This window comes from Suncus etruscus, chromosome 13 (assembly GCF_024139225.1).
Source record: "Suncus etruscus isolate mSunEtr1 chromosome 13, mSunEtr1.pri.cur, whole genome shotgun sequence".
In the NCBI taxonomy this organism is placed as follows: domain Eukaryota; kingdom Metazoa; phylum Chordata; class Mammalia; order Eulipotyphla; family Soricidae; genus Suncus; species Suncus etruscus.
This window is the reverse complement of record NC_064860.1, coordinates 26,625,349-26,697,437: the sequence shown is the minus strand read 5'-3', so window position 1 is coordinate 26,697,437 and position 72,089 is coordinate 26,625,349. Positions and strand designations below refer to the sequence as shown.

At 39.3% G+C, this 72,089-nt stretch overlaps 1 protein-coding gene across 1 annotated transcript; it reads right to left on the bottom strand.

The window, feature by feature from the left end:
* Positions 1-23,944: 23,944 nt before the first annotated feature.
* On the bottom strand, positions 23,945-71,815 carry MUC13 (mucin 13, cell surface associated). Its single transcript, XM_049785533.1, has 11 exons — positions 71,680-71,815; positions 69,793-70,662; positions 67,788-67,867; positions 60,196-60,251; positions 53,915-54,075; positions 40,142-40,243; positions 38,441-38,563; positions 27,252-27,306; positions 27,080-27,117; positions 25,302-25,389; positions 23,945-24,152 (listed from the first exon to the last, which is right to left on the bottom strand). Exons 1-11 carry the CDS (start codon positions 71,813-71,815, stop codon positions 23,945-23,947), a joined length of 1,917 nt encoding a protein of 638 aa, XP_049641490.1.
* Positions 71,816-72,089: the final 274 nt, after the last annotated feature.

The window sequence follows — 72,089 nt, the reverse complement described above, 5'->3', positions numbered from 1 at the left end:
GTTGATCTTTCGGATTGTTTTTTGAGTTTCCACTTCGTTGATTTCTGCTCTCAGCTTTGTTATTTCCTTCTGTCTTCCTATTCTTGGGTCCTTTTGTTGAGCATTTTCTAGTTCTATTAGCTGTGTCATTAAGCTACTCAGGTAAGCTCCTTCTTCCTTCCTGATGTGTGCTTGCAAAGCTATAAATTTTCCTCTCAGTACTGCTTTTGCTGTGTCCCATAAGTTCTGAGAGTTTGTGTCTTTATTGTCATTTGTTTCCAGGAACCTTTTTATTTCCTCCTTGATTTCATCTCGGACCCACTGGTTATTGAGCATGAGGCTGTTTAACTTCCAGGTGTTAAAGTGTTTCTTCTGAGTCCCTTTGGAGTTCACAAATAATTTCAGAGCCTTGTGGTCAGCGAAGGTAGTCTGCAAAATTTCTATCCTCTTGATCTTATGGAGGTATGTTTTATGTGCCAGCATGTAGTCTATCCTGGAGAATGTCCCATGTACATTGGAGAAGAATGTGTATCCAGGTTTCTGGGGATGGAGTGTCCTATATATATCCACTAGGCCTCTTTCTTCCATTTCTCTCCTCAGGTCTAGTATATTCTTGTTGGATTTCAGTCTGGTTGACCTGTCCAGTGTTGACAAAGCCGTGTTAAGGTCCCCCACAATTATTGTGTTGTTGTTGATATTATTTTTCAGATTTGTCAACAGTTGTATTAAATATTTTGCTGGCCCCTCATTCGGTGCATATATGTTTAGGAGAGTGAATTCTTCCTGCTCTACGTACCCCTTGATTAATATAAAATGTCCGTCTTTGTCCCTTACAACCTTCCTGAGTATAAAGTTTGCATTATCTGATATTAGTATGGCCACTCCAGCTTTTTTATGGGTGTTGTTTGCTTGGATAACTTTTCTCCAGCCTTTTATTTTGAGTCTATGTTTGTTCTGACTATTCAGGTGCGTTTCTTGTAGGCAGCAGAAGGTTGGATTGAGTTTTTTGATCCATTTAGCCACTCTGTGTCTCTTAACTGGTGCATTTAGTCCATTGACGTTGAGAGAAAGAATTGTCCTGGGATTTAACGCCATCTTTATTTCAAAATTTGGTGTGTCTTTTGGGTAGTCTTGTCTTAGATTAGGTCTTTCAGTTTTTCTCTTAAGACTGGTTTTGTGTCTGTGAAGTTTCTGAGCTGTTTTTTGTCTGTGAAACCATGTATTCTTCCATCAAACCGGAAAGTGAGTTTTGCTGGGTATAGTATTCTGGGTGAAGCATTCATTTCATTCAGTCTTGTCACAATATCCCACCACTGCTTTCTGGCATTGAGCGTTTCTGGTGACAGGTCTGCTGTAAATCTCAGGGAAGCTTGCTTGAACATGATTTCCCCTTTTGATCTTGCTGTTTTCAGAATTCTGTCTCTATCTGTGGGATTTGTCATTGTGACTAGGATGTGTCTTGGGGTGGTTTTTCTGGGGTCTCTTTTGGTTGGTACTCTTCGGGCATGCAGGATTTGATCACATATATTCTTTAGCTCTGGAAGTTTCTCTTTAATGATGTTCTTGACCGTTGATTCTTCCTGGAAATTTTCTTCCTGGGTCTCTGGGACTCCAATAATTCTTAAGTTGTTTCTGTTGATCTTATCATAGACTTCTATTTTCGTCTGTTCCCATTCTTTGACTAATTTTTCCATTGTCTGCTCATTTGCTTTAAGTTTTTTGTCCAATCTCTCCTGCTGTATGGAATTGTTATGTATCTCATCTTCCACAGCACCAAGTCTATTCTCAGCTTCTGATACCCTGTCCCAGAGCTTATCCATTTTGTCATTCACTTCGTTTACTGACTTTTTCAGTCCTGTTAGTTGACATGTTATTTCAGTTTGGAGTTTTGTCATTTCTGCCTTCATATTTTCTTGGTTCTTATTAGTGTTCTGTTCAACTCGATCCATGGTTTCTTGGAGTCTGTTGAGCACCTTCCATATTGCTAGTCTAAAGTCCTTATCTGAGAGGTTGATTAGTTGTTCAGTCATTATCTGGTCCTCAGAATTGTCATCTTCATTCTCTATGTCTGATGCTGGCCTGCGTTGTTTCCCCATTGTCACACTTGTATTGTGGGTTTTTCTACGTGTTGTGGTGGTATTCATTGTCTATATGATGTAGGCAGCACACTCCTCTGGCTCCTCCCTTTCTGGATGGGCTGACTTGCCTCTAAGGGAGGGGAGTCCTCCGTGGATGAAGCCTCACACTGGGTCAAATCTTAGGCCCGAGCATGCAACAGAGAAGACAGTCCAGAGAGAAATGTTTGCTTCTGTGATATAGCGCCGTTCTTAGTGTGATTTTTCCTTCTTGTTGCAATGGAGTTCTTTCCTTAGAAAGAGTGCACGGCCGCGTAGCGAAGTGGAGCCAAAGTGCTCCTCTGAGCCTCTTTTTGCCCCACTCGCAAGAGTTTCATGCAAGAGGACAGTAGACAGACATAGACAGGTCACACTCACAGTCTTTCACAGTTGAGCCCCACTGGGCCGGTGTACTTTCGCGGATTTTCCCCGCCTGGTGTCACACACAGGGAGCCGGGTTTTGCAAAGCTTAGCCGGTTTTTATGCTCTGAAGTCCCTCCCTGAAAATGGCGTCTGGGCGAGCGAGGTTTCTGGAGCCTCTTTTTGCCCCACTCGCAAGAGTTTCACGCAAGAGGACAGTAGACAGACATAGACAGGTCACACTCACAGTCTTTCACAGCTGAGCCCCACTGGGCCGGTGTACTTTCGCGGATTTTCCCCCTCAACCGTCATTCTTAAGTCAATAATATGGTGGTAGTCTGCTGATTGTCTTGGACCAATTCATACCTATTCCTGCACATGGGGTGAGATCTGTCTGATATCCAATGGTGGCTGCCTCTGGAAGGGGACTGGGAAATGCATGAGAATAGAACTAGAAATGTTTACCATCCAGCAGTTCCCAAGAAGGGCAGAGATCAATCAGACTATACTGAGGAAGTTTGCTTGCACTGTGGCTCCAGGGGTCAATCAATTGAGGCACAAATATGGTAGAGAAAAAACTTTATTGCCACGCTGGTGGCAATGGTGGCCACAGACAATAAGATAGAACCACTTTGTTATACACATAATGTTTCCAAGCTCAAGGAGATACCATTCTATCAAAAATTTTTATTTGTTCCCCTTCTTAGCAAATAGGATTAAATATCACCCAAATAGCCAGACATCAGGCATAAACAAGGAGACCCTTCACACTGCAAGAAGGGTTGTATTGGCCACTGATGCCTTATCTGTGAAAAGAGTATGTGGATGTCCCCAATGCATTCTCTATTCCCAAGGAGCACTTGACTTCATCAAGTTGTTACTGAAACCTATGCAGGAAATTGGACTGCAGGACCCAAAGTATCAGCTCCTCAAATGAGTATCTGTAACTTCCAAGCATCTCATGGCTCTTGCAGTTCTTGTCTTTAGTTCTTTGCCTAGACAATTAATCTTGGGAAAGCCTGAATTAGGGACTCACTTGATCACTGAAGAGAAGGCCTGAGTTGTAGGTAAAATGTGGTGCCTTCTCTCTTGCTTGTCCTCCCATCCCAGCTTCCTTTTGCCTTCTTTCTCCTATTCCTGCTTAGCTCTTTCTCCTTGACTCTGCTTCCATGGACAGAGGACATTTTCAGCTCAGGCTTTGAAGTCAGCATCAGAAAGGGCCTGGCTTCTTAAGCACTATGCCCGAGACTTCAAAACTATGCAAACAAAAAATTCTGAGTGAGGTGTCTTTTTTGTCTCAGTGGTGTGATACCCAACGATTTGGTCTGGGCAATGCAAAGGTGGCCCAACTTCCAACATTCAAGGCACAAAAAGAGGAATATCATTGAGTTAAACATGTTAGAGAATGAGAACTTCAAAAAAACAGAATGACTCTCCTCCCACCCCTGAATCCCCCACAGCTATTACATAAGAATCTTCCAGAATTAGGTTACATACTTATAGGTGATAAATCTGCTCAAAGAAATGTTCTCCAAGAGTGAACAATTTTTTAATGTGTTTTTTTGGGTCACACCCGTCAGTGCTCAGGGCTTACTCCTGGTTTCATGCTCATAAATTGCTCCTGGCCAGCATGGGGGACCATATGGGACGCCAAGATTCAAACTGATGACATTCTGCATGATAGGCAAATGCCTTACCTCCATGCTATCTCTCCGGCCCCAAGAGTGAACGATCTTGAAAGAGCTATTCTCTGGATTGGAAATGGCTATTGTTGCCCCACCAGGAAAAAATTACCCTAGCAGCTTTATGATTGAAGAAAAATCTACTTGACTACAAGTGATAATAATATCTATGTATGCACATAATTTCATCAGGTCTTAGCAAAAAAATATTCACTGCAAATGTCCACACCTTCCATTCATAGAGGCTGGGTAGATAAAGCCTGACCATCATCATAGCTGCTCATTTCTTTCTCAGGCTTTCAATAATGCAAAATGGAAGCTCACATATTGGATGGAGCACAAGGATAATTCCACTTTCATTTCATCAATCTAGAAGGGAGGAAGAAAAGACTCTTAGTAACAGACCAAACACCAAACACGTTTTAGACTCACAAACTAATATTTTACAATTAACATGGTTTGAATATGATGATTCAAATCATCATATTATTATGTTTTGTTGTATCTATTTTTATTATATTTATTCTGTGAGAATATTGTTGGGTCCATCTTATAGAAGAAAAACTAACCCAGAGAAGTTAAAGAATGTGTTCAAGGTCTCACTGCTCATCTTAAGAAAAGTTGAGTTCAAGTCTGTCTGATTAGAGTCAATTCTTATTCCTGGAGATCCCCTCTTTATTATTCAGTTTGGTTTCCATTCAGAGACTCTGTGATACTTCAGGAGCTGCTCAGAACACTGTCCTGAGGGTCATTGCTGGAGTTGGTTCCATCCTACTGAACTAGCTTCTAGCCTGGGAAGGGATGATATGAATGAGCTTGGGGACTAAATCCCTTAGGGGATAAGAGTAGTAGGGAAGCTCTTCTGACATGTGTGTACACATGTGTGTGCATTTGTGTTGGGGCAAAGGCATGGGAGCTTGTGGATCACCCAGTAGGAGAATTGTATACATGTTACTCCTCTGTGCATGTTCTAAATATTTAGAATTTTATAAATTAAGAAGGAGAGTATGGACTCTGAGGACTTCAAGGGAAACTTCTGTGCCTGTCTGCCTGTGTTTCTGAATACCTGAAGGTCTCCTCAGAGGCCTAGGGAGCGCACCCCCAAAAAACTGCATTTTGAAGCTGCCCAGTGAGTAAATTCTGGCTGTGGGGGTCGCTGTCCAATAAGCTGAGCTCTCTGGCCTGCGGAGGCTCCGCCCTGCTGTGCCTTTGTTCACTCTGAGGACTTCAAGGGAAACTTCTGTGCCTGTCTGCCTGTGTTTCTGAATACCTGAAGGTCTCCTCAGAGGCCTAGGGAGCGTACCCCCAAAAAACTATCAACTAGAGGCAGTGGAAGAGCACGGACACTTTGCTTCATGGCCGAGCACTCTTTCTAACCAATGAACCCCACCGCAACACGCAGGAAAAACCACACTATAAGCGTGACAATGGAAAAACCTCACAGGCAAACACCATACACAGAGAATGAAGACGAAAGCTCGGATGACCTAATAAATTCCAAACACTTGACTAACCTCTTGGATAAGGAACTTAAAATAGCAATATGGAAGATGTTTGAAGAACTCAAAGAAAGCATAGATCGATCCTAACAGAACATAAAGACATAAATCAGAAAACTCCAAACTGAAATAACAGATCTAAAAAACACGGTAGCTCAACTCAAAACCTCAGTGGATGGCCTCGACAGTAGGGTAACAGCAGCTGAGGATAGAATCGGAGTACTGGAAGATGTGATACAGAAAAACTCAACACAACAGAAGAAATTGGAAAAGAACCTTAAGACAAATGAACAAACAATGGAAAAAATACTCAAGGAATGCGAACAGATAAAAATAGAAGTCTTTGATAAACTCAACAAAAACAACATAAGAATCATTGGAGTCTCAGAGACTCAGGTAGGAGATCTCCAGGAAGCATCAACTGTCAAAGACATCATCAAAGAGATACTCCCAGAGATAAAGACTACATGCAATCAAATACTGCATGCCCGAAGAGTACCAGCTAAAAGAGACCCAAAGAAAAACACCCCAAGACACATCCTCGTTACAATGACAAATCCCACAGATAGAGATAGAATACTGAAAGCAGCTAGTAAAAAAGGGTAATTACATTTAAAGGAGCCTCCCTAAGACTTACAGCAGACATGTCACAAGAAACTCTCAAGGCCAGAAGACACTGGTGGGATATTGTGACAAGATTGAATGAAATGTATGCTTCACTGAGAATACTGCAGCCAGCTGGACTCATGTTCAGATTTGAAGGAAGAATACATAGCTTCATGGATAATCAACAGCTCAGAAAATTCACAGATGAAAAAACAGCCTTAAAGGAAAAACTGATAGGTCTACTCTAAGACAAGAGAGACCAACAAACACAGCAAACTTATCTACAAAGATGACATTAAATTCTATGACAATCATCTCCCTCAATGTCAATGAACTAAATTCATACATCTAAAAGGAACAGAGTGGCAAAATGGGTCAAAAAGATGAATCCAACTTTCTGCTGCCTAAAAGAAACACATCTGAATAGTCAGAACAAACATAGACTCAAAATCAAAGGCTAGAGTAAAATCATCCAAGCAAACAACACCCTCAAAAAAGCTGGGGTGGCCATATTAATATCTGATGACACCAACTTTATACTCAGAAAAGTGGTAAGGGACAAAGATGGACACTATGTATTAATCAAGGGATATGTGCAACAGGAAGAAATCAGACTATTAAACATATATACACCCAATGAAAGACCAGCAAATTATCTAATACAATTACTGACAAATCTGAAAGAAGATATCAATAATAAAACAATAATTGTGGGAGACCTCAACATGCTCTATGAACACTTGATAGGTCAACCAGACTAAAACCCAAAGAAACATATTAGCCCTGAAGAGTAATGGAAGAAAGAGGATTAGTGTATATATACACTAATCCTCTTTCTTCCATTACTCTTCATATATATATATATGACACTTCACCCCCCCAAAAAAAACAGAATACACATTCTTCTCCAATGTACATGGGTCATTCTTTAAGGTAGACTACATGCTGACACATAAAACATACCTCCATAAATCAAGAGGATAGAAATCTTGCAGGCTACCTTTGCTAACCACAAAGCTCTGAAATTAGATATGAACTACAAAGACACACAGAAGAAAAACTTGAATAATTGGAAATTAAGCACCCTGCTACTGAACAACCGAGATGAAATGAAAAAGGAAATCAAAACTTTCCTGGAAACAAATGATAATGAAGACACAAACTGTCAGAATCTATGGGACACAGCAAAAGTGGCCCTGAGAGGAAAATTTATAGCTCTACAAGCACACATCAGGAAGGAAGAAGGGGCATACCTGAATAACTTAATGACTCAGCTCAAAAAATTAGAAAATGACCAATAAAAGGAACCAAAAATAGGGAGACAGAAGGAAATAACAAAGCTGAAAGCAGAACTCAATAAAGTGGAACCCAAAAAACAATCCGAAAGATCAACAAAAGCAGAAGTTGGTTCTTTGAAAAAAGAAACAAGATTGATAGACCATTTGCAAAACTCACAAAGAAAGAGAGAGAAATCTGATAACCTGTATTAGAAATGAAAAGGGGGAGATCACAACAGATATTGCAGAGATCCAAAGGGTAATCAGAGACTACTTTGAGAAACTTTATGCTACTAAACATGAGAACCTAGAAGAAATGGAAAATTTCTTGGACACCTATAACCTTCCACATTTAAGTAAAGAGGATGTAGCATATCTAAACACCCCCATCACTACTGAGAAAATTGAAACTCAAACATCTGCCCAAAAAGAAAAGCCCAGGCCCAGGTGGATTTACTAATGAATTCTTTCAAACCTTTCAAGAGGAGCTACTATCAATCCTAGCCAGGCTCTTCCATGAAATTGAAAAAACGGGAACACTCCCAAACAGCTTTTATGAAGCCAACATCACCTTGATACCAAAACCAGTCAGAGATGCTGCCAAAAAAGAAAATTACAGAGAAATATCCCTTATGAATGCTGGTGCAAAGATCTTCAACAAAATCCTGGCAAATAGGATCCAATGAATCATCAAGAAGATCATACACTATGACCAAGTAGGTTTCATCCCAGGAATGCAAGGATGGTTTAATATCCGGAAATCTATCAACATCATACACAACATCAACGACAAGAAAAATAAAAATCGCATGATCATATTAATAGATGCAGAGAAAGAGTCCAATGATTGATAAGGTCCAATGCCCATTCTTGATCAAAACTCTCAGCAAGATGGGAATGGAAGGAAACTTTCTCAATCTAGTTGAAGCCATCTACCACAAGCCAATGGCAAATATCCTCAATGGAGAAAAACTAAAAGCCTTTCCTCTAAATTCTGGTACAAGACAAGGCTGTCCGCTCTCACCACTCCTCTTCAACATAGTACTGGATGTTCTTGCTATAGCAATCAGGCAAGAAAAAGATACCAAGGGAATCCAGATAGAAAAGGAAGAAGTCAAGCTCTCATTGTTTGCTGATGACATGATACTCTATTTAGAAAAACCCTAAAGACTCTACCAAAAACTTCTAGAAACAATAGACTCATATAGCAAGGCGGCAGGCTACAAAATTAACACACAGAAACCAATGGCCTTTTTATACACCAATAATGAAAGGGAAGAGAAGGAAGTCAAGAAGGCAATCCCATTTACATTTTGCCACACAAACTCAAATACCTTGGAGTCAACTTGACCAAAGACATGAAGGACCTATACAAAGAAAACTATAAAGCCCTGCTCCAAGAAATAAGAGAGGACACATGGAAATGGAAACACATACCCTGCTCATAGATTGGCAGGATTAACATAATTAAAATGGCAATACTTCCCAAAGCATTGTACAGATTTAATATGATCCCCTTAAAATACCCATGACATTCTTCAAAAAAGTGGATCAAACACTTATGAAGTTTATCTGGAACAATAACCACCCTCGAATAGTTAAAGCACTCCTAGAAAAAAGGAAAATGGGAGGCATTACTTTCCCTGATTTTAAACTGTACTACAGAGCAATAGTTATCAAAACAGCATGGTATTGGAATAAAGACAGACCCTCAGATCACTGGAATAGGCTTGAGTTCTCAAACATTGTCCTCCAGACATACAATTACCTAATTTTTGACAAAGGAGCAAGAAATCCTAAGTGGAGCAGGGAAAACCTCTTCAACAAGTAGTGCTGACAGAACTGGTTAGCCACTTGCAAAAAAGTGAACATCAGTTAACATCATGTGCGAAGGTAAAATCCAAATGGATTAAAGACCTTGATATCAAATCTGATACCATAAGGTATATAGAACAACACATCAGTAAAACACTCCATGACATTGAGACTAAAGGCATCTTCAAGGAGGAAAATGCACTTTCCAAACAAGTGGAAGCAGAGATCAACAGATAGGAATACATTAAACTGAGAAGCTTCTGCACCTCAAAAGAAATAGTGCCCACGATATAAGAATCATCCACCGAGTGGGAGAAACTATTCACCCAACACCCATCAGATAAGGGGCTAATATCCAAAATATACAGGGCACTGACAAAACTTTACAAGAAAAAAAATTCTAATCCCATCAAAAAATGGGGAGAAGAAATGAACAGACACTTTGATAAAAATGAAATACAAATGGCCAAAAAGGCACATGAAAAAATGCTCCTTGTCACTAATCATCAGGGAGATGCAAATCAAAACAATGATGAGATACCACCTTACACCAGAGATTGGCGCACATCACAAAGAATGAGAACAATCAGTGCTGGCGGGAATGTAGAGAGAAAGGAACTCTTATCCACTGCTGGTGGGAATGCTGTCCAGTCCAACCGCTATGGAAAGCAATATGGAGATTCCTCCAAAATCTGGAAATTGAGCTCCCATTCGACCCAGCTATTCTACTTCTAGGGATATACCCTAGGAACACAAGAATACAATACAAATCCCCTTCCTCACACCTATATTTATTGCAGCACTAGTCACAATAGCCAGGCTCTGGAAACAACCAAGATACCCTTCAACAGATGAATGGCTAAAGAAACAGTGGTACATATACACAATGGAATATTATGCAGCCATCAGGAGAGATGAAGCCATGAAATTTTTCTATACATGGATGTACACGAATCTACCATGCTGAGTGAAATAAATCAGAGGGAGAGAGAGACACAGAATAGTCTCACTCATCTATGGGTTTTAAGAAAAATAAAAGTAATTTTTTTCTGCAATTTTCAGAGACTATAAAAGGAGGGCTGGAACTTCCAGTTCACTTCATGAAGCTCACCACAAAGAGTGGTGAGTACAGTTATAAAATAACTACATAGAGAACTACCACAATTATGTGAATGAATGAGGGAACTGGAAAGCCTGTCTGGAGTACAGATGGGGGTGGGGTGGGATGGAGGTAGATTTGGGACATTGGTGGGGGGAATTTTGCACTGGTGAGGGGGTGTTCTTTACATGACTGAAACCTAATCACAATAATATATGTAATCAAGATGTTTAAATAAAGGGAAAAAGAAGGAGAGTATGACAAAATTATATAATTTTCTGGAATATACCTGGTACAATAAAATCCTTAAAAGGACATGCTCCCTGGGGTGCCCAGTGGAAATAACCTGAACACCCAGAACTCAACTCTCCTCCCAGACCTTCTGTACCCACTCCTTCTGCTTTCTTTCTCTACCAGGAAGGCTCCTACTCTTTCCTACTTGCCCCATTCTTCTTTTCAAAGCATGTTTTTCATCTTTGTATCTTTCTCCTTTCCTCTATTGTTTCTGCTTTGCTTTATGATTTTCCCATCATCTCAGTCCCCTTGGCATCTCCCCTGCCCAAGTCCCTGCTTCCAGGATTTTTCCTGTGGCACTGTTGGGGTCACACCCAGCCTCTGTTCAAAACTCCCAGACAATGTACCAGCCTGTCTCACCTTTGTGTTTCAGAGATAGAGTGAAGCTAATTTCAATTATGAGGCTGGGTAGGGGAGTGGAAAAAATGCCTTTACAGGGGTTGGTTTGGTAAAACAGAACCATTTTCACTTCCACCAGATCTTTGGGCCTGCCCTGCCTAGGAACCAACACTACCTAGTCACCCTGGAGCAATTGTCAGAGAAGCTTGTAACTTAAAGTGTATTTTCTTACTGTCATTGTTATTATTTATTGGAGGGATAGGTCTTGGGATATACCCAGCAGTACTCAGGGTTTATTACTAGGTCTGTGATCAGTAGAATACTCAGGAAACCACATGTGGTTTCAAAGATAAAATCAGGGTGAGTTACATATAAAGGTAGATATTTAATCTCCTATTCTCTTTCCAGACATTTATTATATTTAATTTAAAAAATTGTCAGAAAGCACACAAAGAGTGGGAGCATAAGCCCCACCACATGCTTTTCAACATGGCTGCTTTTCAAGACCTGCAGCTGCTGGTTTTGGAACCAACTACACCAGAAGCTCCTGCAGAAACCATGTGATCTGACCCTGCCCACAAAGGGTGGAGCCTGATCCCCTCCACACCCTTTTAACGCACCTGCTGCACAAGACCCATGCTTTGTTTCGTGGCTGCACACATCTCCTAGTCAATGAATCCCAGCACAACATGTGGAAAACATCACACTACAAGCATGGCAATGGGAAAACAACTCACACCAACAACATGCATAAAGAATAAAGATGGAAGCTCTGATGACATAAAAAGTGCCAACCACATGTTTAGCCTCTCAGATAAGGAATTTAGAAAAGAAAAATGGAGGATCCTCAAAGAACTAAAAGAAAGCATGATTGAGCTGAACGAACTACAAATAAGAATCAAGAGGATATGAAAATAGAAATGAGAAAGCTCCAAACTGAAAAAACAGGACTAAAAAACTTAGTAGGTGAAATGAAAACCTCACTGGAAAACCTCTCCAACAGAGTAACAGTAGCTGAGGACAGAATTGGTGAGCAGGAAGATGAGATGCTATACAAGAGAAGAGATTGGAAAATGCCTTAAAGCATATGATCAGACAATGGAAAAAATACTCAAAGAACGTGAACAGATGAAAATAGAAGTCTTTTGGCCTGCCCAGTAGGGCCTGACTGTGAAAAATTGTGAGTGCTGCCTGTGTGTGTCTGTCTACTATCCTGTTGCATGAACCTCTGGGAGTGGGCCAAAAAGAGGCTCCAGAAAACTCGCTCTCCCAGAGGCCAATTCTAGGGTGGGAATGCCAAGGAACTGCTCCATAATGTGAAAACCAGCTATACTTTGCAGAAGCCAGGCCCCCTGTTTGTGACGTCAGGCTGGGAAAATCCACAAAACTACGCCTGCCCAGTGAGGCTTGATTGTGAAAAATTGTGAGTGCTGCCTGTGTGTGTCTGTCTACTGTCCTGCTGCATGAACCTCTTGGGAGTGGGCCGAAAAGAGGCTCCAGCAGAGCACTTAGCTCCACTTCGCTATGCGGCCATGCGCTCTTTCTAAGAAAAGAACACCATCACAACAAGAAGAAAAAATCACATTAAGAACTGTGCTGGATCACTGAAGCAAGCATTTCTCTCCGGACTTTCTTCTCTGCTGCGTGCTCAGGCCGAAGATTTAGGCTTCATCCACGGAGGACTCCCTTCCATTGGAGGCAAGTCGACCCATCCAGAAAGGGTGGAGCCAGAGGAGTGTGCTGCCTGCATCATTTAGCCAATGAATACCACCACAACACGTAGAAAAACCCACAATACAAGTGTGACAATGGGGAAACAACGCAGGCCAGCATCAGATATAGAGAATGAGATGACAATTCTGATGACCAGATAATGACCAACCAACTAATCAACCTCTCAGATAAGGACTTTAGACTAGCAATATGGAAGATGCTCAACGAACTCAAAGAAACCATGGATCGAGTTGAATAGAACGCTAATAAGAACCAAGAAAATATGAAGACAGAAATCACAAAACTCCAAACTGAAATAACATGTCAACTAACAGGCCTGAAAAACTCAGTAAACAAAGTGAATAACAAAATAGATAAGTTCTGGGACAGGGTATCAGAAGCTGAGAATAGACTTGGTGCTGTGGAAGATAAGATACATAACAATTCCATACAGCAGGAGAGATTGGAAAAAAAACTTAAAGCAAATGAACAGACAGTGGAAAAATTAGTCAAAGAATGGGAACAGATGAAAATAGAAGTCTATGATAAGCTCAACAGAAACAACTTAAGAATCATTGGAGTCCCAGAGACCCAGGAAGAAAATTTCCAGGAAGAATCAACGGTCAAGAACATCATTAAAGAGAAACTTCCAGAGCTAAAGAATATATGTGATCAAATCCTACATGCTCGAAGAGTACCAACCAAAAGAGACCCAGAAAAACTACCCCAAGACATATCCTAGTCACAATGACTAATCCCACAGATAGAGACAGAATTCTGTAATCAAGGTATTTCAATTATATATATATATATATATATATATATATATATATATATATATATATATATATATATATATATATAGTACTGGAAGTACTTGCTATAGCAATTAGGCAAGAAAAATATATCAAGGTATCCAGAAAGAAAAGGAAAGAAAGAAAGAAAGAAAGAAAGAAAGAAAGAAAGAAAGAAAGAAAGAAAGAAAGAAAGAAAGAAAGAAAGAAAGAAAGAAAGAAAGAAAGAAAGAAAGAAAGAAAGAAAGAAAGAAAGAAAGAAAGAAAGAAAAGTCAAATTTCACTTTTGCAGATGACATGCTACTATATTTAGAAAACCCTAAAAAGTCTACCAAAAAGCTAGAAACAAAGAGATTCATATAGCAAAGAGGCAGGCTATAAAATTAACATGCAAAAGTCAATGGCCTTCTTATACAAATACTGATAGAGAATAAATGGGCCTTAAAAAAATAATCCCATGGACTCGCTGAAGCTCTCCCCAGCTAGGCAGACACCGTCCAAAGACGCAGCCCGCGCGAGCAGTTTGGCTCTGCCCCAGGGGACTTCCTTCCGTATTGCTCAGGTAGGGAGACCCCGCCCAAACACGCTGCCTGCGCGTGCAGCCTGGCCCCGCCCCCTGCGACTCGCTGAAGCTCTCCCCAGCTAGGCAGACACCGTCCAAAGACGCAGCCCGCGCGAACCGCGCGAACGCTATCGCGTTCGCGCGAATATAGCTTAACACAACTTATAGGTATAGCCAGTTCAGGCCTAACACCAAAATTTCTTAAATAATCAAGAACCCATAAAATTGGGGAAAAAAAAGGTGGGCATTCAGAGACCTCTGTGCACCACAGTCTGTGTGCTTCTCCCTAAAGTGAGTGCAGCACCCAGAGGCCACTCCACCTGGGGCATAGGGATCCCCGCATCCACGACCCCCCCCCCCCCGCACAAGTTCCCAGAAAGAGTGCATTCCCCTGGGACCATTCCACGTGGGTGTATTCCAAAGCATACCAATAGACGCAAAGAAATATGGGTAAATCAAAGAGAACCCTAACATCTGAAAATACAGAGACAGACCCTATCAAGTTTCCAAGTCCGCCAAAACGCACAGATCCATGGGAAGGTGACCTAAAAGCAGCAATGAGGAAGGAAATGCAAGAATTAATAAAACAAATGAAAGAAACCTTAGCTACCGAGTATAAGAAATCTATGGATGAACGAATCAGCCAAATTGAAGAAGAAATGTTAAAGAACATGAGAGAGTCCATACAAAAAGAAATGAAGGAATTAAAAGACAAAGTAACAAGCCTTACAAGCAGAAACACAGAGTTGGAGAGACACATTGAAGAACTCGAAGGAAAACTGCAAACAAAAAATGATCAAGAAACCAACAAAGAAATAAAAGGCAAAGCACTGGAAGGAAAAGTCCAGTGTCTAATGAACAAGGACAAAAGAAACAATCTAAGAATTGTGGGTATACCAGAAGGGGAGGAAATAGGGAAAGGGGAAGAACAAGTAGTCAGAGAGATAATAGCAGAGAACTTCCCCTCCCTCTGGAAAGAAACCTCAATGCCAATCCAGGAAGTGAAAAGAGTCCCTAATAAAATAGATCCTAATAAAACAACTCCAAGACATATAGTAATCCAAATGGCAAAAAATAAAGAGAAAGAGGAACTCCTTAAAGCAATAAGAGAGAAAAAAAATCTCAAGTACAAAGGTAGGGACATAAGAATCAAACCAGATCTCCCATTCGAAATAATTCAAGCTAGACGACAGTGGAATGACATATTTAAACGACTGAAAGAAAGAAACTTCCAACCTAGGGTCCAATACCCAGCAAAATTATCATTCATATGGGAGGATAGACTAAAAACATTCTCAAACAAGAACGAGCTTGAACTATTTGTGCAAACTAAACCAATCCTAAATGACCTGCTCAGAGATGAAATACACAATCCAAACCCCCGATTGTAACAAAAACCACCCTACAAAACACAACTGCACAACAGTCATCTCTCTCAATAATCTCCCTAAATGTTAATGGACTAAACTCCCCAATTAAAAGACACATAGTAGAGAACTGGATTAGGAAAAATAAACCAGACTTCTGCTGTCTGCAAGAAACACACCTACAACTACAGGATAAGCACAGGCTTAGAATAAAAGGATGGAAAGTAATTATTCAGGCCAATGGAAAACAAAAAAGAGCAGGGACAGCCATTCTTATATCAGACCAAATTGCATTCAACATCAAGAAAGTGATCAGAGACAAAGAGGGCCACTACTTACTGATCAGGGGAACATTAGATCAAGAAACACTAACCCTGGTCAATATCTATGCACCTAATGTAGAGTCAGCAACATATGTGAGGCAACCGCTCGTAAACCTGGAGAAACACATGAAGGGAAATGTGATAGTAGTAGGGGACCTCAATACTCCACTATCACCACTGGACAGATCCACCAAACAGAAAAAAAGCAAAGAAATAAGAGCTCTAAATGAAAAATTAGAAGATTTGGGGCTAATAGACTTATATAGAGCCCTACATCCCCAGAAAGCAGAATACACATTCTTCTCAAGCCCACATGGAACCTTCTCCAGAATAGACCATGTCTTAGGATACAAAGCCAACCTATATAAGACCACAAAGGTAAGGATCATTAGAAGTACCCTTTCAGATCACTATGCAACAGAACTCAAAATTGATGTAAAGAAGAAGCAATGGAGAAAAACTAATACCTGGAGATTAAACAACATGCTACTCAACAACAGCTGGATCAAAGAACAACTCAAGGAAGAAATAAAAAGATTCCTTGAGACAAATGACAACGAAGAGACAACATGTCAAAATCTGTGGGACACAGCAAAAGCAGTAATTAGGGGGAAACTCATAGCAATACAGGCCTATGTCAAGAAGCAGGAAAATAACAAAACCAACAGCTTAAAAGATCACCTCAAAGAATTGGAACAACAGCAACAGAGAAATCCAACCACAATCAGACGGCAAGAAATAATAAAAACCAGAGCAGAAATAAACAACATCGAAACCAAGAAAACAATACAAAAAATCAATGAGACCAGAAGTTGGTTTTTTGAAAAAATAAATAAGATAGACAAACCGCTGGCAAAACTCACCAAAAAAAAGAGGGAAAACACCCAAATCAATAGGATCACTAATGAAAGGGGAGAGATTACAACAGAACCCCAAGAAATACAACATATCATGAGATCATATTATGAACAACTATACTCCACCAGGCTAGAGAACCCAGAAGAAATCGACAGATTCTTGGAAAAAAAACCCTCTTCCAAGACTGGAAACGGAAGATCTAGAAAGCCTAAACAGACCAATCACCTCAGAGGAAATTGAAGATGTAATTAAAAAACTCCCTAAGAACAAAAGCCCAGGTCCAGATGGATTTACAGGTGAATTCTATCAAGCTTTCCAAGAAGACTTACTACCACTTTTCCATAGGCTCTTCCAAACCATAGAAAAAACAGGAATCCTCCCTAACTCCTTCTATGAGGCAAATATCACACTCGTTCCCAAAGATGGCAAAGACATCACCAAGAAAGAAAACTACAGACCAATCTCACTAATGAACATAGATGCAAAGATACTCAACAAAATCTTAACAAACCGAATCCAACACTTTATCAAAAAAATAATACATCATGACCAGGTGGGATTTATACCAGGAATGCAAGGTTGGTTCAACATACGCAAATCAATCAACATTATACATCACATCAACAACAAGAAAGATAAAAACCACATGATCGTATCAATCGATGCAGAGAAGGCATTTGACAAAATCCAACACCCTTTCATGTTAAAGACACTCAGTAAAATAGGCTTAGAAGGAACCTTCCTCAAGATAGTTACAGCTATCTATGAAAAGCCAACAGCCAATATTATACTTAATGGTGAGAAACTAGAAGCATTCCCACTAAGGTCAGGAACTAGGCAAGGCTGTCCACTCTCTCCACTCCTATTCAATATAACCTTAGAAGTCCTAGCAATAGCAATCCGACAAGAGAAGGGAATCAAAGGAATCCAAATTGGGAAAGAGGAACACAAACTATCTCTATTTGCAGACGATATGATGATTTACATTGAAAACCCTAAACAGTCCACAGTAAAACTCCTAGAAACAATTAACCAATACAGCAAAGTGGCTGGATACAAAATCAACACACAAAAGACAGTAGCGTTTCTATATACAAATCACGAAGTCGAGGAGAGAGAGATTAAAAATACAATTCCATTTAAAATAGTATCAAAAAATATCAGGTACCTAGGAATCAACCTTACAAGGGAAGTGAAAGACCTATACCAGGAAAACTTCAAAACACTTCAGAAAGAAATTGAAGAAGATCTAAAGAAATGGAAGAACATCCCATGCTCATGGATAGGTAGAATTAACATAGTCAAAATGACTATCCTACCCAAACTTCTATATAGATTTAATGCAATCCCTATCCAAATCCAGACACCATTCTTTAAAGAAATAGAACAATCAATCACAAAATTCATCTGGAACCACAAAAGACCCAGGATAGCCAAACAAATACTGAAAAACAAGAAGCTGGGTGGCATCTCCTTACCTAACTTGAAACTATACTATAAAGCCATAGTAATCAAAACAGCATGGTACTGGAACAGAGACAGGACCTCAGACCAGTGGGTCAGAACAGAATTCCCTGACATAAACCCCCAGATATACAGCCAACTAATATTCGATAAAAGAGGCAAGAACCTGAAATGGAACAAAGAAAGTCTATTCAACAAATGGTGTTGGTACAACTGGAAAACCACATGTACAAAAGTGAAGATCAACCCATACCTCACCCCTTATACAAAAGTCAACTCAAAATGGATCAAAGACCTTGAAATCAGACCCGAATCTATAAAGTTTATTGAGAATAAAATAGGCAGAACACTCGAAGACCTATATATCAAAAAGGTCTTCGAAAATGGAGCACCATTGGCAAGAACTTTAGCAACAAACATAAACAAATGGGACTACATCAAACTAAAAAGCTTCTGCATGGCGAAAGAAACCCTACTTAACGCAAGAAGACAGTTAACAGAATGGGAAAAAATCTTTTCACTCGACATATCAGATAAAGGGCTGATATCTAGAACATACAAAGCACTCAGAAAGCTGAGCCCCCCAAAACCAAATAAAGCCATAAAAAAATGGGGAGATGAAATGAATAGACACTTCTCTGAGGAAGACAAAAGGATGGCCAACAAACACATGAAAACATGCTCACCTTCACTCATCATCAGAGAGATCCAAATCAAGACAACAATGAGATACCACCTGACACCAGTGAGGATGGCTCACATTAAAAATAATGGGAACAATCTCTGTTGGCGGGGATGCGGTATGAAAGGAACTCTCATACACTGCTGGTGGGAATGCCCCCTTGTCCAACACCTATGGAGAACAGTCTGGAGAGTACTCAAAGAACTCAGAATTGAGCTGCCATTTGACCCAGCAATTGCTCTCCTAGGTATATACCCCCAAGTGGGAAGGACATTCATTCCAAAATATATGTGCACCCCACTATTTATCGCAGCACTCAGTGTAATAGCCAAGTCTTGGAACCAACCTCGATGTCCAACAACAGATGAATGGATCATTAAGATGTGGTATATATACACAATGGAATATTACATGGCAGTCAGAAATGATACAATCACAGACTTTGCAGCAACATGGATGGACCTAGATCATATTATATTAAACAAAGTAAGTCAGAAGACAAAAGAGAAACACAGAATGGTAGCACTATTCTGAAGCACCCAGAACACACATCTTATACACAACTGATACTCAACAATCAAATAACAGATTTAACAGGGTAGAAACTCTAAACACTGCAATAGTCAACATATACTCAGGAGCAGTCCCCAAAGTACTTGAAAAAGGAACAACGCAAACTCTTGACTACACATTATTCCACAAAGAAAGCAGCAACACCAAAAACTGCACCGTAGAGAGAACAGGTATGTAATCAACCTTCCACGACAAAGGCCCACAACAATCACTTAGAGATAGTATTCAGGAACACAGGTAAAGAACACCACGGGAAATCACTGTCTGCAATGGAATCATCCCATAACACTACATTTTATTGTCTTTATCTTATAATATTTAAAATAACCTCTCAGCTTTTATATCCACAGGCATCCTTGAATACAAATGGCTGATAAACTAAGATGGCAGCGCGGGATACCACACGAGATACCATACCTAGCTTGCAATATGAGATGGCCCCAAGAAAACTCTTTAACATACATTTTATCTCTAGGTTACACCTTCTTTTAGGAACTGAAGCACGTGACCAGTCAGACCACCAAAGCAGTAACTGAGACGTACAGACTTAAACTACACGCTCTATTCTGTGAACAAATTCAGGCAAACTAGCATTCCCCTGCTATTCTCTCCTCTCTTCTCACTACTTTCTTTTTTATTTTCTATCTTCTTTTTTTTTCTTCTCTTCTTTTTTTTTCTTTTTCTCTCTCTTTTCTACTCTTCTCTTTACTTTTTTCCTTTTCTCTTCTCCCTTTCCTTCTAAAGTATTTTCTCTTTTCTCCCTTCCTACCCCTTCCATATACCTTCCCCTTTTCCCCCTTTGGAAATCCAACTATCCCTTCACCCCTCAATCCCATACAGACCTCCCGCCATATTAAAACTCTCTACCCTCAGTCCTTAATCTATTAGGCGTCAAGATTGACCTCCTACCCCAACGAACCATTACCCAGCACCCAGTCGAGAGGACACCCAGTCAAACCCACACCTCGTCTCCTGCAAGAAAAGGCAGCCAACTCCCCTGCGGATCCATGCTGCGCGGCCCTCCCCACCAACTCCCCCTAACGTGGACTGTTACCTGAAACCGGACTTAGGTCTAAAAGTATCCTCAATGCAAGAACCCTTCCAGGACCTCCCTGCCACAAATCTTTTGCCACTCTGAAGAAGATCTGGGGATGGGATGTAAAGATGCCTGGGGACCCACACACCACAAGAAAAACCCAAAAGACAATGGGAAAACCTGTATTTCCAACATAAGCATAAGAACTGTATCACACCACCTCTTTACCTGCTTTTCCCCAAATGTAAGATAGTCATATGCATCACTTTGGCCCTTTAAGCACTTTGCTACCTCATTTAAAAAAAAATCTGGACTACATATACATATGTAAGCACATACATTTTTGATACCTATTTTTTTTCTATTTATTATTTTTTCATCTTTTTTTTGGGTATGTAACCTGTTTCTGTTTTCCCCTTTTGACCACCCCCAAATGCACCAACAATATAAGGTAGCACCATTTCCCCCTGCAAAGGCACACTAAAATAATGGGGAATTCTTACATGAATATATATATATATATTAAAAAAAAGAGAGCTCTTATCTATTAGAGATAGGAACTCATAGTTGTTTACAATAGAGGGATATCTCCTACCTTGAAAATATGTCATGTGGAATTAACTTAGACCTCAGGTGTTTAGATACCATCAATCCAGCCTTGAACCCTGGATCTCAGACACAGGAATGGCACAGTTCTTCACAACTGCTACAGGAAACAAATCCCACCCGGGACTGCCGCAATACTGCGAGGTCACCAACAAATGCCAGCTCTAATATGACATCCTGACAACGGAAAAAATGGGAACAACTTGACCTAAGTGAAGGTTATCCTACCTTTCTAGCTAACGACAAGACAAAATCAGAAGACTTGTCACCCTTTGGAAGGCCCAAAAGCCAACATTTCGAGTTACAGATGACTGCTGCTAGAACCATGACCAGACTGTATACAGCCTGGGACCAATAAAAAAGCCCTAACCTAGGGTTTGAACTACGATCTGCACAATGAACATGATCCCCAGTTTCAAAGGTCTGGCAGAGACCATTGTAACGGAATGGGGCTTCTGGAAGCACAAAGAAAGACACTGTCCTAGGTGCCATCCTAGCTTCAGTGCAAAGACCAAGATCACCAACCACAGAAGATGAATTAAAATGACACTGATGGAACAGAACTTCTAGAACCACAAAGACTGACTTCATCATAACTCCCACCGCAGGATCTGTGCAGATACTGAGATCCCTAGTCACAGAGGCCTGATAGTATCACCCAGGACAGAGCAGAGGTCTTACAAACACCACAAAAGCACCACCAGGAGAGTAAATGATCCTGAACAGAGTCTATAGTTGATCCCATGACAATACACTCCAAGGGCGGAGAAACCCCATATCTCTTAGGCCAAGTGAATTCCTTTTCGAATGACCCCAATATTTACTGTGCCTGGGCAGGAGGGAAAAAAAAAAGCACAAATCATTATTTTTATATATATTATTTTATTTTCATTTATTATTATTATTTTTATTTACCCATCTATTTTTGGTCAATTTCTCTGTTTGGGTGTGATAATTGAAGTTGTCCCCAGTTATACTTATTCTTTCTCTTCCTTTCTGTTCTTCCTTTGTATGCTATGCCATGTTTCCTATATCAAGACCATGACATTTTTTTGTTTGTTTGTTTGCTTGTTTTGTTTTGTTTTGTGTTTGTTTTGGTGGGTTTTTATTTTTTTTTTTGTTTTTTTTTTTGTTTGTTTTGTTTTGTTTTGTTTTGGTGCTTGTGCTTATTGTTGGAGTCCTCACGGGATATTTGACACTTCTTTTTGTACTGGTGGAATGTTTCACCTTTTTTCTCTCCTTCATTTCTCAAACCGATGTTGAGAGCCTCTGGAAGAATTCCACTTATTTTCGGCATATTAGACTTTTACCCCAGTTTATTACTTTCTCTCCTTTAAACAAAACCACGTAACTTGAACTAGCTAGTCCTGCCCCCCCAATTAGAGGGGGAAACAAGGGAGACACCAGGACCAAATAGGTGCAAGACTACTATGCAGTAGGCTAGATACAGAGGAGACCACACATCCTAGCTACCCTGGGGGTGAGGGAAGAGGATATGGGTGGTAGGACAAAAACGGAGGTGTAGGGAGGACAATTTGGTGATGGGAATTCCCCCTGATTTTATGTAAATATGTACCTAAAATATCATTGTCAACAATATGTAAGCCACTATGATCAAAAATAAATAAATAAAAAAAGAGGAAAAAAAAATAATCCCATTAACATAAGTGCCACACAAACTCAAAACTCAACTACCTTGGAGTTAACTAATCAAAGAGGCAAAGAACCTAGAAGACTATAAAATACTGTTTCAAGAAATAGAAAAGGACACAAGGAAATGGAGACACATACTCTGTTCATGGTTTGGGAGCATTAACATCATTAAAATGACAACAGTCCCCAAAGCACTGTACAGATTTAATAAAATTCTTTTAAAGATACCATGACATTGTTCAAAGAAGTGGATCAAACACTTTTGAAATTCATTTGGAACAATAAACACCCACGAATAGCTAAAGCAACCCTTAGAAAAAAGAAGATGGCAGGCATCACTTTCCCCAACTTTAATTTGTACTACAAAGCAATATTCATAAAACAGCATATTATTGGAATAAAGACAGACCCTCAGATCAGTGAAATAGACTTGAATATTCAGAGAATGTTTCCCAGACATACAATCAATTAAGCTTTGATAAAGGGGCAAGAAATGCACAATGGAGCAAGGAAAGACTCCAACAAGTGGTGTTGGGACAACTGGTCAGCCACATGCAAAAAATCAAACTTGTACCTCCATCTAATACCATGCACAAAGATCAAATTGAAATGGATTAAAGATCTTGATATCAGACCCAGAATCATAAGGTATATAGAAAAACATGTAGTTAAAATACTCCATCACATTGAGACTAGAGGCATCTTCAAGGAGGGAACACTATTGTCCAAACAAGTGAAAACAAAGGTAAATAAATGGAACTATATTAAACTGAGAAGCTTCTGCGCCTCAAAGGAAATAGTGACTAGGATACAAAGGCTGCCCACAGAATGGGAGATACTATTCTCACAATACACATTAGATAATGGACTAATAATATCTAAGATATACAGGTACTGATAGGGTTACTGGGTGTAACCCACAAATTAAATTAAATAAGTCTAGGGCCCTTCTTATTAAGCACTTCAGGCCCCAGAGGACATTAGTGATACCAGGCCAACCTGGCTTAGGTTCAGTGCTAGAACCTGGGCGTGCACTAGTGTTCAGAACCTGCAGTGCCTGGAGGACCTTCAGAGATACAACTGAGAGGCCACGTGGTGCCAGCGATTGACCCCAAATTCAGTATGATCTTGCTGAATGTCCTATCTCCTGGCATCATGGTTCTTCTCTTGTGGTGGGGAAACAATACCAATAAAATTAAGGGATAATGAGGTGCTGCTCCTCTCAAGATACAATATGTCCCAGACTCACCTAATAGTCAGGGTAGGGGATGTCTCTGGTGTTCCTAGAGTAACTGTTGTAGGAATTTTGTAATTGGTTGGAGGGAGTGATGCAGGCTTTAGGGAAGAGGCGTCCATTTGTGCAGGCTTTAGAAAATTCTGTCTGCTGAAGTGCCATGTTCTGAAAGTCATTCTCAACCAAGGCATGTCTTTCATCTTCCCTTTTATTGCTACTCGAGCTGTAAAATCAATTATGGCTTTTAGGTTTGGACAATAAGCAACAAACTCTCAAAGCTAATGTTTTTAATCTATGTCACCAAGTTTCTAAAATTTCAAACATAAGAAATTGACAGGTTAGCTTCCATGAGAAAACAGTCAGATGTAAGTCCTTTGCCAATCTCCTTGGTTCACTGGTCACATTTGAGGACCATGGAAGATCTTCTGTTCCATTGCCTGCAGGGCTCATACAATACTCCCTCTGTTGTAAACCCCAAGTTTAGGGGCACTCTCCTGTAAGCCCTGGGTAAGCACCAACACCATGGCTAGCACTGATATACCACCAGTGTCTAATTTCTCCAGCTTCAACAGTTTTGTGAATAAATTCAGTCAGTTCTTTTTGTTTTATTTTTTATTTTTTGATCATATTTTGTGTGCTTAGAAAGTATTCTTTACTTTATACTCAGGGATCGCTCCTGGTGGTATTTGGGGGACCATATGTAGTGCCAGGGATCAAATCAGGTTCTGTTGCTTACAAAACAAGCTCATTTAACTTCTATACTGTCTCAATGGTCTCTGGTTGGTATTTTGAAGTGAATTATTTAATGGTTCATAGAAGTAATAATAGAAATCAAAGAGAAAGGATGGTTGGTGATACAAGCTTTCCTTAAAGCCAATGCAGTGTTTACAGAGGCACCTTAGTGAATCAATTAAGCTCCAGATGTGAGGTGTTAAAGGAAAAATAGGAGTTCCTCATGCTCTACTGCAATCCTTGTGTGTGGTGGGGAGAGTGAATTTGGTATACTTAATGCCCAAGATCTACTCCTGATCTACATGTTAATTTTATTTATTCATAGGTGTTTTTTTAATGTGGGCTTACACCCATGACTAAGAATTTCTGGCTTTGTGCTCAGGATCATTTCTGGTGAACCTCAAGATACCATATCCAATGATATCCAATGAACTTGGGTCAGCCATGTACAAGGCAAGCTACACTATCTCTTCAGCTTATTTTCTATTTATTCCTAACAGAATTAGATGAAAATCAAGGTGGCACAATGGGATCAGAAAAGCCATTTTTGTTCTTTTTTCTTGCCCATAAAACATGACGGTGCTGTAGGTATTTGGAAACACCAGGCATTGCACCCAAGAAGGGAAAATTTATTTCTTACCTCACCCTTGTGATGATCAACTTGATGACCATGGCGAGAATACAGATGCCAGCAACGGTGCCCACAATGGTGAGAATAAGCTGAAACTCTGAAAGGGAGAAGGGACGGTAGGAATGGCCTCCCAGCACCCTAAATCCCCTGTCCACCGCCACGGAACCTGCACTCCCAGGGCTGCCAGTTGTGGCTTTTAATAGCTTCACGGCTAGATTAGCTTGGATGGCTCATACCCTGTTTAGGGATTACAGTTGCTACTTTTTGTTTTTCAAACGTCCTCTCTGTGAGAACAGACTGCTTTGAAAAAGTTCCTGTAATTGCAGACAGCTTAAAAAAAAAAAACCCTCTTTTTGGCAATTAGGGCCTTTATAAACTTGGTGACTTCTTAGGTCTCAGGGTTTGTTAACACAGGGAAATGTAGCAGAGATGCATGTGAGTGCAACATGCCCAGGGGGTGGCAACTTCCAAGTATGGGAAAAAGCTGGTTAATAACTCTAATGTGAAATGTGAATTAAATTATCATCATGTAGACATACTAGGTAAAATAAAATGCTATTAAAAGTAATTTTACTTGTTCTCTTTACTTTTAAAATGTAAAAATTACAATTTTTTAAAATTTTAAATTAAGCATGAAGCTTGAATGACACTGCTGTTAGACAGTACTCTTCGGGCTCTTTGCTTCTTTCTGTTACTGCTGCTCTGTCACCTCCAACCTGGATTCTGGGTTGTTAAGTCTGGAAAAGACTCCAAAGGTTATGCAGTTCAAAGCTCTCACTCACTTTTGGAGAGAGGGTACTTACAAATCACAGTGCTGAAGATTATTACAAGGGGCTACTCCCTAATATGCTTAGGGGGCCTTTGGTACTGGGATTAAACTAGGAGCTCCAGTATGTAAATAAAGCCCAAATATTTTATTAATTAGGTGTAGACACTTAAAAAAAACAGATGGAAGAATTGCTTAATACTTGTCAAAGAGAGTATTTGGACAGCTTAAGCTTTGCATGTAGGAGTTTTAAGTTTGATTAACAAAAACACCCTTGTAACAAAAATAAGTCAAAATAAAGTCATTCTTTTTCTTCATATTTTTTTGGGTGGGAGTAGCATTTTAGCTGGCTGTGCTCAGGACTTATTACTGACTCTATGTTCAGGGATCATTCTGAAGACTTAAAAAACCATCTGTACTGCCAGGAATTGTACTACTGTACTACCTCTCTGACCCTAAAAGATTTTTTTTATCATGAACTTTGTGGTTTTCTGGGAGGCCAATGGTAACATTTTCTTAATGTTGTATTGATGACATTTAGTAAATATGTAAAATATAAAAGCTATTAACCTAAAACATAAAGTCAGAATTGTCCAGTAGGTGAGTGTAAGGCTAAAAGAGAAACAAAATTTGATATGTACATCTGAAAATATGGAAGAACCGACATTAAAAGCAGATGAAATATTTCAATATCTGTTTTTGGGAATTGCTTTCTCACAATCATTTTTTGGAATCTGCTGGTCTGTTATTCTTTCTAGAGTCAGGAAATCACAACTTAGTAACTGGAGAAAATTAATATAATGTTAAGATAGTGTATGCCTGGATTATGTCAGTGCACCAGCCTACCTCTGCACTGCGCTCAGTTCAGTAACCCATAATTTGTGGGAAGCAAAAGTGGCCTGACAATATGCTAATTTTCTCTTTTATTTGAAAGTCGAAATGCTGATGGATTTGACTGATTTCAGAATGGGGTCAGTGTTTGTTTCTCAAAGGCTTGTTAAAGCCAGAGTTTCATACTCACGGTCTTGACAGTTTTCTCCACTGTAGCCAAATGCACACCTGAAACAGAATAAGGAAATGGGAGCCATGATCAAAGTCAAGGGTCGCTGAGGTAAACTTGGGAGTTCCCACTTATGCTTACTTCTCACCCTCACTCACACTTCTCTCTTCATCTTTCTCTTGCCCTTTCTTACCTTCCACTTTCCTCTGAGTGAGCATCCTTTGTAGAGTTCTGATAGATGAGGAGCACTGTACACCACAAGAATTCTTTTACACTGAATATTCAGGAGTACTGCACAGTCCTATTAGCTTCAAGAATATTCAGCTATTCAAAGTAAAGCTTAATTTAAGTGGCATGGGGTACAGGTTGACCCCAAAGGAGGACTAATACATGTGTGACAGTATTGTCTAAGAGGCATTAGATGCAAGGTTTCAAAAACCATTGATGATAACAAAGATGATGATGAGGATGACTAAAATGCTCCAATAATGCTGGGTAACAAAGTCCTGATGTTAAACCATGTGCTCTTTGCAAGCTCTATCTTTTAACCTAGTTATGGAAAGATTTTTTTAAAAAATATTCCCAGGACAGAAAAACATTTATCCAAAAGGATATATTCACACCCCTATTCATTGCAGCTCTCAGTATAAGAGCCAAAACTAGCCATCAACTTAGATGTCCAAAAACATACGAGTGAATCTTGAAGATGTGGTGCATATATACAATGGAATGTTACATAGCTGTAAGAAATGATGCAATCATGCAATTTGCAGCTACATGGATGGAATTGGAAGATATAATGTTAAATGAAGTAAGCTTTCTGTAAAAAGGATAAATATAGAATATCGCTTATATATGGGTATTTGGAATAACTGCATGAAGAAATACATTGGTCTAAATGGGAATTGCCTCAAACATCCTTGGAGACAGAAAGACTGAGGAGACAGACAGAAAGTAAGTGGAAGAGTTATGACAATTGTAGCTGAATAGAACTTTTCCTGGGACCATTAAGAAAGACTTTGGGTTGGAGCCGGAGCGGTGACACAGTGGCTGACCTAGGACTGTCCGCAGTTGATCCTCTGGTGTCTCATATGGTCCCCCAAGCTAGGAGGTATTTCTGAGTGCAGAGCCAGGAGTAACCCCTGATTATTGCTGAGTGTGGCTCAAAAACAAACAAACAAAAAAGACTTTTGGGTTGGATAACTAATATGCCCAGACCTGTATGCCCGGACTGTCTATGACAGTATGTTTCATGGGTAGAGACACCCAGTATCTCTTAGGTCAAAGGAATTTCCCTTCTTATTTTCCCAATGTGTACTGTGCCTATGTCTGTGCAAAAAATACAAAACAAAAAGACATTGCCACGTCTGCCCCCTTTTTAAAAAAAATTATTAAAAATTTCTTTCCTTTTTTATTGAATTTTAGAACATGAATCATTTTTTGCCTTATATCTCCATGTATTATATAAATTGAGAAAAAAATAAAGTGTATGGAACACAGGGGCAAAGTGGTCTCAGATGCATTGAGAGGGGGAAAATGGTCAGAACTAAATACCCAAGCCAAAGTTGATGACAATAGCAACAAGAAACCCAAAATATAACAAGCTAAACACAAAATGGACCTGTTACATTGGTGGACCAAAGGGCTAAGGGTGGAGGTATGGAATGCATGCTGGAAACTAACTCTGATGATGGGAGGTCAACACAGGTGGTGGGAACGGCCTTAATTCATTGTCATTATATGCCTGAAATGCAATGGTGAAAGACTTGTAATTCATAATAGTCTCAATTAAAAAAATTTTTTAAAAACAAAGTGCAAGAGGAGGAACCACAAATATGAAAGGATGGGGGCCAGGAGCCAAGTGGTCTCGGGAGCATTGGTAGTGTTAAAAAAAAAAAAAAAGGACAAGGACTAGGGTGGGTGGAAAGCAGCCATTCTAGGGAACCTTGAACTCCTGGAACAGGCTTGAGTGGGTGCAGGAGGTCGCCGAATAGGGTGGGTGGAAAGCTGTCATTCTAGGGAATTCTGAGCTCCTGGAACAGGCCAGAGTGAGTACAGGAGGTCACCAACTGGAGCGAGTGGAAAGCGGCCATTCAAGGAAACCTGGCGCTCCCAGAACAGGCCAGAGTGAGTGCAGGAGGTTGCCGATTAGGACAGGTGGAAAGCGGCCATTCTAGGGAACCTTGAGCTCCCAGAACAGGCCAGAGTGGGTGCAGGAGGTCGCCAACTAGGGCAGGTGGAAAGTAGTCATTCTAGGGAACCTGGCACTCCCGGAACAGGCCAGAGTGCATGCAGGAGGTCACTGACTAGGGCGGGTGAAAAGCGGTCATTCAAGGGAACAGGGTCAGGCCAGAGAGTGAACCTGCACTGTCTGGCTTGAAGGGAGTGGTGATTGGTCAGGCTGGACTGAGAACAAGGGAAGGTCCAAAACTCAGAGACATCACCCAACATACTCACGTAGAGCCACATCCTGAGAAGAGACCCAGCCCCACACCACAGGTGGCAAAAGCGGGCTGAAAACTGAAGGCACTGAACTCCAAGCCAAGCCAATAAATGCAAAGAAAGATGGGTAAACCAAGGAAAACATTAACAACAGGGGAGATGGAGAGAAATCAGAACAAATTCCCAAGTTCACCAAAACACACAGACCCAAGAGAGGAAGACCTAAAAGCAGCCATGAGAATAGAATTCCAAGTCATGCTAGAAGAAATGAAAGACACACTGGTCAGAGACTACAATAAATCAATAGATGAACAAATGAACCAATTTAAACAAGAACTCCTACAAAATATGAAAGACTCTATACAAACTGAATTAATAAAATACGTAAAACCATAAAAAGCCAGAAGAGCAGAATCGCACAGCTTGAGAATCACATAGAACAAATCAAAGATAAACTGCAATCAAAAGACAACAAAGAAGCCAACAAAGAAATAAAAGGAAAAGCACAGGAAGTAAAAGTCCAGTATTTAATGAACAAAGAAAAAAGAAACAATCTAAGAATTGTAGGTATACCAGAAGGGGAGGAAACAGGGAAAGGGGAAGAACAATTAGTCAGGGAGATAATAGAGGAAAATTTTCCCACCCTCTGGAAAGACACATCTGAGCAAATCCAGGAGGTTAAAAGAGTCCCCAACAAAATAGACCCTAACAAACCAACTCCAAGACACATAGTAATTCAAATGGTAAGAAACAAAGAGAAAGGTGACCTACTTAAAACAATAAGGGAGATAAAAAAAAACCCTCACATACAATGGAAGGAACATTAGAATCAAACCAGATCTCCCATATGAAATACTTCAAGCAAGAAGACAGTGTAATGACATATTTAAACAACTGAATGAAAGAAATTTTCAATCTAGAGTCCACTATCCAGCAAAACTCTCATTTATATGGGAGGGAAGACTAAAATCATTCTCAAACAAAAATGAATTTGTACTATTTGCGCAAACAAAACTGACCCTAAATGACCTACTCAGAGACAAATTATGCAATCCAATCCCCTGATTGTAACAACCACCCTAAACAACACAACTGCACAACAGCCCTCTCTGTCAATAATCTCATTAAATGTTAATGGACTAAACTCTCCCATTAAAAGACACATAATAGAGAACTGGATTAGAAAACATAAACCAGATTTTGTTGCCTACAAGAAACACACCTACAAGTACAAGATAGGCACAGGCTTAGAATAAAAGGATGGAAATCAATTATCCAGGCCAATGAAAATTTAAAAAAAAAAAAGCAGGGACGGCCATTCTTATATCAGATCAAATTGCATTCAATCTCAAAAAGTGATTGGAGACAAAGAGAGTCACTACTTACTGATCAGGGAAACACTAGACCAAGAAGTGCTAACGCTGGTTAACATCTATGCACCTAATGCAGAGCCAGCAAAATATGTACGGCAACTGCTTGCAAAACTGGAGAAACACATGAAGGGAAATGTGATAGTAGTGGGAGACCTTAATACTCCACTATCACCACTGGACAGATTCACCAGACAGAAAACTAACAAAGAAATAAGAACCCTAAATGAAAAATTAAAAGAACTAGGGCTCATAGACGTATATAGGGCCCTCCATCCCCCAGAAAGCAGAATACACATTCTTCTCAAGTCCACATGGAACCTTCTCCAGAATAGACCATGCCTTAGGATACAAATCTAACCTGCATAAAATCACAAAGGTAAGGATCATTAGAAACACCCTGTCAGATCACTATGCAATAGAAGTCAAAATTGACTGTAAAAAGAAACAATGGAGGGCCTGGAGAGATAGCACAGCGGCGTTTGCCTTGCAAGCAGCTGATCCAGGACCAAAGGTGGTTGGTTCGAATCCCGGTGTCCCATATGGTCCCCTGTGCCTGCCAGGAGCTATTTCTGAGCTGACAGCCAGGAGTAACCTCTGAGCATTGCCGGGTATGGCCCAAAAACCAAAAAAAAAAAAAAAAAAAAAAAAAAAAGAAAGAAAGAAAAGAAAAGAAAAAAGAAACAATGGAGAAAATCCAACACCTGGAGATTAAACAACATGCTGCTCAAAAACAGCTGGATCAAAGAGATACTCAATGAAGAAATAAAAAGATTCCTTGAGACAAACGACAATAAAGAAACAACTTGTCAAAACTTGTGGAACACAGCAAAAGCAGTAATCGGGGAAAATTATAGCAATACAATTCTATGTCAGGAAAGAGGAAAAGACAAAATTAGCAGCTTAAAGGACCATCTTAAAGAGCTGGAACAACAGCAACAAAGAAACCCAAACACAACCAGAAGACATGAAAAAATAAAAAAAAACAGAGCAGAAATAAACAACATAGAAACTAAGAAAACAATACAGAAAATTAATGACACCAGGAGTTGGTTTTTTGAAAGAATAAATAAGATAGACAAGCCACTGGCAAGACTCACCAAAAAAAAGAGGGAAAACACCATAAGCAGGATCACAAATGAAAGGGGAGAGATTACAACAGAACCCCAAGAAATTCAGCACATCATGAGGACATATTATGAACAACTATACTCAGTTAAGCTTGAAAACCCAGAAGAAAGTGATAGATTCTTGAAAAAAATACCAGCTTCCAAGACTAGAAAAGGAGGACTTAGAAAGCCTAAATAGGCCAATCACGTTGGAGGAAATTGAAACAGTAATTAAGAAAATCCCCAAGAACAAAAGTCCAGGCCCAGATGGTTTTACAGGTGAATTCTATCAAACATTCCAAGAAGAATTACTTCCACTGATCCACAGGCTCTTCCAAACCATTAAAAAGACAGGAATCCTCCCCAATTCCTTTTATGAGGAATATCACTCTGATTCCCAAAGAGGGCAAAGATACCACCAAGAAAGAAAACTACAAGCCAATCTCACTAATGAACATAGACGCAAAAATACTCAACAAAATCTTAGCGAACCAAATCTCGCACTACATTAAAAAGATTATACACCATGACCAAATGGATTTCATCCCAGGGATGCAAGGCTGGTTCAACAAATGCAAATCAATCAACATCATACACCACATCAATAATAAAAAAGACAAAAACCACATTATCATATCAATCGATGCAGAGAAGGCATTTGACAAAATTCAACACCCATTCATGTTGAAAACACTAAGCAAAATAGGTCTGGAAGGAACCTTTCTCAAGATAGTTACAGCTATCTATGAAAAGCCCACAGCTAACATTATCCTTAATAGTGAAAAACTGAAAGTATTCCCACTAAGGTCAGGAACTAGGCAAGGATGTCCACTCTCTCCACTCTTATTCAACATAGTCTTAGAAGTCCTAGCAATAGCAATCAGACAAGAAAAGGGAATCAAAGGAATTCAAATAGGGAAAGAGGAATTAAAACTATCTCTTTTTGCAGATGACATGATGATATACATGGAAAACCCTAAAGAGTCCACAGTAAAACTCCTAGAAACAAATAAACCAATACAGCAAAGTGGCTGGTTACAAAGTCAATACAAAAAAGACAGTAGCATTTCTCTATACAAATAACGAAGTAGAAGAGAGAGAGGTTAAGAATACAACTCCATTTAAAATAGTATCAAAAAAACATCAAGTACCTAGAATCAACCTTACCAGGGAAGGTAAGAACTTATACCTGAAAAACTTCAAAACACTTCAGAAAGAAATTGAAGAGGATCTTAGGAAATGGAAGTACATCCCATGCTCATGGGTAGGTAGAATCAACATAGTCAAAATGACCATCCTACCCAAACTCCTATATAGATTTAACGCAATCCCCATCCAAATTCAGACATCATTCTTTAAAGATTTAGAACAATCAATTATAAAATTTATCTGGAACCACAAAAGACCCAGGATAGCCAAACACATCCTAAAAAACAGGAAGCTGGCATCTCCTTACCCAACCTGAAACTATACTATAAAGCCATAGTAATCAAAACAGCATGGTACTGGTACAAAGACAGAGCCTTAGACCAGTGGGTTAGAACAGAATGTCCAGACATAAGCCCCCAGATATACAGTTAACTGATATTTGACAAAAGAGCCAAGAACTTGAAATGGGACAAAGAAAGTCTTTTCAACAAATGGTGTTGGTACAACTGGAAAACCACATTCAAGAAATTCAAAATTGACCCATATCTCACTCCTTATACAAAAATCAACTCAAAATGGATCAAAGACCTTGAAATTAGACCCTAATATATAAAGTTGATAGGGAAGAAAATAGGTAGAACACTCGAAGACCTACATATCTTCGAGGATGGAGCACCAATGGCAAGAACTTTAGCATCAAACATAAACAAATGGGACTACATCAAACTAAAAAGCTTCTGCATGGCAAAAGAAACCCTACTTAACACAAGAAGACAGTTAACTGACTGGGGAAAAAATCTTTTCACCCATTAAGTGGTTGGTATCCAGAATATACAAAACACTCAGAAAGCTGAGCCTCCCCAAACCAAATAAAGCCATAAAAATCGGGAGATGAAATGAATAGACACTTCTCTAAGGAAGACCGAAAGATGGCCAACAAACAAATGAAAGCATACTCACTTTCACTCATCATTAGGGAAATCCAAATAAAGACAACAATGAGGTACCACCTTACACCAGTGAGGATGGCTCACATCAAAAATAATAAGAACAATCTATGTTGGCAGGGATGCGGTATGAAAGACACTCTCATCCACTGCTGGTGGGAATGCCCTCTAGTCCAACACCTATTGAGAACAGTCTGGAGAGTGCTCAAAGAACTCAGAATTGAGCTACCATTTGATCCAGCAATTGCTCTCCTAGGTATCTACCTCCAAGTTGGAAGGACATTCATTCCAAAGTATGTGTGCACCCCACTATTATCGCAGCACTCAGTATAATAGCCAAGTCTTGGAACCAACCTCGATGTTCAACAACAGATGAATGGATCATTAAGATGTGGTATCTATACACAATGGAATACTACATGGCAGTCAGAAATGATACAATCACAGACTTTGCAGCAACGTGGATGGACCTAGAACATATTATGTTAAATAAAGTAAGCCAGAATATGAAAGATAAACACAAAATGATAGCACTATTCTGAAGCACCTAGAATATACACCTTATGTACAACTAATACTCAACAATCAAATAACAGGGTTTAACAGGGTAGAAACCCCAAACACTGTAACAGTCAACATATACCAGAGAGCAGTGCCCAAAATACATAAAAGAGGAACAACACAAACTCTTGACTACACACTATACCATAAAAAAAACAGCAACAGCAGGAACAGCAGCATAGAAAAACCAGGTAAGTAATAGGCCTTCTACTACAAAGGCCCATAATAAGCCTTTAGGGATCTTATACAGGATTACAGGCAAAGGATGCTATGGGAAACCACTGACTCCAACGGAAACATGCCATAAAAATATGTTTTAATGCCTTAATCTTTCTATACTTAAAATAACCTCTCAGCTTTTCTGTCTACAGGCGTTCTTGGATACAAAGGGTGAACAAACTAAGATTGTATCTAGGGGCTCAATCACACGAGATACCATACCCTGCTTGCACTACAAGAATGTCCTGATAAAACTCTTTAACATTCCCTTTGTCCCTAGATAATACCTTCATTTAGGACTTGAAGCACGTGACCACCCAAACCACCGAAGCAGCAACTGTGACCTATAGACTTATACTACAGGCCCTACTCATCGAACACACTCAAACAAACTAGCATTCCCTTGCTCTTTTCTCTACTCTTCTCACTACTGGTTTTTTCTCTTTTTACTTTTTCTCTCCTTTTCTTTTTAATTTATTTTCTCTTTTCTTTCCTGCCCCTTTCATATACTTTCCCCTTTCACCCCTTTGAAAATTCGACTATCCTTTCACCCCACAATCCCATTCAGATTCCCCACATTAAAACTCTTCACCCTCAGTTCCTATTCCATTAGGTATCAAGAATGACCTCCTTCCCCAGCGAACCAGTACCCAGCACCCAAGCGAAGGGACAACCAGTCAAACCCACACCTTGCCCCCTACAAGAAAAGGCAACCAACTCCCCTGCTGACTCATGCTGTGTGGTCCTCCTTACCAACCCTTCCTAACGTGGACTGTTACTAGAAACCGGACTTAGCTCTACAAGTATCCCCCAATGCATGAACTCTTCCCAAGTCCTTCCTACCACAAATCTTTTGCCAATCTCAAGAAGGTCAGGTTGGGAGATGGAAAGGTGCCCAGGAAACAACACACCACAAGAAAATCTCAAAAGACAATGGGGAAACCTATACTACCATCATAAGTATAAGACCTGTATTACACTACCTCTTTACCTGCTTTTCCCCAAATGCAAGATACTTTCTTGCATCACCTTGTTCTTTTAATTATTTACTTCACTTCTTAAAAATCTTTTTTCTTGTCATCTATATGCATGAGCATATATTTTTATTTCTATTTTTATCTTTTTTGGGTGTGTGACATGTTTTTGTTTTCTTCTCTCTCCATCCTTAAATGCACCGGCAATATAATGTAGCACCATTTCTCCCTGCAAAGGCACACTAAAAAAGGGGAAATCTTACATATAAAAACGAGCTCTTATTTATTAGGAATAAGAACTCATACTTGTTTACAAAACAGGGGTATCTCCCACCTTGTAAATATGTCACATGGGCCCAACTTAGACCCCAGGTGATTAGACACCAACCGTCCAGCCTTGAACCCTGGACCATAGACATAGAAACGACATATTTCTTCACAACAGCCACAGGAATCAATCCCAACCGGTATATCCTTAACAGTGCTCAGACACCAACAAGTGCCAGCCCTAATATGATACCCTGACAACAAGGAAAATGGGAACAACTTGACCTAAGAGCAAGTTATCTTACCTTCACCAGCAAACAATAAGACAAAATCAGAAGACTTGTCACCCTTTGGTCTGTCCAAATGCCAAGATCGCGATTTACAGATGACTGGCTGACAGAACCATGGCCAGACTGTATGTATCCTGGGACCAATAAAAAAAAAGCCCTAGTCTAGGGTGTGAGCTACGACCTGCATAACAACTATGATCCCTAGTTCCAGAGGTCTGTCTGAGACTATTGCAATGGAAGGGGACCTCTGGAAACATAACGGAAGACGCTATCCCAGACCCATCCTAGGATCAGCACAAAGACCAGGACCACCAACCACAGAAAATGAATTAAAATGACACTGAGGGAACAGAACTTCTAGACCCACAAAGAAAGGCATAATCATAAGTTCAACTCCTTGACTCGTACAGATACTGAGACCTCTAGATACAGAGGTCTGATGTTATCACCAGGACGGAGCAGAAGTCTTCCATACACCACAAGAGCACCAAGGGGAGAGTAAATGAACCTGAAAGGAGTCTATAGTTAATCCCATGACAACATACTTCAAGGGTGGAGAATCCCTGTATCTCTTAGGCAAAGAAAATTCCTTTTCGAATGACCCCAATATTTACTGTGCATCTGCAGGAGGGAAATAAAAAGCACAAAATTATTTTTATTATTATTTACTTATCTATTTTTTTTGTTGATTGCATTGTTGTGGTTTGGCTATTGAAGTGGATGTCTCCATTTATATTTATTTATTTATTTATTTTCTTCTTTTCTTTTCTTACGTGTTCTGCCACATTTTTTTTATCTCAATACCATGGTTTTTATATGGTGCTTACCCTTTTGTTTGTTTGGTTTTTTTTTTTGGAATGCTCACTGGATATTTTATTCGACAGTTCTTTATGTACTATTGTGGTGTTTCACCTTCTTTTTCCCCTTCGTCTCTCAAACCAAGGATGAAAGCCTCTAGAAGGACTCCGCCCATTTCCGGAGTATCTGATTCTTTTTTTTCTCCAGGTTATTACATTTCTCTTCTTCAAACAAAACCACATAACTTGAACTATCTAGTCCCGTTTCCCAATTGGGGGTGGGGGGATAAGGGAGGTACCAAGACCAAATAGGTGTAAGACCACTAAGTAGTTAGCTAGACACAGAGGGGACCACTTATTCTAGCAGCCCCGGGGGTAAGGGAAGAGGATATGGGAAGAAGGACGGAAACAGAGGTGGAGGGAGGACAATTCGGTGATGGAAATTCCCCTGATTTTATGTTAATATGTACCTAAAATATTATTGTCAATGATATGTAAGCCACTATGATTAAAATAAAAATTATATTTAATTTAAAAAAAGACAGAACTAAATATCTAGACCAAATGCAACAATGGAATCAAGAAATCCAAACTTTAACAATCTAAACTTAAAATGAGCCTGCTATATTGGCTGACTGGGGCAATGAGGGATAGAATGAGATGCACCTGGGGAACATTGGTGAAGGGAGTGGACACTAGTGGTGGGATTGACCCTGATCCATTATATGTCTGAAACCTAGCTATGAAAGACTTTGTAAATCACATGGTTTTTAAAAAAATAAAATAAATACATATGGAATCTCTTACCTTTGACAGTTACTATTTTCATCTTTCATGTAGTCTGGCAGGCACACACAATTAGCATGCGTTAGGTTTGGATCCCACTGGCAATGCATATTGGGTTTGGAGGAGCAGTTTCCAGGACATGGATCAGCTTTGAAAACATAGAAATTTCTGGATTAATCATTAAAAAAACAGTTCAACTTCATGGGATAAGTCATAGCCTGCAATTTCTTTACTTCTTCTTTTTTTTAGGTTTTTACCTTGACATGTTCATTTGCTTTGTGATGTGCCCTTCTTCCCATCTCCATTCTATCCCAATGTGCAAAGTCAACATTCATATTCTTAGGACTCTGAGATAAATGTTGAGATAAATGTTGATATAAATGTTGACTCAAACCAAGTTTACATGTTTTTATTATGAATGTAGAAATAATGTAGTTTTAAAACACATTTAGTTGAAAATAAAACACTTACGAACACAATGAGAAGCTTGTGGGTTAGGTCTGTACATTCCAAACTTGCAAACACATTTAAAACTATCAGAACAGTTGCTGCTGTTATCCTCTTCACAACCATAATAATCACACAGAGTTTTTCCTAAAAGATATACAAAATTCAAATATAGATTTAGCAGGATACTATGGATATAGTTACATGTGGAAGCATTCCATTGCTACAATTGTCTTTATTTGTTTACTTTTTTTTTTTTTTTTGGTTTTTGGGCCACACCCGGCAGTGCTCAGGGGTTACTCCTGGCTGTCTGCTCAGAAATAGCTCCTGGCAGGCACGGGGGACACCGGGATTTGAACCAACCACCTTAGGTCCTGGATTGGCTGCTTGCAAGGCAAACACCACTGTGCTATCTCTCCGGGCCCTATTTGTTTACTTTTTTTGGTTTTGGTCCACACTCATGAATACCCAGGGCTTTGGCACTCAGGAATTACTCCTAGCACTGCTCAACTATATGGGATGCCTGGCATAGAAGCCAGGTTGGTCATGTGCAAGGCAAGTGTACTACTGGCTGTACTATTTCTCTGGCCATTCAATAATCTTTTAATAAGTCTAGAATTTAACAAATAGAGTTCCAGGATTGGAAACTATGCTTCCAGTCCACTCTTCCATGATTCTACCCTTATAGTATTCCATTAAAAGTCTCCCATGACTCCACCCTTACAGAATTCAATTTAAATGAACTGACTATAATGAGGCAATAATGTTCAAGTTTATTTGTTTATTTTTGTTTATTTATTCTTTATTGAGAAACAGAGAAAACTTGAAATGACAGGAAAGAAGCAAAGTCTTTTTATGTGGAATAAGTAAACCTGGAATACATGCAAAGAATTTTTGTCAAGAAAAAAGTAGAAATACACTTGAGCAGGGAAGAGATGTTGTTGGACAGAGTGGTGAACGAACATGGAGGGGTTTGGGCACTACCATTTATTGGCTGTATTATCAAAGTTCAATCATGTGATTATTGGAAGGTTCAGTTTCCCTTCAACTATAAACTAGGTTTAATTATTCTCATTTTACATGATTGTTGTAAAAATTAAGTGAGTTAAGATAAAAATAAATTTCCACCAGAGAAGCCTCAATAGCCAATCATTCATTCCATTTTAGAGGAGTTTGAATGACAAGTTAAGGACAATGATTTTATTTTATAAGCCAAAGAATCCTTTGGTAGATTTTGTGTCAGAGCATGGCACATTTGAGAATATTTTTTAATGCAAGACATGTTTAAGAACGCTTGTCTTGGAGGCAGTGAGATAGCACAGAGATTCAGGCACTTGCCTTGCGCAAAGGCAGCAAAGGTTCAATCTCCAACACTACATATGGCTTCCTGAGTACCTCCGGGAGTAAGCCCTGAGATCAGAGCCAGGAGTAAGCCCTAAGCACCACCAAGTGTGACCTCCATTTCCCCCTCCAAAAATAAAAGAATATTGGAAGGTTTTAGAAATAAAACATAAATCTAAGAACAGACTATAGTGGGTCATATGATGGGATGAGGTAGAATAAATATATGTTTACTTTCTACATTACCTGCCATTTGGAAATGTCTTTAATGAAAAGTCCAATGAAAGAGATTCTGCATCTTTTGACATAGGAGTGAGAATATGGCTTTGGTGTGGAAGCAAGAGAGCTGAAAAAGGTATTTTCTCTTAGTTTGAAGGTTCTAACCTCCAAGTGCTTGCCAGATCTTGGCCTCATGGCCAATGTGAGCTGTCATCAGATCTTTGCTAGTGTCTATAGAGGCATACATGGCATCAGAGTACAGAGATACTGAGAGATGTCAAAGATCCCAATCTCAGAGCTGAGGTCAAATGATTTTTATATATGCCTGAGCTTAATTTCAGTTAAGCATACAGAAGACTTGTGCAGTCCATCTCATTCTCATCTGAGGGTAGAATTATGCATTTTTAGCTGTTGAACATTTAAGTGCTCATTATCTATGTTGATAGGAACATTCATTTTCTCACTTTTACAAGTCTCATCTAGCCAAAAGTAAATTGTATGATCTTAAGGGCTTATCTTTCATGGCAATATTCTCCTCTTTTAAGGATAGAAGAGGAGACATGAATGTGACATGTGACATGCGACAACATGAGTTGTTATTCTGGACAAGATTCCAAACCCTAGGAGACATTAATTGATAGAAGCTCTACTGCAAAACCACAGTGATCAAACCAGCATGGATTTGGAACAAAGACAGATTTTTAGACCAATGGGTCAGAATAGAATATGCAGGGGCAAAACCCCAAGTATATGGCCAATTAATCTTTGACAAAAGAACCAGGAATTTGAAATGGAATAAAGACAGTCTCTTCAACAAATGATATTAAAACAATTGGATAACCACATGTAAGAAATTAAAGATTGATCCATACCTCACACTTTACACAAAAGTTAATTCTAGTACATTAAAAGATTAGACCCAAATCCAAAAAATTTATTGAAAAAAACATAAGCAGAATACTCCAAGACTCAGACCTTAAAGAAGTCTTTGATGAGAAGATGCCAATAGCAAGAGGTATAGCATCAAATCTGAATAAATGAGACTACATCAAACTAACAAGTTTCTGTATAGCAAAAGAAACATGGGCGAAAATTTAAAAATAGCTAACTTAATGGGAGAAAGATTTTGCACTCCACACATCAGATAAACTTTGATATCAAGGATATACAAAATACTCATAAATATTAACTCCACAAAACCTAAAAACCCCATCAAAAAATGAGGAGAGGAGTAGTTCCCAATTGTGAGAAATTGTAAGAGTTGCCTGTGTGTGTTTTTCCACTGTCCTGTCTCCTAAACCTCTTGGGAGTGGGCCGAAAAGAGCCCAAAAAAATAACTCTCCCAGAGGCTCATCCAAGGGCCGGAATGCCAAGGAACTGTGTCCAACCATAAAAACTGGCTATCCGCAGTATTCTGCAGAAAGAAAAGTCCCGTTTGTGACATCAGGCTGGGAATATCTATGCCCGCCAGTGGTTCCCGACTGTGAGAAACTGTAAGTTTTGCCTGTGCTGTTTTTCCACTGTCCTGTCTCCTGAATCTCTTGGGAGTGGGCCAAAAAAAGCCCAGAAAAATAGCTCTCCTAGAGGCTCATCTAAGGGCAGGAACGCCAAGGAACTGTGTTCGACCATGAAAACCAGCTATCCACAATATTCTGCAGAAAGAAAAGTCCCCTGTTTGTGATGTCAGGCTGGGAATATCTACACCTTCCCAGTAGTTCCCAACTGTGAGAAACTGTAAGTGTTGCCTGTTTGTGTTTTTCCACTGTCCTGTCTCCTGAACCTCTTAGGAGTGGGCTGAGAAGGGCCCAGAAAAATAGTTTTCCCAGAGGCTTCAGAAGAGTATGGCTTCTCCGCTTTGCTTCTCAGTTGTGCACTCTTTCTAACCAATGAACCCCACCACAACACACAGAAAAAATCACACTACAAGCGTGACAATGGAGAAACCTCACTGGCAAACACCATGCACAGAGAATGAAGATGATAGCATGGATGACCTAAAAAATTCCAACCATCTAATTAACTTCTCAGATAAGGAGTTTAGAATAGAAATAAGGAAGATGTTTGTAGAATTCAAAGAAAGCATAGGTCGATCTGAACGGAACACAAAGACATAAATCAGAAAACTTCAAACTGAAATAACAGATCTGAAAAACATGGTAGTTTAACTGAAAATCTCAGTGGATGGCCTCGCCAGCAGGGTAACAGCAACTGAGGACAGAATTGGCATACTGGAAGATAAGATGCAGAAAAACTCAACACAGCAGAAGAAATTGGAAAAGAACCTTAAGACAAACGAACAGACAATGGAAAAAATACTCAAGGAATGCGAACAGATGAAAATAAAAGTCTTTGATAAACTCAACAGAAACAACATAAGAATCATTGGAGTCCCAGAGACTCAGGTAGGAGATCTCCAGGAAGCATCAACTGTCAAAGACATCACCAAAGAGATACTCCCAGAGTTAAAGACTACATGCAATCAAATCCTGCATGCCCAAAGAGTACCAGCTAAAAGAGACCCAAAGAAAAACACCCCAAAACACATCCTCGTTACAATGACAAATCCCACAGATATAGAATACTGAAAGCAGCAAGATCAAAAAAGGAAATTATATTCAAAGGAGCATCCCTAATACTTACAGCAGACATGTCACAAGAAACTCTCAAGGCCAGAAAACACTGGTGGGATATTGTGACAAGACTGAATGAAATGTGTGCCTCACTGAGAACACTGCAGCCAGCTGGACTCACGTTCAGGTTTGAAGGAAAGATACATAGTTTTATGGATAAACAACTGCTCAGAAACTTCACAGATGAAAAACCAGCCTTAAAGGAAAATCTGAAAGCCCTACTTTAAGACAAGAGAGACCAACAAGCACAGCAAACTTATCTACAAAGATGACATCAAATCCTATGACAATCATCTCCCTCAATGTCAATGGAATAAATTCACCAATTAAAAGACAGAGTGGCAAAATGGGTCAAAAGGATGAATCCAACCTTCTTCTGTCAACAAGAAACACACCTGAATAGTCAGAACAAACATAGACTCAAAATCAAAGGCTGGAGGAAAATAATCCAAGCAAACAACACCCTTAAAAAAGCTGGGGTGGCCATATTAATATCTGATGACACCAACTTTATACTCAGAAAAGTGGTAAGAGACAAAGATGAACACTATGTACTAATCAAAGGATATGTACAACAGGAAGAAATCAGATTATTAAACATATATGCACCCAATGAGAGACCAGCAAATTATCTAATACAATTACTGACAAATCTGAAGGAAGACATCAATAATAACACAATAATTGTGGGAGACCTCAACATGGCCCTGTCAACACTTGATAGGTCAACCAGATTGAAAACCAAAGAAACATATTAGCCCTGAAAAGAGTAATGGAAGAAAGAGGACTAGTATACAAGGGTCTGAAATTAGATGTGAACTACAAAGACACACAGTAGAAAAACTTGAACAATTGGAAATTAAACAGCCTGCTACTGAACAACCAGTGTGTCCAAGATGAAATCAAAGAGGAAATCAAAACTTTCCTGGAAACAAATGATAATGAAGACACAAACTGCCAGAATCTATGGGATACAGCAAAAGCAGTACTGAGAGGAAAATTTAAAGCTTTGCAAGCACACATCAGGAAGGAAGAAGGGGCCTACCTGAATAGCTTAATGATGCAGCTCATAGAATTAGAAAGTGATCAATAAAAGGAACCAAAAATAGGAAGACAGAAGGAAATAACAAAGCTGAGAGCAGAAATCCACGAAGTGGAACCCCAAAAAACAATCCAAAAGATCAATGAAAGCAGAAGTTGGTTCTTTGAAAAGAAACAAGATTGAAAGACCATTGGCAAAACTCACAAAGAAAGAGAGAGAGAGACCTGAAAACCCATATTAGAAATGAAAAGGGGGAGATCACGACAGATATTGCAGAGGTCCAAAGGGTAATCAAAGGCCACTTTGAGAAACGTTATGCTACTAAACATGAGAACCTAGAAGAAATGGAAAACTTTTTGGACAATTATAACCTTCCACAGTTAAGTAAGGAGGATGTAGCATATCTAAACACCCCCATCACGATTGAGGAAGTTGAAACTGTAATCAAACATCTGCCCAAAAAGAAAGGCCCAGGCCCAGATGGATTTACTAATGAATTCTTTCAAACCTTTCAAGAGGAGCTACTATCAATCCTAGCCAGGCTCTTCCATGAAATTGAAAAAAATGGGAACACTCCCAAACAGCTTTTATGAAGCCAACATCACATTGATACAAAAAACAGAGATGCTGCCAAAAAAGAAAATTACAGATCAATATCGTCAATGAATGCAGATGCAATGATCTTCAACAAAATGCTGGCAAATATGATCCAATGCATCATCAAGAAGATAATACACTAGGACCAAGTAGGTTTCATGCCAGAAATGCAAGGATGGTTTAACATCCGTAAATCTATCAACATCATGCACAATATCAACAACAAGAAAAATAAAAATACATGATCATATCACTAGACACAGAGAAAGCATTTGATAAGGTCCAACACCCATTCTTAATCAAAACTCTCAGCAATATGGGAATGAAAGAAACCTTTCTCAATCTAGTTGAAGCCACCTACCACAAGCCAATGGCAAATATTATCCTCAATGGAGAAAAACTAAAAGCCTTTCCTCTAAATTCTAGTACAAGACAAGGCTGTCCGCTCTCACCACTCCTCTTCAACATAGTACTGGAAGTGCTTGCTATAGCAATCAGGCAAGAAAAAGATATCAAGGGAATCCAGATAGAAAAGGAAGAAGTCAAGCTCTCACTGTTTGCAGATGACATGATACTCTACTTAGAAAACCCTAAAGACTCTACCAAAAAGCTTCTAGAAACAATAGACTCATATGTCAAGGTGGCAGGCTACAAAATTAACACACAGAAATCAATGGCCTTTTTTTACACCAATAATGATAGGGAAGAGATGGACATCAAGAAGGCAATCCCATTCACATTAGTGTCACACAAACTCAAATATCTTGGAGTTAACATGACCAAAGATGTGAAGTACCTATGCAAAGAAAACTATAAAGCCCTACTCCAAGAAATAAGAGAGGACACACAGAAATGGAAACACATACCCTGCTCATGGGTTGGCAGGATTAACATCATTAAAATGGCAATACTCCCCAAAACATTGTACAGATTTAATGCAATCCCTCTAAAGGTACCCATGACATATTTCAAAGAAGAGGATTAAACACTTATGAAGTTCATCTGAAACAATAAACACCCTCGAATAGCTAAAGCACTCCTAGGGAAAAGGAAAATGGGAGGCATTACTTTCCCCAACTTTAAACTGTTCTACAAAGCAATAGTTATCAAACCAGCATGGTATTGGAATAAAGACATACCCTCAGATCAGTAGACTAGGCTTGAGTTCTCAAACAATGTTCCCCAGACATACAATCATCTAATCTGTGACAAAGGAACAAGAAATCCTAAGTGGAGCAGGGAAAACCTCTTCAACATGTGGTGCTGGCAGAACTGGTTAGCCACTTACAAAAAAGCGAACATAGACCCCCTAGTTAACATTGTGTATGAAGGTAAAATCCAAATGGATTAAAGACCTAGATATCAGACCTGATACCATAAGGTATATAGAACAACACGTAGGTAAAACACTCTATGACATTGAGACTAAAGGCATCTTCAAGGAGGAAGCTGTACTCTCCAAACAAGTGGAAGCAGAGATAAACAGATGGGAGTACATTAATCTGAGAAGCTTCTGCACCTCAAAAGAAATAATGCCCAGGATACAAGAGCCACTCACCATGTGGGAGAAACTATTCACCCAATACCCATCAGATAAGGGGCTAATATCCAAAATATACAGGGCACTGACAGAACTTTACAAGAAAAAAAAAACATCTAATCCCATCAAAAAATGGGGAGAAGAAATGAACAGACCCTTTGATAAAAAAAGAAATACAAATGGTCAAAAGGCACATGAAAAAAATGCTCCTCATCACTGATCATCAGGGAGATGCAAATCAAAACAACGATGAGATACCATCTCACACAACAGAGATTGGCACTCATCACAAAGTATGAAAACAATCAGTGCTGGCAGGGATGTGGAGAGAAAGGAACTCTTATCCACTGTTTGTGGGAATGCCATCTATTCCAACCTCTATGGAAAGTGATATGGAGATCCCTCCAAAATCTGGAAATTGAGCTCCCATTCGACCCAGTTATTTCACTCCTAGGGATATACCCTAGGAACACAAGAATACAATACAAAACCCCCTTTTTCACACCTATATTTATTGCAGCACTATTCACAATAGCCAGGCTCTGGAAACAACCAAGATGCACTTCAACAGAGGAATGGCTAAAGAACTGTGGTACATATACACAATGGAATACTATGCAGCCATCAGGAGAGATGAAGTCATGAAATTTTTCTATACATGGATGTACATGGAGTCTATCATGCTGAGTGAATTAAGTCAGAGGGAGAGAGAGACGCAAAATAGCCTCACTCATCTATGGTTTTTAAGAAAAATAAAAGTCATTTTTGTAGCAATCCTTAGAGACAATGAGAGGAGGGCTAGAACTTCCAGCTCACTTCATGAAGCTCACCACAAATTGTGATGAGTGCAGTTATAGAAATAACTACACTGAGAACTACCATAATCATGTGAATGAATGAGGGAACTGGAAAGCCTGTCTAGAGTACAGGTGCGGGTGGGGTGGGATAGAGGGAGATTTGGGACATTGGTGGTGGGAATGTTGCACTGGTGAAAGGGGGTATTTTTTACATGACTGAAACCTAATCACAATAATATTTGTAATTAAGATGTTTAAATAAAGAAAAAAAGAAGTGAAAAAAAGAAAAAATGAGGAGAGGAAGTGAACAGACATTTCTCTTAGGAGGACCAATAGATGGCCAATAGACACATGAAAACATGTTCACCATCTATTATTGTTAGGAAATATAAATCAAGACAAAGATGAGATATCATCTTTCAATAGTGAGGATGGCACGTATTAAAAATACTGGGAACATTCTCTTCTGGCTGGGATATGTTGAGAAAAGACCTGTCATCTACTGTTGTTGGGAATGCTGCCTGGTCCAACCCCTATGAAAAACAGTGAGGATGGTTCTCAGTAAACACAAAATATTGAGCTGTCATACAACTCAGAAATCCCTCTTTTGGTTATCTATCTCCAGGACATAAAAACATTCATACAAAAGGATGTATGCACACTGATATTCATTGCATCACTCAGTACAATAGCCAAGACTTGGAATCAACCTAGATGTCCAACAACATATAAGTGTATCATGAAGATGTGGTTTATGTCTATAATGGAATACTAGATAGCTATAAGGAATAATGCAGTCATGCAATTTGCAGCTATATGAGTGGAACTGGAAGAAGGATAAATACAGAATGATATGACTTGTATGTGGTATTTGGAATAACTGCATAAAGAAATGCAATGGTCTAAATGGGAGTCGCCTCCAACATCCTTGGCTTCACATTATAGCAAGGAGACAGAAAGAAACTAAATGGAAGAGGAGAAACACAACTATGAAAGAATGGGGGCCAGGAGCCAAGTGGGCCCAGGGTCATTGATAATGTTTAAAAAAAAAAAGATAGAACTAAATATGCAAGCCAAAGCCAACAACAATGGAATTGAGAGACCCAAACTTTAACAATCTAAACTTAAAATTGGCCTGTTATACTGGCCAGCTGGGGGTAATGGGGTTTGGTATGGGATGAACCTGGGGAACATTAGGGAGGGAGTTAGACATTTCTGGTGGGATTGGCCCTGATTCATTGTATGTCTGAACCCAGCTATGAAGGACTTTGTAAATCACAATGTTTTCAATAAAATTTAAAAAAAAATTTGTTTTTGTTTTGTTTTGGGGGGATACACACCTATTATGCTCAGGGGTTCCTCCTAGATATGCGCTCAGAAATTGCTCCTGGCTTGGGGGACCATCTGAGATGCCTGGGATCAAACCTAGTTCTGGGTCAGCTGCATTCAAGACAAATTCCCTACCACTGTGCTATTGCTCTGGTCCCAAAATAAAAAAAAAACCTTAATAAAAAATAATTTAAAGTTAAAATAGACCTGTTATACTGGCAGACTGGGGGTAGGGTGGTGGTATGGTATTTACTTGAAGAATATTGATGGAAAGAGATAACACTGGTTGTGGGATTGACCATGATCCATTATATGTCTGAAACCCAACAATGAAGAACTTTGTTCATCACAATGGTTTCATAAAATTAAAATAAATAAATTTGATGGATAGTAGCATGAAAAAAGAGGTGGCATTCTACAAAGAAACCTCCAGCTTTATAAGAGAATTTTAAATATTGAAATCTGAGTAAACACAGAATTTGTGTGAAATCTTGAAGATAAAAAATTCTGGGAGATTATAAATGAATAGAATTTTCTTTACTTTAAACACCAGAAATGTTTTTCACATATTGGCTCAGGAGCTCAAAAACATGAAGAAGAAAAAAAATTAAGAATCCAAAGGCAGAGTCTTGGAGAAAGTAAAAAGCATGAGGAGCGGGGAAGAAATTAAGATTTTTGGCACCATATATGGAGCCCTGAGCCCTCTCAGGAGTGGTCCCTGAGTGCAGTCAGGGGTAATCACTAAGAACCAACAGTTGTGCACCAAAAATTAAAAAACAATAAAATGAAAATCAAATTCCACTAGAAAGTCTAATATATTATTCTCTGAAACAGCTTTGGTATCTGACCCTCAGGCCTGAAAACCAGCTGCATAATTTCCTCTATGTATGACCCTGCCAGGTTATCTAAGAGATGAAGATATGGTGAATGTGTATAGGGGGTGGGGGGTGGAGTGAACTGCAGTCACAGTGTTCATTTACTCATGTGTTTCTCTATCGAGTTCCAAGCCCAGGGTCCCGTGAAACTGCATTAGAGCATGTGAACTGCTTTGGCCATAAAGATTATTGTCATTATTGTATTCTTCTACATAAACTGGCCTGATGAACACCTGTAAATTAAAACTCCCCTTCTTGTTGCTTGGAAAAAACTTTTGGACAAACATATGGAAGCATTGAGAATGTTGTGGAATAAAGGTAAAAAATCCAACTCACCTACCTGTATTTAGTCAGTCCCCAATTGGCCTATCCAACACCCATGGCCAGAGGATTAAGTGAATTTAATAAATAATAGATAACTAGACCAACAAAATTATCTGAATGAGCCCAATCGAAGAGCCTAGTCTGTATAGTATTATGGGGCTGCAATACAGAGATAGCTGTAAAGACCAAAGTTTTTATTAATTGTTCATGATTGAATTTCAGTCTTACAATGCATAAAGTGAATGTTTCCCATCACTGATGTTCCTGGTTTCTGTCCCACCCTCCTCCCAGCCTGCCTCTGGGCAGGCATTTTGCTTCTTTCTCTCTTTCTCTCTCTCACTCTTGCTCCCTCTCTTCCTTTATTTTTATTTTTAGACTCTGTGATTTGTACTGTTGTTAATGAAGGGATAAACTGCATATCAATTTATCTTCACCCAACACCCAGTTATTGACATGCCTGAGGGATCATTTCTAACTATTATTGTCATAATGGTCCGTTCTCTGTCCTAACTGCACTACTCCACTATTTGTGCTTACTACCTGAACTGATCCTCTGGGGTTTCCTCTCTATTGTTTCTGCAAACTATTATCACACACTATCTTTTATTTTATTATATACCATAAATGAATGAGATTATCCTATGTCTATTCCTCTCCCTTTAACTCATTTTGCTCAGCATAATATTCCCCATAAGTATCGATTTATAAAGCAATTTCATGACTTGATTTTTCTAACAGCTGCATAGTATTTTATTATGTAAATGTGCCATAGTTTCTTTAGCCACTCATTTGTTTGGGGGCACTTGGGTTGTTTCCAGATATAGCTATTGTAAATAGTGCTGTGATGAACATAGGAGTGCAGATAGCATTTTTGTATTGTATTTTTGTGTTCCTAGGGTATATTCCTAGGAGTGGTATTGTTGGATCTTATGGAAGCTCAATTTCCAGTTTTTTGAGGAATAACCATATTATTTTCCAGAAAGGCTAGACAAGTTGACATTCTGACCAGCAGTGTATGAGAATTCCTTCCTCCTTGCATCCATGTCAGCTATGGTTGTTCTTACTCTTTGTAATGTGTGCAAGTCTCAGTAGTGTGAGATGATACCTTATTGTGGTTTTGATTTGTATCTCCCTGATAATTGGTGGTGGAAAGCATTTTTCCATTTGGCCATCTGTGTTTCTTTTTTGAGAAAATGTCTGTTCATTTCTTCTCTCCATTTTTTTTGTATTTTGGATACAAAAACCATTTGGATACAACCCATTTGGATGGGGTTAGATTTTTCTTTCTTGCTGAGTTCTATCAGTGCCTTATATATCTTAGATGTTAATTCCTTATCAGATTGGTATTGGGTGAACAACTTCTTCCATTCTTTGGTAGTCTTTATGTCCTAGTCTCCATTTAATTTGAGGTTCAGAAGCATTTCAGTTTAATATAGTCCCATTTGTCTATATTTGTTTTTACTTTCTTGATCAGTGGTGTTTCTTCCATGAAGATGAATTTAGTTTCAATGTCATAGAGTGTTCTGTCTACATTTTCTTGTATATATTCTTTATGATTTCAGGTCTGGCATCAATGTCTTTAATCCATTTTGTTTTGATTTTTGTGCATGTCTTTAAATAAAGATTTGAGTTCACTTTTTTGCATGTAGCTAACCAGTTTTCCCAACCCCACTTGTTTAAGAGGCTTTTTTTGCTCCACTTTGTATTTCTTGCCCTTTTATCAAAAATTAATTGACTGTATCTCTCGGGGTCTATCTCAGATAATCATGTCCATTCCATTTATTATATAGTCTATTTTATTCCAGTACTATTCTGTTTTAATGACTACTGCTTTGTAGTACAGTTTAAGGTTCAGTAAAGTGATTCCTCTGATTTCCCCCCCCAAAAAAGATTGCTTTAGCTATTTGTTGACATTTATTGTTTCATACTAATTTCAAAAGTGTTTGACCTGCTTCTTTGGAAATTTTTATGGGTATTTTTTATCTGAATTGCATTATATATGTACAAGGTTTTGGGAAGTATTGCCATTTTAATGATGTTTATCCTACCAATTCATGGGCAGGAGATATGTTTCCAATTACTTGTGTCCTCTTTTATTTCTTGAAACAATGTTGTGTAGTTTTTGTTTTTGTTTTGTTTTGTTTTGTTTTGTTTTTTGGTATAGATCTTTCACCTCGTTAGTTTGACTCCAACATATATGATTTTCTGAGGCACAGTTGTGAATAATATTGTTCTTTTAATATAACTTTCTTTTTTAAATCTTTTGTGTTTAGAAAAGCCATGCTTTTGTTTATTAATTTTGTAGTCTTTACTATACAAGTCTATTTCTAAGAATCTTTCTTGTGGAGTCTTTAGAATTTCCAGATACAGTATCATGTTATCTGCAAATAGTGAGAGCTTGACTTCTTCCTTTCAGATTTGGATGTCCTTGATATCTAGTTCTTCTCTGATGGCTATGGCAAGTATTTCTAGTACTATATTGAATATAAGTGGTGAGAAGGGAAACCTTGTTTTGTGTTAGATCTTAGAGGAAAGGCTTTTAGTTTTTCCCCATTGAGTATAGTGCTTGCCATGGGCTTGTGGTAAATGGCTTTGACTATACTGATAAAAATTTCTTCAATTTCCATCTTGATAAGAGTTTTTATCATGGGGCCAAAGAGGGAGTACAGCTGTAGGGCATTTGCCTTGCATGCAGCTGATTCAGGATGAATGCTGGTTGGAATCCCAGCATCCAATCTAGTCCCATGTGCCTGCCAGGAGCGATTTCTGAGTACAAAGCCAAGAGTAACCCTTGAGTATGGCTGGGTGTGACCCCCCCAAAAAAAAGTTTTTATCATGAATACATGTTCAACCTTTTAATATTTTCTATGCATCTGTTGATATGATCATATGATGTTTTTGTTTCTATTTAATTGATGTGGTGTATTATATTGATTGACTTGAGCATGTTAAACTATGCTTTCATCCCTAAGATGAATCCTACTTGGTCATGGTGTATAACCTTCTTGATGAGCTTTTGAATTCATTTGTAGTATTTTTCTCCTAAATTTCAACTCTAAACCAGCTGTTTAATTTCCAGGTGTTAAGTTTATTTTTTGTTTTTGTTTGTAATTAATTTTTATTTTCAATGCATCCTGGATGTAGAAGATAGTTAATATAATTTCTATCCTCTAGATATTTTTTAATTTTTTTTATTTTTGATTATGAGAACAATGATGCAAAGAGGAGAAGGTAAAGTTACAGTGGAAGGACAATCGCCCATAAACAGAGTTCTCAAAAGAAATACCCTTGCTGATGCCTAAATATTGAACTTACAGTCAAAGAACATTAAGAAAAATAAGGCATAACCCATGTACAATTACTTTGTCCACAAGTCCCCCTATTGTAGTACATTATAACATTTCTTAGCAGTTCACAAAGCAATCTAAAGTCAAGAGATTTATGTGACTCCTTAAACATTGAAGGCATAGTATTTTTTTATATTTTCATGTGCATACATATTAGTTTAAGTTAACATCAAAAGTTTAAGAGGTTTTTTTTTAAGGGTTAGTCAAAAGGTACAGTAAAAACGGTGTTAGAGTGGCAAATATTGTTTGCATAGGCCCACCAAAATATGGGGGACATGGAAAGGAAAAGCCTGTTATTTCAGTTTTAAGTTATCTCATTTCTACTTTCATATCCTCTTGAGTCTTGTTTTCTCTTCATTTGGTTAGTTCCATAGTATCTTTGAGTTTTTGAACAATCTCTACATTTCCTCTCTAAAGTCCTTATTAAGAGAGATAATATAAGTGGGTGATGTTAGTTGGGTCATCAGAAATACCATCTTATTCATTATGTGTGGTAGGGTTCTCCTTTTTGACCTTTTCTGTGTGTATTGATTTTTATGTGTTTTGTTGGGTTTCCTAGCCTAGGAGAAATGTGAGGCTACAAATCAATCTGCCTCACTTCAGTCTCACTGTCCTCATTAGGCACATCCTATAGGGCTTAACCTTAGCTTGCTTCTTCAATGCTAATATCCGTGTCCCTTGGGCAGATGGTTCTTGGCCACCTAACAGTTTAGAGTTTTGTTGCCTAGAATCCAGCATTAGAAGTGAGTAAGGCAGCACTCCCAGAAAGTATCCTAGCAATGGCAGCTTCCAGCTCCAGCTCCTTGTCACATACCACTGTTTGCAGTCTAGTAGCACAGTTACTGATATGGTTGTTTATATCAGCCCCTGTTGAAGGCTGGTTTCTTTTCCCTCCTTCTGTACTAATGTCTGCTAACCAAGTTCAGCCATGCTTCTGGGTCCCCACCACTTCTACAATTCCATGCCTGCTTCAGGACCTTCAGGGCAATACTTACTCTGTCTCTGAGAACATCACAGGATAGTTGCTTCTTCCAGTTTAGCCTTTGTTATCTTGGGCAGCTTTGCTTCCATGGTAAAGTCCAAAGTTTTGAGTTGGTTTGTCTCACACACACACACACACACACACACAATCTATTCTCTGAGTTTGTGTATGGAGCCATAGAGGGATTTTTCTATAATCATCTAGAAAGCTATATCTTGGAGTCAACACTTTGTTTCTCCCTTTTCCATGATTCTCTGTAGGGAATATCTTCCTAAACTGTCTTCTTAGAAGTTGGAACAAACTGGTCAGTTTGATACTTCGGGAAATGATTGGAAAGTGGGGAAGGTCCAGTAAGAGAGGAGAGGGAGTAAGAAAGTTTGAAGACATCTGTAGATTTGATTATGTAGGCCTTATTGTGTTCTGCTCTTTGTATTCATACAATATAGGCAAGCTTGGAAAATTATTTAATACTTACCTTTAAATGATGCAGTCTTTGGGTACTCTTTCTCAACTGCTGCTGTAATTTTTCTAGACACGTCATCTTCAGTTAGTTTGGTGGCTTTGTTTAAAATGTTCACTAGTGTTATGTCAATGCTCCCTGAAACATGCATGCTATATCTTGTTGAAACAGATGGGCTAAAAGTGAAAAAAAAAAAAACATCACTTGGTAAATTGAGGATCAATAAACAGCCTTCAAGCTGGTCCAAATCCCCGAATTTCTCATTTCTAGTCTTACCTACTGTTCTTTCTCCACTTTAGGGGCTCTATTATTAACTTAAAATGAGATGGCATTTGACAAAGCTAAAGGTCTCTATTAGATATGTAAAGAATATTTATTTGATATTCTCAATCACTTTGGATAGAATAATATCATATTAGAGAATAATCAGAATAACTGTAAAGTCATTTTTGGAACTGGGATCTTAGAAATATTTAAAAGTAAGATATGTGGGAGTTAGATCCATAGAATAATCAGTACTATAGTGCTATTTGCCTTGCATGTTATCAACTTGGAATTGATTCTGGGTACCACATATGGTCTCCTGAGCACTTTCAAAAGTGATAACTGAGCTTGAACCAGGAGTAAGCAAGCACTGCCAGGTGTGGCAAAAATTCTTTAGTGGGTAACAGGTGTTAAGTACAAAATCAGTGAGCTTGAAGATGAAATGCAGAAAACCTCTAGATAACAAAATTAAATTAAAAATTGGCTCTAAATAAAAGAACAATTGACAATAGAATAATTCTATTAATTCATGAGAAACAACACAAGAATTATTGAGCCCCCAGAATCATAAGTAAAATCCATATATATATATATGTTTTATATATATGTATGTATGTATGTATGTATATTGTCATAGTCATATGACATAGTGTCATAGTCAATGACATTATTGTTGAGAAGTTCTCAGAACTAGAAAATTCTTGCACCCACATCCTGGACAACAAAGAGTATCAGCTAAATGAGACACAAATAAAAACATCTCAAAGCATACCCCAATCAGAATTATGAAAATAATAGATAGAGATATAAAACTGAAAGCAGCAAGATCAAAAAAGAAAATTACATACAAAAGAGCATCCTTAAGTCTTACCAAAATAAATGGTTTGGGTCTGAAGACAATGGTGGAATATATTAGAAAAAATTCATTGAAATGACTGCCTCACCAAACTCATTTAGATTTAAAGGAAAAATGTACAACTTCAGAGCTAAACAACAGTTCAGGAAATTCATAGACTTAAAACAACCTTTAAGAGAACTAAAGTGTAAAGAAAAAGAGAGAGAACTAAAGTGTCCACTTTAAGACAAGTAAAATGCCACAAATACATCAAATTTATACGAAAGAAGGACACAGATTTCCATAACAATAATATTTGTCAATATCAAAGGACTAAGTGCACCAATTCAGATATACAGGGTTGCAGAATAGATTAGAAAATTGAACTCAACAAATTTTGCTGCCTACAAGAACACATTTGAATAGTCAGAGCAAACAGAGACTCAATGTCAAAGATTGAAAGCCAATTATTCAAGAAAATACCCTCTAAGAAATCCAGGGTGGCCATACTAATTTCAGACAACATAGACTTCAAGTTCAAAAAAGTTATGAGACAGCAAAGGTCATTCCAAGTGACATGTATACCATGAAGCACTTACACTTCTAAATCTAAATGCACCTAATAATTGGCCATCAAAATACTAATACTAATTAACAACTACTAATTTATTTCAAGGAATACATATATACTATATGTATATAGTTTTATATACACACTAAGCTCTGCAAATATTCATTACAGAGAAATAAAGGGCCAACATTGAGTAATTCCTGAGTGCAGAGTCAGGAATAACCCCTGAGCACCACCGAGTATGGTCCAAAAACAAACAAACAAGACCTAGGAATTGATCTTCCATTTGGTCCAGAAACTCTGCTTCTTGGAATATACTCCAAGGTCCCAAAATTAAACAGAGAAGATATTTGTGCCCCTTAATATTCCTTGTAGTACTATATACTATACCCCATATCTAGAAACAACTCAAGGGTTCCAAAATAGATGACTGGAGGCCGGAGTGATAGTGCAGTAGTAGGGAGTTGTCTTGCACGTGGCTGACCCAGGATGGACCTGAGTTTGATTTCCAGCGTCCCATATGATCCCCCAAGCCAGAAGCGATTTCTGCTTAGCCAGGAGTAACCCCTGAGCATCTTGTCACTGGGTGTGGCCCAAAAACAAGCAAACAAAAGTAAGATAACTGGATAAAGAAACTATTGAAAATGAGCACAACCGAATATTTATTATTCATAAGAAAAGATAAAAGCATGCAATTAGCTACTATATGGAGGGAGCTGGAGAATATAATGAAGTTAGAGGGAGAAAGACTAACACATAATTTTTTTTCATCTGTAGGATTTAAAAAAACATAATGGTGGAATAACAAATGTGCAAAGACAATGGAAACAAAGTACATGAGAACTGGTAGTCAGTAGGAAACATGCTATAAAATATTATGTCTGAAACTTTATCAACAATGGTACTATGAATCACAGTGAAAAAAAATCTTGCAAATTTTTTTTATTTTTATTGTGGTCTAAGTGAATTACAATTCTCTCACGGTAATATTTGAGGCACATAGTGACAATGAGTGAGGGCAATCCCAAGACCAGTGTTGTCCTCCCTCCACCCCTGTTCCCAGCATGCATCCCAAATCTCCCTCCTTTTCCCCTTTAATTCTAGTGCAACTGTTGCCCCCTTGTACAGCTTCTCTCTGGGGCCGAAGAGATAGCACAGCGTAGAGCGCTCGCCTTGCAAGCAGCCTCCGACCCAGGACGGGTGTTGGTTCTAATCTTAGCATCCCATATGGTCCCCTGAGCCTGTCAGTAGCAATTTCTGAGCAGAGAGCCTAGAGTATCCCCTGAGCACTGCCGGGTGTGGCCCAAAAACGAAAAAATTTAAAAAAAAAAAAAAAAAAAAGCTTCTCTCATAGCAGCAGACTAAGTGGGAGGCATATGAGGATGGGGAGGCATTGGTATAGGGAAGTGGACATTTGTGAAGGGATTGGTGTCAAAACAGTGTATACCTGGAGGCCGTTGCAGTGGCGCTAGAGGTAAGGTGTCTGCCTTGCCAGTGCTAGCCTAGGACGGACCGCGGTTCGATTCCCTGGCGTCCCATATGGTCCCCACAAGCCAGGAGCGACTTCTGAGCGCATAGCCAGGAGTAACCCCTGAGTTTTACCGGGTGTGGTCCAAAAAAAAAAAAAAACAGTGTATACCTGAAATGAAATCATGAATGACTTTGTAGTTTCTTGGGTACTATTTTAAAATTTTTCTTAAAAAAAGAAAATTGATCTGGATTATTTCCAGAAGGGCAATGAAGTGAGCAGACAAGCTTCAAAGTGGGCTTGGAGCTACAGTCAAAGGAAGACTGAAAAGGGAGGAAATGTGAGCTAATATCTTTCTCCATGTTCCCAAAAACTGAGAACCTACTATGAGCAAATATCTCTCCTTACAGCTAGTAAGTAATTTGTTCAAATCAAATGATACAACTACTAAGAAAGATGAAAGGACTCATCCTAAAACGACAGACTCCCTATTTGATTTGTGATTGTTTATTTTAGAGATTTAGCATATTTTGTTCCTGATCAATTTCTCTTCTTTGTTCTATTTAACTTTGGAATAATTATTGAAATAGCAGTCAAATTCTTTACAAAATGGTTATAGCATGTTCGTTTTTCAGAACAACCCAGAAAATTCAAGACATAAGTTAAATTCTGTTTTTAGGGATGCCATCTCAAAAGAGAGTTTTGTAAGAAAAACTTGGAAAAAAATGTTGTGGGGGGTTGCTAATACTCAGTTTTGCTCAGGGCTTCCTCCTTGTTCTGTGCCCAAGGACCACTCCTGACTATGCATGGGGAAATATATGTGTTGCTGGGGTGTGGACCTGCATTGACCAGGTGCAAGAAAACCAACTACTTTAACCATGTGTTACATGTTTGGCCCCTGAACTTGAAATTTTAGTTAAAAGTTTCCTGCCATTCCTTCGTTCCTTTCTTCTTTCATTCCTTTCTTCCTTCCATTCTTTCTTCTTTTCTTCCTTCCTTCCTTTTCTTCTTCCCTTCCTTCCTTTGTTCCTTCCTTGTCTTCCTCTCTTGTCTTCCTTCCCTTCCTTCCTTCTTTGTCTTTCTTCCTTTCTTGTTTTCTTTCCTTCTTACTTGTCTTCCTTCCTTCTTTCCTTCCTTATCTTCCTTATTTTTTCCTTCCTTTTCTTCCTTGTCTTCCTTCCTTCCCTTTCTTGTCTTCCTCCCCTTCCTTTCTTTCTTCCTTCCTTTCTTATCTTCCTTCCTTGTCTTCTTTCCCTTCCTTCCTTGTCTTCATTTCTTCCTTTCTTTCTTCTCTCCCTCCCACCCTTTCTTTTTCTTTCTTTGGCCACACCCATCAATGCATGACAAAAGCCTACCCTCTGTACTACTGCTCCAGATTTAATTCTTTCTATTTCAACACATGTGTAATAAATAACTGGGGATTTAGAGAACAAGGGAATATTTTACTAGGGCTTCAGAAAAGCTTTGTCAGGATCTCAAGATGGGGAAAATATTTCTTCTCCGGGACGCTGAGTTTATAGAAGAATGTTTGCCTCTTTGAACAAGTGATCTCTTTAGAACAAGTTCCTTTAAGAATAAAATGCATGCCACATATTCAGGCCACTACCAGGAACCTGTCAGTGCTTCCATCCATCACACTTGGAGAAACACAACTAAAGGGAGTTTAAACTAAGTGCCAGCACCCTGTTTTGAATGGATCTATGGGGCCGAAGTGGTAGTGCAAGCGGTAGGGTGTTAACCTAGGACAGACCTCGATTTAATACCTGGCATCCCATATGGTCCCCCAAGCCAGGATCGATTTCTGAGCACATGACCAGGAGTAACCCCTGAGTGTCACCAGCTGTGGCCCAAAAAGAAAAAAAAATCAAACGGATCTCCTGTATTCTTCCCAGAGTTCCAGGCAAGAAGGTCATAAGGTTCCAATTACATAGATGAGGTAGTGAAAGTTCAGTAAAGGTAAAATTCTGTTCCATCTCTCAACAAAAGTTACCAAGACCAGGATACAAGTACTGATGTGGCTGATACTACCAGAGCTGACTGCTACTGTTTCCAGGATGTTCTAATCATCCTGGCCTTGGAAAGGCCTTGTCCATGAATCTAAGCTTCAAACTTAGAAACACAGGATCTCAAGTCACTGTCTACATATTTGATCTTCTAGTTCTGAGATTTGGAGCCCAGTCTCTCTGCTAACCATTCACAGGGAAAAACTGAGTCTCCTACTTATAAAATTGGCCTCTTATTTACATGTACCTCTTATTTACTGCCTAAATCAGAAATGACCATGATTAGGAAGATTTCTCTGAATGTAATTGTACATAATATATGCATACATATACGTGTATATACCTTTCATCTTATTTCACAAAAGACTTGACAAAGCTAATTAAAATAGATGCATCAGTATCACCACTAAGTATCAGTACAGGACCACAGAGTTAACTGAACAGGCTGAAGCTCATGTTTTCTATATAGGAGACCTGGGTTTAATTCCTGGAGCATCATTGGGAGTGACCTATGTGCACCAATCATGGAGGCCAGATTTGGCCTCAAAATTACAAATACATTTGCATGCAGAATAGTTGCTTTCTCTGCACAGTCCCATTGACCTTAAAATTTTCTTAGCTCACAGCACAGAGACAAGAATAAAACTAGGCATTAGAAACAAAACTCAAATAAAATCACTATCTTCTTGAGCATCCCACACTAGTACTTACATATTGATTTTCTCTACATATTCTTATTTATACTATATAAAGAGCTCACAGTTGGCCCTGTCATAGCCAGGTGTGCAATTGGATGATTCTTGTTTCGTTCACCTAGTATGAGTGAAGAGACAATGGCAGACTTTCATTCTTCTGAATCCCAAACAGTTACATTGCAGGAATTGGCCAAATGGGATTCTTTGTCTTGGGGCCAAACCAAACTGCCCCAGTGATGCTCTACATGTGTGTGCATGTTACTGTATAGTCAATCACAGACAACAATACTTTGCAGTACTGCTAGTGTAACATGAGAGGAGAGTCTGTCTGCTGGTATAAGACTGATCACTGCTTCCTGACTTGGGACAGACAGTGGAGGCCCTGTTGTTACCAAGAAACTCAGGGAAAGATGAGAATATTATGGTCACATAAGAATCCATCAGTTCAGAGCAAGCTTACCTTACTTTATGAATGACAGTCTGTCCATAGTCAGAGGCATTAAATATTCTTTCAAACTGTAAAGAACAGATATAATAAGAACTTAAAAGAGGGTGGAGGACCCGACAGTATATATATATATATATATATATATATATATATATATATATATATATATATATATATATATATATATATATACATATATATACATATATATATATGTTTTAACATTAAATAAATATTTAGGCTCAGGAATGTCAATATTCATGGTTCACCAATTACTATTGACTAGCAGCCCCTAAAAGTCTCAGCAGCAGGCTCCTACTGCTGAGCTGGATCTAGGAAACAGCCTTTTTGAGCTTCTGGTTTAGGTAAGTTGAGGTGAACATAGCACCAAACAGCAGGGGAACACAGTTTCAGTCCCCAACTGTATCAGCATTTCCTCTTCTGGAGTTGGTCTGCATGACACCACAGGGCGTTCAAGCTAAGTGAGTCTCATTGCTCTGATACAGTGGACACACGGATACTGGTTCACAAATCAATTTATTTTTCATTTTTTCATTTTTGAATGTTACTGGAGTGGAGTATCATGAGCCTAGTCCCAAGTCAGTTTTTGGAATCACCGTTTCCTGCGTTTCCTGAGTGCTCAAGGGACCCTGCAATACTGGGAATCAAGCCCAGATCTCCAACACGTTCATTAGTTATATCTCTAGTCTCCCGGAGTTCTAAAATTCTATCAGACTAATCCAAATGGTTAATTTAGTTTTGTTAACTGAATAGATCTTATCAAAGCAATTCTGTTTTACCTTTAAGAAATGAAAAAAAAGGTAAAATGAAATGAAACCATTGTTCATTTTGACCTTTTAGATCAGAAAAAAAATACCATTATATATTTAAAAATTAGATCTTAGAGTGATTCTTGTAGATGTTTGTTTGATTTGGTTTGGTTTGGGGGTTACTCCCAGTTGTTGTTAGGGTTTACTTCTGCTTCTGTGCACACGGTTTACTCCAGGCAGAATTTAGGGTACCAGAAGTGATGCTGCGGATTAATCCAGGGCCATGCCCAAGCAGCCTTATTGCCTACAGCATGTCTCTAGCTACATTCAGTCCTTATATATGTGTATATATATAGTATTGACATTAGATGTAATTATATATAACTATATAATTTATAATTATATATTATATACATAGTATCAAAATTTAGGTAAAGTTGGATGTAAAAAAAAGCAAACATTTTACTTTCCTCTTCAACAGTAGGGAAATAAATTATTTGTAATGACTTTTTTCTTTTTTTTTTTTTTTTTGTTTTTTAGGCCACACCCAGCAACACTCAGGGATTACTCCTAGCTCTGCACTCAGAAATCGCTCCTGGCAGGCTCAGGGAACCATATAGGGTGCTAGGTATCAAACCATGTCTGTCCAGAGTCAGCTGCATGCAAGAAAAAGGCCTACCGCTTTGCTATCACTTCTGCCCCTATTTGTAATTATTTAATTATTTAAATCATTAGATGTTATCTGGCCACTTGAAAGTATTTTGATTACAGTATAAATACTGCACTGGCACAGGCAACTCAAACTTTTAAAGGCCTTTTGTTGCATTTGCAATTCTCATCAAGTTTACAGGAACACAGGAGGCCCAGATTTCTTAGGGGATGTGCTGGGAAACTAGGATGCACAGAAGCCAGAGCTCTGCGTACAGTAGCCTGAACCTATCATTAAGGGTTAATTTCCTTGTTTGCATAAAAGGCACCACTATTTTTGTGGGTGTGCCATTGGAATACCAGCTCTATACTCTGCAGCTCAGTGCAAGGAGGAAGACTTTGAGACAGTTGAAAAATACTTACGAACTGAGTAATTTCAAGATGTAACTTTTGGTAAGATAATGATTCTTTATTTTCCAACACAGGTGTATATGATATTTTAAATGTAAGTGTTCCAGGATATATTTTGCCTGAAAGAAAAGCATAATATTACCATGTATTTAATGTTAAAAATTATTTATGCATTTTGAAAGCATAGATAGTTCTTCAAAATTCTAAGCTTTATGTGATAAAACTACAGGAAGTTTGGAAATACTAAACATGTTACCCTAAATCCCATCCAAGTTTGTACATCCATTTTAATTTTAGCTCTTTTTTTTTAGCTCATTTTAGCTCATCTTACCTCTTTTTTATGTCTGGTTTACATTATTATAATTCAAAACTATCATAAATTTTTTTTTTGGTTTTTGGGCCACACCCGGTGGTGCTCAGGGGTCACTCCTGGCTGTCTGCTCAGAAATAGCTCCTGGCAGGCACGGGGGACCATATGGGACACCGGGATTCGAACCAACCACCTTTGGTCCTGGATCGGCTGCTTGCAAGGCAAACGCCACTGTGCTATCTCTCCGGGCCCAATCATAAATATTTTAAAGTGTATTATGAGTTACTATGCATTTTCCATAGTTACTATGCTTTTCATAACTGTCAGTTGAAAGGCAGAAAACATTCTGTGAAGCATGTTTCTATTCACTGATGTATTCATTTTGTGTTGCTATTTGAACTTCTAATTGATTTCTGTGTGTGTTTATCATACTCAGAGGTGTTTGGGTCTTATTCCTGGCTCTACATTAAGAAATCACTCCTGGCAGTTTCAAGGGACCATCTGGGATGCTGGGACCAAATACCAGTTAGCTGCATACAAGGCAAGCACTCTACCTACTGGACTATCTCCTTAATTCCTGAACTTTTAACTATTTTAAAGGAAAATTCTTTAAAAAGTGTCAGTGAATGCCTTCTAGTTCAGTCCTTTGGAATCATCTACTGAGAATAAAATGAGTGTCAAGGACACCCTGGGGCATTTGCAATAGCTTTCATGCTTGCATCCAGTTCTTGGTTCCTAAAATTGTCCTGTTCTGAGACATAAGCTTATTTCTTGTTCAGGACACGGAGAGGATCTGGTAAGGCCTGACTCTTCCTCGTGCCCAGCCAAAAAGTCAGCGAAGGGTGTGTACACCTGCTCCCAAGGTCCACGTGAAACGTGAGGCCCCTTTGGTCCCTGACAGCAGTGACTTTGCTAGGATGGATGGAGCTAACAAATCCTGTGACCAGCAACTGAGGTGAAAGGCTGAAACCCTGCCTGTTCATGTGGTGCTGGGGAGATCACTGTGCTCAGTCACTGTCCCCAGGAACCACAGTACTTTGTATTTATGTGGTCCCTACATTTAGTCAGGGGTTTAAACATCTGTAATTTTGATTTATCCATGTAACAATGTTTTCTGAAACAAGTAAAAGTAAGGGACACAGGCCCCAGACCTTTGGGCTTTGTTCCTCCTTCTAACCAGCTCTATTTCCTCATGAGAGCCCAGAACAGAGGCAGGAACCTGTTTTCTGCTTGACTGTCATTGTTCCCTTTAAATTTTCCTCCATGCCTAATACTCTTGTAGATCTCTTCTAGTCTGTTTTACCTCTTTTCTATTGTTGTTCTGGTTTTTGATTAAGGCCCTAGCAGAGCTTACTCCTGACTTTGTTCCCAGGATTCATTCCTAGGTTTGGGGAACCATGAAGATAGCTTGGGGAAAGAGCCCAGGTCAGCTACAGCAATACAATACTTTAAACTCTATAATACACTGCCCCTCTGGCCACTTGGTAGCTTATTTTGAAAATATTGTTTTGCTATGAAGAAATCAATTCCAAAAACTACCGGGGCCCATGCTTTATTATTATTTAGGATTTTCTAGTCTACTTTTGGTATTGGATGCAGTTCAGGAGATTGCCCCTCACACAGTGGGCAGTGATCAGGGGATACTCTAAGCTCAGTGCTCATGTGTTATTCCTTGTGGTGCTCTGGGACCCTTACTGTGCTGGGTATGGAATAAGAAATGTCTGTGTGCAAAGCAAGCACCTTAGGTCCTGCACTATATTAAAGCATGGTTCACCAATAACACTCACCTTCATTACATTTCTGTTGTTTGTAGTAATAACTCTCTCGACACAGGCAGAAGAATGTATCATTCAAATTAACACATGTAGAATCAGTTCTACAGTTACTACTTTGACAAGGATAATGTTTGCCTAAAAAAGAATAGAAATATTTAAAATCTGTAAATTAAAAACAAATTATACCCCAAAATATACTGATACCTCTCTCCTTGGCACTTTTCATTTTTGTTTTGTTTTGTTTTGTTTTGTTTTGTCTTGTTTGGGGGCCATACCTAGCAGCATTCAGGAGTTACTACTGGCTCTACACTCAGAAATTATTCCTGGTAGGCTTTGGATGCCGGGGACTGAACCCAGGTCGGTTGCATGCAAGGTAAATGCCCTACTTGCTGTGCTATTGTTCGGCCTCCACATTCTATTTTTTGGCTCCATTTTTCCCTTGTGTGTGTGTGTGTGTTTGATCACATGCATGCGTGCTTAGGCTGTATTCAGTGATGCTCAATGATCACTCATGAACATAAGAGCCCATATGTAGAAACCATCAAGATAGCACAGATGTAGGGCATTTGGCTTGCATGTGGCCTACCCAGTAGAGACCCTGTTCCTGTTTAATTTCTGGCTTACCATATGGTGCCCCAGCCTTCTAGAGGCTATTTTTGAGTGCAGAGCCAAGAGTAACCCCTGAGCATCATTGGGTGTGGCCAAACAATCAATCAATCAATAAATAAAGTTTTAAATAAAAGAGTCCATATGTAGTGCTTGATATTGAAGTACAGTTGACTGCCTGGAAGACAAGAGCCTTAACCCTTATTTATACTAACTCTATAACCCTTTAATGGCTTCTAATTTAATGCATGCAGATCCAAAGAAAAATGAGAAATAATTATAAAGTAATGAAAGAATGGAGGTGGAGAAAGAATCAAAAGAGAGAGATCACAACTGTTAAAGATCAAAAATCAACTTCAATGACCCTCTTACATGATCTTAAATCATGTAAGGGTGAGCTCCCCAAAACCAGTTAGAGATTGTAGAATATTTTTGATGAAGATAGACAAGTTGTTTATAGGGAGATACAGGCAAGGAGTTTTCAAAAAGGAGTTGCATTCTGGTTTGCACTCATGGTATACAGACCCATAGAGGGAAAAAAAAGGAATGGGAAGGAGAGAATATGGGTTAAATCCATGCAACTTTCAAAAGGAAGTGATGAGAGTACTCAGCTCTCTGGCCATCTGAGTGGATAACTTGATTCCTGAGGAGAGTAATGGGCCCATGTTAACAGCACTGACTAGGAATGTACAACCAGGCAGAGCCCAGAACTCCTTGGAAGTGAAAACAGAATCCTTGTGGTAATGAAGTTGGTTATTTCTTCTTCTCTAGCATGTGAAATGATTCTAGTTTTTATATTACTTACATAAACAACAAGATCAGACAGATCAGATCAGATAACTCATAGAGCTATCTTTACATTCTTACCAACATACAGCTATAAAACATTGATTTTTTAAACTAAATGTAAGTAATGCATTTATGACATGATTACTCTCATAGTTTAGAAAGCAGTGAACAAATGCATAAAAACACCTTGATGTTTTGGCTGACATTTGCAACGAGCACCCCTGAAGGAAAGTATAAGAAGCTATATTATGTATCCCAGGGGCTGAGATAATAACTCTCCAGGGAAAAAAAGGGGCTTTTAGTTCTTGGGTTTTAGGATGGGACAGTGATTACATTTTGACTGCATATACATTTTCCATCTTTCAACATTTCTCCCTATAACTGTGGGTCTTGCCTACTTTAACTTAAAAGAAAAACCAACAAGAAAAATAAAATACTTTATTTTAATGATGCCCAGACACAGTAGAGATGAGGGCTGGAAGAACCAGCCCATGATATGAAGCTCACTACAAAGAGTGGTGAATGCAGTTAGACAAATAACTACACCAACAACGATCATGACAATGTTAATGAATGAGAGAAGTAGAATGCCTGTCTCGAATACAGGCAGGGGGTGGGGGAGAGGAGATTGGGGTATTGGTGATGGGAATGTTGCACTGCTGAAGGGGGGTGTTTTATTTTTTTTTTATGACTGAAACCCAACTACAATCATGTTTGTAATCAAGGTATTTTGAATAAAGATATTTTAAAAAAAGTAAAACCAACAACAATTCTGACAAGAACAACTAAAGCACTCAGTCATGACAGTGGGGGTGTGAAATGGCACGTTCATATTGGAAAATACTATAGCTGTTTCTTACAAAACTTAACAGTCTTAATATAAGATCTGGCAAGTGCATTCCTTGATATTTAACTAAAGAAGCTGAATGGCATTATTCATAAATACCAAAGTTTGAAAGCAATCTAATCTCCAGTAGATGAATGTGTTAAAATACACTGGTCCATTTAGACAATGAGCTATATTATTCAGTAGTCAAAGAAATGAGCTATAAAACCATGCAAAGACCTGGGTGCCACTATTCACAATAGTCAGAATCTGGAAATAATCCAAGTGCCCAAGAACAGATGAGTGGATTTAAAAAAAAAATCTGTGGTGTATCTGTGTATATACAATGAAATACCACGCAGCTGTTAGGGAAAATGAAGTAATAAAATTTGCTTATGTACATGGATGGATATAGAGAATATTATGCTAAGCAAAATGAGTCAGAAGGAGAGGGATAAACAGAATGATCAGAAGGAGAGGGAGAAACAGAATGATCACACTCATTTGTGGAATATAAAAAAAGATACTATCATAATGATGTCCAGAAACAATAGAGATGAGGGCTCAGAGAACCAGTCATTGGTAGGAAGTGGGAGTGCAGTAAGGGCAGCGTAAAGACCTCTATGACAATGATAGTTGGAAATAATCATGCTGGACAAGAACTGGGTGCTGAAAGGAGATAAAGCGATAGGCATGATTCCCCTTCAGTACAATATTGTAAACCATAGAATCTAAAAGAAAAAAAGGAAGAAAGAGAGAGGAAGAAGAAAAACTGTCTCCACAGAAGCAGGCAGGGGAGTGGGAAGGGAAGAAGTTGGACACATTGGTGGCAGGAAATGTGCACTGATGAAGGAATTATGCTAATAACTAAAACTCAATCATGAGCAATTTTTCACTTTATAATTGTGAAAAAACTAAAATTTTATTATGAACAACCTTAAACAACTGTACACCACAACTGTAAACCACATTTACATAAATTGATGTTTCAAAATCTAAAAAAGAAATTTTTTAGAGACATAGAGAGATATTTATTTAGATATTTAGAGACATAGAGCCATAGAGACGGTACAGCCACCTTGTCTGTGGCTGATTACAGTTTGATTCCTAGTACTTTAGGGCCTTAGCAGCACCACATTCTGGAGTCTCTACATTGACCACTGGCCTGGATGGCCTCAGATTGTAGGAGCAGTTCAGGCCTCCTACTTGCCACTTTGAAGCTTCCTTGCACACACACACATCCTCCCCCAAGAGACTAGGTTATAAAGGACATAAAAAGGTACATGCAGGACCATGTGTGTCTTTCCAATGATAGTGTGAATCAAAATTCTAAGTAAATGGCTTTTGTAAAGTACCGTGGCCATACTACAAGAATGTTTGGAAATTTTCAAGAGAGAAACCTTGTATAGCTCTATTATGGGAAAAATAGACAAGTAATCTCCAGTATGTACTGTCAATGTACTAAGTACTGTCAACAGGGTCATGTCAGTATATTTAGTGTACCAGGTAAAGTTTGTCATGGCTGAAAGGCTATGTTTTTCAGTCGTCCCTGTGACAGACAAATAAGTTAAGCTCAAGAGAGAAGTGTTTTTGCTATGCCCCCTGGTTATTTATGACTGGGTCAGAACTTGAGATTGCCTGATTTCATATAATGTATGGGGAAGCAAAACTGGTTTACAAAACTCCATTTCCCAATGCTGAGAGATCTAATCATGCCCTTGTTTTCAGAGTAGCCCTTACAAATGGGACATGCTGGGACCCAGGTCTCAGACACAGACTCTGGCTCTATTGGCTTCATCCCTCATTTCTTATATCTATCAAAGCACATCAAAGCTAAATAAAGAGCAGATAGGAAGAACAACCTGTTCTCCAGCCTTGGGCATGCTGATTCATTGTCAATCTTCAGTCAACCTTCTAGAAATTATATTGACTTTTTTTATGCCCTTAATGTCTAGATCTGTCAATTCTTCTAGACCTGAGATTGGTAAACTATAACTTATTAATCAGATACAGCTTGTCTTCTGGTTTTGTAGATAAAGTTTTATCAAAACAAAGACTAGTTAATTCATTTATATATGAATTATTTCAATTTAATAAGACAGTGTGGACTAGTAGCAACTAAGACCTTATTTTACCCCAAACCTAAAATATTTACTACTTTGCTTTTACTGATAAAGTTTCATGGTATTTGTTCTAAATCAAGCTTTAGGAAGCATTTTCTGTTACAAACTATCTGTAACAGATAGTTTTCTGCTAATAACTATCTTCAAACAGTTGTTCTGCTCTAGTCAGGCTATTAGAAAAGTATCATTTATTCAATTTTGATTTTTTTTTAATTTTTAAGCTCAAGTTCCATGAATTGCCTCAAATTCTTGTGTTCAGTAACTATTTTTTTCATTTCTTTGTTTTGTTTTGTTGCTGTTGTTGTTTGTTTGGTTTGGTTTGGTTTTTGGGTCACAACCGGCTGCAGTGCTCAGCTCAGGGGTTACTCCTGGCTCTGTGCTCAGAAATCAGTCCTGGCAGGCTCGGGGGACCATTATAGAATGCCGGGATTCGAACCGCCATCCTTCCTGTGTTGGTTGTGTGCAAGACAAACACAATGCGCTGTGCTATTGCTCCAGCCCCTTTTTCAGTATTTTTTTTATTTTTCTTATTTTTATTTTTAGGTTTTTGGGCCACACTCGGCGGTGCTCAGGGATTACTCCTGGCTATCTGCTCAGAAATAGCTCTTGGCAGGCTCGGGGGACCATATGGGGTGCCAGGATTCGAACCAACCACCTTAGGTCCTGGGTCGGCTGCTTGCAAGGCAAACACCGCTGTGCTATCTCTCCAGTCCCTTTAGATCTTTTTAAATAAGAAGTCAAGTTAGAACCAAGTACTTTTCATAGATCAGGGTGTTAGCCCTGTGGTGCTGAATTTGATTTGGAACCTATTTGATTAGATCTGCTCAGAGAAACAGAAACCGTTCCAGAACTCTATTCAGGAGGTTCCAGGTGATAGTACAGCACTTTGGATGTGTGCCTAGCATGTGCTTGACATGTCTTCAATTCCTGGTACTGCAAGTCCCCTCAACATTTCTGGCTGCAGCCCTGGAGGCCCCAACACCAATAATATGGCCCTAGTGTAGCATTGCATCTTCAACTCTTGTACTAGCTGAATAGCCCAGTTGGTTGAAAATAACTAGGGTGCTCTTGGGCTCCCCCAGGACCAGTTGAGAGCCCTACACCCACTCCAACAAACTACTTAGAGTGAGAACAGCTGGGTAAGTCAATTTTATAAAGCCTAGCTTCATAAATATAGTCTATGAATAGTTGTGGAAGTATGGGTAGGAAAGATATGTGAACAGGATGGAAATGTAGGAAATCTTCTTAAGTCTTAGCCAAACCTCTTCCCAATCCCAGAAAAACTGTTACCTGCCATCCTCCATAATACTACAAATCATCAATGTCTAGTCTCTATGGAAAGAATTCTTACCAGTGGTAGTAGAGCCTCGGGCATCTGTAGTGGTGGTAGACCCTCCAGCATCTATGGTGGTGGTAGAGCCTCTTGCATCTGTAGTGGTGGTAAAGCCCCCTACATCTGTGGTGGTGGTAGAGCCTACAGCATCTGTAGTGGTGTTAGAGCCTCCTGCATCTGGAGTGGTGGTAGAGCCTCCTGCATCTGGAGTGGTGGTAGAGCCACCTGTATCTGGAGTGGTGGTAGAGCCTCCTGCATCTGGAGTGGTGGTAGAGCCTCCTGCATCTGGAGTGGTGGTAGAGCCTCCTGCATCTGGAGTGGTGGTAGAGCCTCCTGCATCTGGAGTGGTGGTAGAGCCTCCTGCATCTGGAGTGGTGGTAGAGCCTCCTGCATCTGGAGTGGTGGTAGAGTCTCCTGCATCTGGAGTGGTAGTAGAGCCTCCTGCATCTGGAGTGGTGGTAGATCCTCCAGCATCTGGAGTGGTGTTAGAGCTTCCTGCATCTGGAGTGGTGGTAGAGCCTCCTGCATCTGGAGTGGTGGTAGAGCCTCCAGCATCTGGAGTGGTGTTAGAGCTTCCTGCATCTGGAGTGGTGGTAGAGCTTCCTGCATCTGGAGTTGTGGTAGAGCCTCCTGCATCTGGAGTGGTGGTAGAGCCTCCAGCATCTGGAGTGGTATTAGAGCCTCCTGCATCTGGAGTGGTGGTAGAGCTTCCTGCATCTGGAGTGGTGGTAGAGCCTCCTGCATCTGGAGTGGTGGTAGAGCCTCCTGCATCTGGAGTGGTGGTAGAGCCTCCTGCATCTGGAGTGGTGGTAGAGCCCCCAGTAGACCCTACAACATTTGTGGTAATAGAAGTTCCAGAATCTGTGGTTGAATCGGTTTGACCTTTGCCTAGAAAACAAACATACTAAGCTTTAGAAGACAGAGGCTAACTATACAATGGCAGTTATTATTTAATAGTGATTAGTACACAAATCATTCTTTTCTGGAAAATAATCACTTGGCTACATTTACAAGTAAAATACAGAACTTTATAAACACACCCCAAAATATCCATGATAAAATTTAAAGTGAAATATAAACCTGAAAAAATATTATTAAAAAGAGGGCTGGAGATATAGCACAGTGGTAGGGTGTTTGTCTTGCATGTGGCTGACCCGGGACAGACCCCGGTTTGATCCCTGGCATTCCATATGGTCCCCTGAGCCTGCTAGTAGTGATTTCTAACTGCAGAGCCAGGAGTAACCCCTGAGCATCACTAGGTGTGGCCCAAAAAACAAATTAGAAAATATGACAAAGAAGTAGCTACCAAAAAATATTATGCCATTACTTGCAGAATTGTTGATCTGTGCTTACTAATCTGAGCTGTCCTCAGAGAGGACAACTGAAAATGCCATCAGATGACACAGTCACTATCTAAATTCCTAAGCAAAATCACCCAATTTTCCATTATAAAAAGTGTTTTAGCTGTTGAGGGATATGAAAAGGAAAGAAAGAGATATTTACATTTTTTTTTTTTTTTTTTTTATTTTTTTTTTTTTTTTTTTTTTGGTGTGGGGAAGCATGGGGGGGAAAGAGAGAGAGAGAGTGTGTGTGTGTTTGTCTGTCTGTGTCTGAGTTTGTATGCGCAGGTCGGGTCTCTGCAGCCAGGTCGTGGGTCCCTGAAACACAAGGGCACCCCTCCTTTCTCCCCCCCTTCCTGCCTCAACCCCCGTGCTCCAAGAATGAATCAGGGGGCGCCACTGCAGAGGCAGACACCGCCGCCGCCGCCGCCCCCAAGCCTGGTCCCCAAATACTTTCCACCCTCTTAGAGCAGCTGGGAAGGGAAAATACCAGAGGCGGAGAGGCCCGCCCAGCCCACGCCGCCGCCCCCAGCCCGCCCGCCCTCTGCGCCCGCCTGTCACTAACGCTTGGGCTTAATGGGCCCAGAGGCTCCACAGAGGCTCCACCGGGCGCCCCAGAGCCAGCCCAGGGCCCCCTGACCACCGCCCCCAGAGCCAGCTGCCCAGGGAAAAGGGGGCGGGGAGCGGGGCAGGCGGGACATTGGCAAAGGGGGTGCCCACCCAGCGCTGCCCACCCAGGCGGGGAGGGGGAGGGGAGGGGCGGGCTCAGGAAGGGGTGAGTAAGAGCCGGGACTGAATCACTTGTTATAAATAGGGGAACCCTGCGTGCGAGTCACGGCCGCGCCGACACCCCACCCCCAGGCCTCAGACCCTAATCCCCAGACAGCAGCGACAGAGCATGGGGCCCATGGGATTCCCAGGGCCAACGCCCCAACCTATGTCCATGCCAGCAGCCACTAAACAGCTAGACGCATC

Excerpts from the sequence above, each read along its gene's own strand:
- MUC13 (XM_049785533.1), bottom strand. The coding sequence starts at position 71,815 with ATGTCCCGCCTGCCCCGCTCCCCGCCCCCTTTTCCCTGGGCAGCTGGC. Across the intron at positions 27,118-27,251 it reads CACTCAGAGGAAAGTGGAAG|GTGTGCATTTGGCTACAGTG; the intron begins GTAAGAAAGGGC and ends ATTCTGTTTCAG. Across the intron at positions 24,153-25,301 it reads TTGATCATCACAAGGGTGAG|CTCGAGTAGCAATAAAAGGG; the intron begins GTAAGAAATAAA and ends TTGATTTTACAG.